The 72,089-nt window shown below is 40.1% G+C and overlaps 4 protein-coding genes across 4 annotated transcripts in view; 2 read left to right on the top strand and 2 right to left on the bottom strand.

Annotated features, from left to right (window-relative positions):
* The window catches only part of LOC306823184 (protein shisa-4-like), a 10,976-nt gene extending 663 nt beyond the window's left edge, over nt 1-10,313 (bottom strand). Inside the window, exons 1-5 of the mRNA XM_079342597.1 lie at nt 10,112-10,313; nt 8,747-8,900; nt 8,103-8,236; nt 3,894-4,148; nt 1-2,246 (exon numbers count right to left, since the gene is read on the bottom strand). The exon at nt 1-2,246 is cut by the window's left edge and continues 663 nt beyond it. Of these exons, the coding sequence (XP_079198723.1) occupies nt 2,062-2,246; nt 3,894-4,148; nt 8,103-8,236; nt 8,747-8,900; nt 10,112-10,178 (795 nt within the window). The 5' untranslated portion in view covers nt 10,179-10,313 and the 3' untranslated portion in view covers nt 1-2,061. The remainder of the gene's footprint in view (nt 2,247-3,893; nt 4,149-8,102; nt 8,237-8,746; nt 8,901-10,111) is intronic.
* Nucleotides 10,314-12,482: 2,169 nt separating this feature from the next.
* Nucleotides 12,483-17,917, top strand: alas1 (aminolevulinate, delta-, synthase 1). The gene is made up of 11 exons (XM_079340624.1): nt 12,483-12,664; nt 14,068-14,308; nt 14,481-14,663; nt 14,751-14,894; nt 15,095-15,314; nt 15,627-15,811; nt 15,926-16,105; nt 16,245-16,409; nt 16,885-17,153; nt 17,254-17,416; nt 17,574-17,917. The coding sequence occupies exons 2-11, from the start codon at nt 14,098-14,100 to the stop codon at nt 17,732-17,734; spliced, it is 1,881 nt and encodes a 626-aa protein (XP_079196750.1). The 5' UTR covers nt 12,483-12,664; nt 14,068-14,097; the 3' UTR covers nt 17,735-17,917.
* Nucleotides 17,918-32,084: 14,167 nt separating this feature from the next.
* Nucleotides 32,085-70,127, top strand: poc1a (POC1 centriolar protein A). Its single transcript, XM_079341539.1, has 11 exons — nt 32,085-32,438; nt 35,099-35,183; nt 35,352-35,523; nt 35,668-35,847; nt 36,249-36,356; nt 36,948-37,063; nt 38,708-38,841; nt 42,949-43,017; nt 43,220-43,369; nt 57,393-57,680; nt 68,427-70,127. The coding sequence occupies exons 1-11, from the start codon at nt 32,436-32,438 to the stop codon at nt 68,535-68,537; spliced, it is 1,416 nt and encodes a 471-aa protein (XP_079197665.1). The 5' UTR covers nt 32,085-32,435; the 3' UTR covers nt 68,538-70,127.
* b9d2 (B9 domain containing 2) lies at nt 33,629-34,415 on the bottom strand. Its single transcript, XM_079341540.1, has one exon. The coding sequence runs from the start codon at nt 34,253-34,255 to the stop codon at nt 33,728-33,730; it is 528 nt and encodes a 175-aa protein (XP_079197666.1). The 5' UTR covers nt 34,256-34,415; the 3' UTR covers nt 33,629-33,727.
* Nucleotides 70,128-72,089: the final 1,962 nt, after the last annotated feature.

The raw sequence follows: 72,089 nt of genomic DNA, 5'->3' as shown, positions 1-72,089 counted from the left end.
AGGTCACTTCAGGAAAATGTTTGTCAAGTTTTTCAGTCAGTTGAAGTTGAAGGTTTGATGCAGAAAAGTCAAGTGAAATAGCAGAGCAAGAAATGCTTCTTAGTTACGATATAGATAGAAAGCACACCGGCTCGTACAGGAGAAACTAGGAACATCTACATACTTAGTGATGCACTACACGCTCATTTAGATTGTAAATTAAGTAATTACAGTTGCAGGACTCGCCGTTTGATGGCAGAAATGTTGAACTTTATACAAATGTAAGATTTTATGGTAAATGGTACGTACAAGTAACAGCACACATGACTGTGAATCTAGAAAGTTTGACTTTCAACTGTAACAAATAACATGCATGTTAGTTGGATAAAAACACACTGAAGGCATAGTTATTTCTTGCATTTTGGAACATGATTCTACTATATGAACATTTGGATGAAAAGGCTCCCCTTTGGTTATTTTAATTTAAATCATGTGGGGCATTTCAGCTCGGCTACACACGCGGCAATCTGAGCAAAGTGAAAACAATGAATGAGAACCTGAGAGAAAACTGAAAAAATATCTGAAAATACAAAATCTCCCTTTTAAAAGGCAAAAAAACGAAAGATTTTAGTGAACTTCTCCTGTGTTTTCTACGACATGAAACCCTTTCCCTTTTATCACACTTTTCTTTCTGTTCAAACTCTGAATAATGCTAATTCATTGACAGTCATAGGTGCCTGAGTGATGAAGCAATTAGGATGGAAATGTATCCCAAATATTCAGCCAAAAGGAGTGAAAATGAAGTAATTTGCTATACCACTTTTTTTTTACCTAAAAACAAAATATTTTATCAATCTTTGCATCAAAGAATCTCGATCAAAGAGCCTGCTCTTTTTCTGCTCTATATCTAATACTTTCTTTTCTTTAGCCCTGAGGATTTATCATTTTGGAAGTGAAAGAGAACTACTGCATCTAACCAACCAGGAGTAGTGCCGATAGCCGTTTCTTGTCTTTGATGAAGTAGGAATGAAGGAAATTTCCTTCCTAAAGCTACAGTTAGGAGTTGTTAGTTGGTTAAGAAACAGACCAAAATGAATATGGATACCTCTAGATTATCTACAATAGCAAACCATCTCAAAAAGAAGATGGATCATGTCTGTTAATTCTAGGCCAGGTTTCAAGAGATGCTATCTACGGTAAGTTGAGACAAAAGACTCAACAGGCATTTAAAATAAAGATAGAAGAGGTTATTTTTTGACAGAAAGCACGATTTGCATTATGTTCAGGAAAAGCTGGAAAGTCCGATTTAGTCCACTAGGGTCCAAATCAACACACAGCTTTAAAACATTAAATTTTTCCCTTCCAAATGTTTCTATTTTTGCTCCCCCACTAATGAACAAAACCAGGTGCCCATGCTTACAATGACACTCTCAGAACTGATTAACTCTGATGTAAAACATATAAAGTATGACATGTATAACAAAAAGTCACCAGTGAAGAAGAACTATGAAAAAGTTCAGGAAAAAAGATTGAATAGACCTGTCAGTCAAATTCAAAATGGCAGATCGTAATGAGATCGTGGTTGAACCTGTGACCACAAGAACTCCTCCAAAGTTGTTTTTTTCACTGGTTTCATCCTTGTCTAGGTGCATGAAGAAGTCAGGCAGGTTCAGCCAGTGAGTAGTTCAGACACGGACTAAGAGGGAGATGTTGAGGCACGTTCACAAGGCCAGAGAAGTCTAACGTCTAACCTTCCAATCAGACTCAGTGGTTTTATCTGTTATTACTAACTAAGCTGACTATTATAGAGCCACCAAGCAATAGAAAAAGTGTATTGCAAGTCTACGCCATACAAGCAAAGAGCAATCAACATTATAACTTAGCAACTTCTTAACAGAGCAGATTTTTCCCAAAACTGCAAATGCATCACACAGTTTCCACATTTAATCCCCGAAACTCATCCATCAGGATGATCAGAGACAATGAACATCCTGATTCTTGTGACGCATTTGCAGCTCTGCCTAGTTCAAACATGTTGCAGCACATTTAAAGTGGCTGAGAGTTTTGCACTGTGGTGGTCAGTTATCCGGTCTTCGGTGGGGGTGCAAAAAAGTCCGGGTTGTAAGCTGGTTGGGCGAGGTAGTCTGCGTGAGCCATTGGAGCGTTAGCCTGCGACTGGACAGGAGGCTGCGGCGGGTATGCAGGCTGGCTGGGATTGAATGCAGCCTGGCTGTAAGGCATTGGGTTGGGAGGATAGCAAGGACCGACTAGACAAAGACAGAAAAAAAGAAAAGAAGATGAAAGAGTTAAAAATATTCTGACAGTAACCACAAGCTGAATTGAGTCAAACCATAAATGTTTCATTTCCTAGTTTACAGACTCCAGACACGACACAACTTCATACCAGCAGAGGTTAATCCACCTCCGCTGAACTACCAAACATGGCAGTACAAGTTTCAGAACTACACAGTACACTTTCATTACCCCGCGGAACAAAGGTCTTAAGTATGGTTGTCGAGAGTCAAAGTAAACACTTTGTAATCATCACTCCTGTGTCATGGTTAAGTTAATAGTAGAAAAAAAAAAACCCATCCATTTGTGTCCTTTCTCTGAAGATTTATTTGAGAAATGTGAGTCTATAGAACGTTTGTGATATTATTACAAAAAATTTTTAACTGAAACGACAAGAGTAAGAACTTCTATTTAACCCCACTTCATTGCAGGCCTTCTAGGACTTTCTTTATCTACCACATTAAGAAGCTTTCCATGCTTCACAAAGCTGTGGTAGGCTTTAATAGAACAAAATGGAAAAGGTTCATGTAGGTTTATATGTTCATATTACCAAACAGAAAAACTGTTCTAGCTCTCCTCTGCTTTCCCAATGCACAGAAACTAACACCTTCGGACAGTCCAACAGAGTGCTGAAGTCTGTCTGGGTGTTGTATGAGAACCAATCAATCACCGTCTAACTTGCTCACTTGGCATTATTACATTTTGTCAAACAGCTCTCTCCACTGCAGAGAAGCCTGAAGTTGTGTTCACACACTTATGAAAGGCTTTACTGCCTCTGTGTGGCTGAGGTCCGCACCAATGATGATTGATAGCATTAAATCTACAGAAGTATTCCTATAGATTAACATACGAAGGAAGAGATAGATGATCACTAATAGTAACCCTTAACTCACTACATTCACTTTCACTAGCTTTGGTAGATGCCCCATAATGTCGACAGTGAACTCTTACATTAACTTTTATTAACAAAAAATGATTATGTTTATTAACATAAAAACTGAGTTACTCTTTTGCACATTAGTTGTTGTTTTATCACTGATGAAAATAGTAAAAGTACTTGTCACAGTGTTCATAACCAAAGGTTACTTTTTCATTAAAGGGGACATTTACAGTGTTTATACAGACGTTTATTTTGGTAACCTGAGTGTTTGTGACATGACAAGTTGGATTCTGGTAAGAAAACGCCCTCCCCTCCCCTGGTATCTCCACCCATGGACTCCACCTCCAGCCTAGAGCAAAACTTTTGCACAGGTCCGCCATTGTTATTGTCTCTACAGAGGAGTGATGTCTACGGGGAAAACTTAGGGGGGCTCATTGTATTTAAAGAGACACACACCAAAACAGAGCATTCTGAGAGAGCTGGTTTCTACAAGGCCACAAACCTCCTCTGCTGCTTGATTCATGTTATATTTGGACCAAAGCATAGCACAGATGTTTTATTCAGACCACAGGGGACTGATTGAAAAGGTACAAGTATAATATGTCCCCTTTAAGTTGGAGTTCAGGCGACATGTCATTCTGTCAGGCAGTTTTTGAGACAGAAATGAGTCTTGTAAAAGCTGTTCAAACATTCAGATCTGTAACTCTTTCTCTCAGATATTTAAAAATAAATCCACACTCACTGGATTCTTGGTATGTTGGCGGTGCTACTGCTGCGTATGGTTGTCCATGGTAGGGTGCTGCCGACATGGGCTGAGCTCCATAGCCCTGTGACATTGGCTGGGCTCCGAAACCTGGCTGCGGCGGTACAGGCTGGTAGGGTGGATACGGGGCACCCTGGTAGGACTGGGGATGTGCAGCTATAGCTGTTGGCTGCTGGGGATAGTGCTGAGGAGTGGAGGTGACCACTGTGGTGTGAGTGGTGGTGGCAATCACAGCTGTAGGAAGAAAAAAAAAAAAAAACACAGGACTGTATGAGAAAAAAAGCTAATAAAGATCGGTATGTAGTTCCTGTTTATGTGACAACCTCGTTCGATCTGAGCTGATTGTGTGAGATACACATGATCAATTTCTTGGTTAACGAGGTTGTGAGTCACAGCAATAAAACAGCTGCAAAGTGCCCAAAATATACAAACACAGCATGACACAACCTACGAATTGAACAATATTAAGAAAGCATTGCAACATTTCAGATCAAAGGAGAGGTTCAGGTTGGACAGAGAAGTTGTGTCCTCGCTACCTGAATATGCAGCAGCACTTTGTCACTTCTGCATTTATCTCGTTGTTCAAAAGGTCAGGCAGTGATGAAAACTGAACCGAGCTTTTTAATGCTGGCCTTTCACCATATGACTTTTCAAAAGATTTCAAAGACAACTTTTTAAAATCTGTATAAAACCACGAGAGTCCCGTTAGAGTCGGTGAGCTTTCCTCGATCTTGGTCGTTTGGTCATAAAACTCACCCCGAGACTTTTAAGGCAGTCTTTTACTTGGCGTTACAATAAAATCTAAAATATTGAATATCAGAGGTCTTCAGTCTTGTCAAATGCTGATTGTGTTATTCAATGCCCACAACCAATCGGAGTGGTTTGACCTGAAGAAAGCAAGACTGCCTCTCTTTGACTTATCGTCCCTTTTGTGCCGGAATAAAGTGAAGAAGGAGATAAAAAAAAAAAAAAAGCAAACAGGAATTGTGGCGGCCCTGGAAATCAAGCTCAATGAAATGTCTTCACCCTCTCAGACTGCATACCACCTGTCCTATCTGTTTGTTGAATGTCGAATGCTGCCTTGTAATGAATCCCTGCAGACAAAACTCAGGGCTGAATAAAGAATTAAATAAATGTATCAACATTTGTGTTAAAGGTAAATATTCTTATTAACAAGGTATTAGAATTGAACAAACAGAAGAGGAGTAAAAAACAGGAACACATTCACAATCAGGAGAACAACCTTTCATTCAGCTGATGACTTGTAACTGTCTGGGTTTTACATAAATGTATAAACATTTAGAACCGGAGGTGGTTTCCAGTTTAAGTATAAAGCATCACTGTGCAAAGCATCACAAGTATTGTGAAATTAAGAAACAGCAATGTGGGAAAAAAAAGCCACACTGAGGGAATGTGTGTGCGTGTGTGTGTGTCTGTACCAGTCACCACCCCACCATGTGTTTTCCCCCCCAATAAGAGTAGGAGTCATCGTGACCACTTCCTGTAAATGATGTTGGATAGTCTTGAGTTTCACCCACTGTAGTCGTCGTGGAAACAGTGACTCACACGGGGTGGAGCTCTGACATTCCGGGATGTGATCCCAGCATGCAACAGCCCGTGTTGGGGAATCCACATTCCTGCCTGTGCATAATAAAGACTGCCGCTCTCTGCAAGAGATAGGCAAGCTGCAAAAACCTGAGCAAGCTGACAGGAAGTGTAAGAGTGTGTAGTGCATGGTAAAGTGTGAGACGCTCAGGTGTCACGACAGTATTTTCACAACTCAAAGGTTCCCTACACTGTGGGTAAAGCTAAAAAACTGATTTGGAGAAGCAGGCAACAGGGTGGACTGAAGAGGGAGCAGAGGAGGCAGGCGAGCTGCAAACACAATGTCCCGAAGGCACAGAGGAAGACTGAAGAAGACGCACGGTGGATTCAAACACACCCTGTTGGCGCAGAGGATGCAAGCCGTCCGTCTCTGATTACACAAATCTAATGAAACACAGCGTGGACCTCCACGCGTCAAGTCTTCCCCTGTGCATGTAGATACTGTTTGTAAGCAGTTTTTTAAGGCCATGCTGCCAAATTGAAACATAAAAAAAAAAGAAGCCTCTAACATGAACCACTCACAGATTTGTTCTTTCCAGCTTCTAGAAAGCGTGTGGCGTTCACAAGATGTCTCACACTTTATCAGTGAAGTATTTGTTTTTATACATTTATATTGATTCTAATGTGGATGCAGCTACGAGTCAAAGGCACTCTTTTTTTTTTGTCCTGTACTTGTATGCAATTTGCGCTGATGTTAAACGTAGACAAGAACAAACCATCACTCATTTTCTGAGTGGCTCTGAGGTTTACTCCACGGAATACAAGGTTGAATTATCTCTGGCTGCCCACAAAATACATGATAACAGAATCTATCTGTTTTTCGTTATAATCTTTCCCTTGACAATAACAGATGCATCCTTTAATGAAAACACACGTTCAACATTTTGGTAACGGTAAAACAGCAGCATGATCTCTCTGGAGATTCAAACTAAAACAGTGCTTTAGTTCGGCACAAACTCTAATTATCAGCCTTGATCTGAGTAATCCACCTGCAGCAGGTTTCACTGCTCACCACAGAATCACTCAGAAAACAAGCCAAGTGAAACCCTGCAAAGCATGTTGAACAAACAAGTGTGCAACTTCACAGCTCGGAAGTCGCTCCTGTTATCAGCGACTGCACACTTACATGTGGCATTATGGGGAATGTTAAGCCAGTTAGTTCTGACTGTGTCTCATCGTCTGTGTTATTAGAAACACAGAGCCTCTGCAGCAATGAAAGTCAGGTGGTGGGTGGGCCTACGGAGCTCAAATGAGTCCCCTGATGTTCTCATTTAAAAACACTGCAGACAAAGACTCCAACACACTGGAAACCAAGAGTCGGACTTTTTCATTTCAATATCACAAAGAGCGTTTGATGTAGGTTGGGAAGGTGTCACAAACCAGTAAGCAGAATGGGGTAGTTGGTGGTGTACAAGAACAACTACAACTGTGCATGTACACGAGGCCGAGGCAGCAGCAAATGGCTTCATGCAGGTTCACTACAGTCAGACACGAATTACAGCGCAGGTTTTCTCATGTATAAAAAGATACTTAGGAAACACAGCTTTAAAAACCACCACTCCACGAGCAAAAGGAAAGAGATTAATCCGTTTTTCAAAGAAAATACATCAGAGGGAGAGTTGAGATTGACAGTATGAAAACAGAGGGGAGAAAAGTTCCACAAAGGCGGCCGGATGGAGATGACCGAAACCCGCTGCAGACAAGAAAGTTGAGAGCTTCCTTACTACGAAGCGTTGTTCCTAGTAATTTAACTTTCTTTGAATTTCCCCTTCGATTACAGACTCGATTTTAGTACAGATAAAAGTTATTTAAAAAGCACGTCAGCTCTTAAGAGCCCTCTTGAAGTGTGGATCAGTGAGGAGATTTTTATTTGTCACATGCTCACACAGATGTGCAGTGAACCGTAAGGACTGTTCTGCAGAATATCAATAATAACAATAAACACTCAGTTCAGTTATAATAGAATAGAATAGAATCTAAAAAATATGTCTGCAGAGTTCACCAGTGTGAGTGGGCACTGTGGAGGCTTCTTCTCTTTTATAGAAGTTGTAAGAGATCAAGGTGCAACTTAGAAATGATGCAAATATTTGCTCTTTCACTTTCCTTCGGAGCTTTTTTAAGTTTCTGTTTACCATGAAACCCCACCCGTGTGTGTTCCAGGATGGAAACTTTGTCAGGATTCAGCGAGTGAACATGCAGACGACACAGCCAGAGATACTCCGAGGGATAAATAAGAGACAAACAGCATCTAAAACGACTCTGATGTCCTGTCACAGAACTCTTCTACAGTCACCTTATCATGAAAAACCTGCATTACCCGTTCAGGTTTGTTATAACCTGATTATGCTAAACAACCACACTGCCACATGCTGTGATACTTTATCAATACCACATATTTTTAAAGGATACAAGCTGTTGTTTTATTATGCAAATAAAACAAAATACCACCACTATTTCATGAGAAAGGTGTGGAGATCAATAAATCCAAACCTGAAACAATATCAAGCAGTCAGTCTTATCCAAACAGCTTTCGGCCACGTTGGTATCTTAACCTGTAGGAATGGTTAGCGGAGGGTTACTTACGTCTCGGTTTTCGGCACATCTTGTACAGGCAGCAGCAGGGACAGACACAGCAGCAGATGAAGATGAGCAAAACGGTGACTGAGATAATAATTGCAGAGATCCAGGCCACAGGAGACGATTCGAAGTGATCCTCACTGAAAAAAGAAACAAAGAAAAAAAATAATCAGTTGACCCATATTTCTGTCGCTCTTTCACTAGTCGTACAGAAGAATCTCGATGTCCCTCTCAGCGAACTTGTACCAAAGAAAATTATGAACATTACACAGCTCTACTGAAAAACACCCAACTCTAAAAATCAATACAGGATTTCACAGTTTGTAACATCCTCTACCTGTATCCCTTGTAGGTATAATCATTGGACATGTAAGCTAAACACATTTTGGATCCTGCAATGGAGACGTCTGTCGTCAGTTTCACAAATCAGCTACATGAGGGTGGTCGAGCACAGGAAGACATCACTTCCTGGTTTTTTTTTTTTTGACTGCAAGTAAATCTTGCTGCAACATACCACAGCAATGATTGCACAGGTAATGTTTGTCTCACCATCTGACCTCAACATTTTCTGTTCACATGTGTCGCATATTCAAATGTCTGTCATCTGTAGGGAGAGGTGGTTTATCATCTGTAAAGGAATACATTTATACCAATCATCTTGTTTCTCCTCCGACAGCCTCCAGAAAGTATCTTGACAGCAGTATCTGTTAAAGCAGGACCCACAGCAGAATCCTGCGTAGCAATTTTTGGAGTTGTGGTACGTGTTAGCTGCATCTCTGTAGGAATTGCAGACCCGGTTCCCGGCTGTAACAGAGCAGAGACACAGAACAAGAGCAAAAGGTTAGCCTAAGTACATCTGTGGTGCAAGCTATGTTGAACATGTTCGTAGTAAGAGTTGGCTACAAGAGGTGGTAAACACTGTGACTCACAACATGGGGCCCGAGAAGAAAATATCAAAATACAACTATTCTGACATAATTTATATCATTTATGAATGATTCATCACAATGTCTGATAAAGTGGAGAATATATAATGCTTCCGTGGTGAGGAGTCATGAAGTGGTGAAACAAATAGGCAGGAAAATCTGTTTGATGTGCTTCTTTTTCTTGCTTAAAACATCAATATTTGGCACCAGCAATAAAACAATATCATAACAAGGGTTGGGATGACGATATATCTATCTATCTAAATCAATATTTTGTCCAAGTGCTACATGAGAAAAATGGGTGGCGTGCGGAAAAACATTCAGTGTTGCAATAAAATAATTCCATCTTGTCCCTCCTCCTCTACAATTAGGACATGTCAGTAGTTGTATATATACAAGGGGGGGGGTTAATGGTCTGTTTTAATTAACAAAAAAGAGTGCCTTTGTTTTGGCGTAATGCTCAGAATGCAATATATAAATGTTAAGTGTTGGCAAAAAAAACCAAACAAACGTAAAAAAACATGTTTACTCTACCACAGGCTATATGAATTATATGTTGGAAAATGCGATTTTTTTTTTTATAAAACAAGCCTCTAAAATTAACCAACAGGGTGTCGACAGTTCAACCTTGTTTATTGGTCAGGCTGGTTTGCACTAAACCCACGAATGTCATCAGCTGTATTTAAACCTTTAATACAGTATGATGATTGAACCCAACAAAGACCACTGAAAACGTGTTTCTGGCAACAATATTGTGACGCTGGTTCGATGATTGCCGTGTCATTTGGAGGATGACAGCGACGAAAAGAGTCATGATGTGAAGTGGAGTCAAATATTTCTGTGAATTTCTGTGTAATTCGTCGAAGGTGACTGAGTTTACAAAGATAGTTAGACGCTAAATCGTTGAGAACAGAGTTTCCAGAGCTACAGTCACTGGCGTCGCCCTGAATGTGGTTATTGAATTGAATCCGTTACCAGCACACACACACACGTATAGTTACACGAAGTCACATCAACGCGACATTTTACAACGTCAATGTTGTTGAACACGCCGAAAGGCAAGGTGTGTTAGATTGTAAACAAACTTACCAGATGCACCAGGGGTCAGGAAAACACATACAGTCAGCACAACAACACAGGTCAGGCCAGACGCCATGGCTGCCTTCACTTCATTCAGGCAGGAAACTGGGATCGCTCTCCTTCTGTTCAGCAAGAGGAGGGATGACCCGACGAGACGAGGGTCTGTTGCAAAGATCGTCTATTCACACAGAGGATCACTATGTTGAAGTTTGCGCACGGCCATTCCACTTGTGTTTCCCATATCAGACTATTTTTTTAAGTTTTACAAGGGATAATCCATACGAGTTACGAGCTCGGGTCATTGTTTTGATTAAATAGTTTCTCACGAAGAAACGATGTTCCGTAGGCCCACGTGTTTATATTTGATGACTATATGCATTTATTTTGAATAAAACATTATTTTAAATAGCAAACTCTTCTATTCTTGTAGTTTCACTTTGCAGAGAGATTCAGCAGCATCTCTTGAATCTGTAAAATGACTTTAAGTAGCCTAGGTCTATACTATATCCCATACAAACGAAACCTGGAAAAAAAAAAGAGTTTTGATACTTTTTTTCCCCATAAGTGAAGAATACCCTATGGAATAATTAGGCTATATTGACTGTTGTTCATAAGGGTGATAAAACCAGTACAGTTTCATCTAGTCCTACCAAAGGAGGGCTTGCACGACAGACTTGGGCTTAAAGAGACGAATGTTCAAGGGGAAAAGTGAAGCAGTCAAAATTTTAAACTTCTTTAATTTATGAAAAAATTGTGAACGTACATATGATAAATTATCAAAATTATAATAATGCTTGGGATAATGAGCTGTTAAAACTTGTTAAATTTGCAGCAGTTAATCAAGGTCTTACTTTAAGTTTTTTTCTGACCAGCAGTCAATTTTCAGTCATTGTTTTCAACCAATGGAACCAGTTGTGTTTATCTTTTGTATGATGGTATCAAAAAATTAGGGAGTCGTTTTTCATCGTCTCTGGCCAACTTTCAGAGGACAGTTGTGGCAAGATGTGCATCATGATGGGTTTGGTTGGTTGATCCATTAATTCACCAAAAGTGCTTCCGGCCATAAAGGAAGGCAGTCTAATGCACGTGTTGTGAAGAGATGTAAAAAGCACCTCCTCATTTGAATACACCCTAACATCTCAGATTTAAACATGAAAATGTTCGATGTGGCCTACACCATTTAAATGGTGGTTTTATCCCAGATCTTTCTTATCTCAAGGAGGGGCTTTTTTGTTTCACACTCTTGTAAGACTGATCAGAGAAGCATTGTGTGTAATATATATTAATTTGTCAAAAAAAAAAAGAGATGAGAGAAAATTAGATGGTTCGCATACTATATGAGCTACATTATGTCTGAGATAGTGTGCCAATCATTGTGTAGAGTAGTTTGTCTGAGATGTGTTGAAGATATATGAAAACTTTTTTTTTTTTGTTAGAATTGTAAAAGGCCACGGTCCCCACCCCTGCAGGCCCCCTCCTTGACATGACACCACTGTCTAAGATCTGGTGTAAAGCAGGGTAGTTACGTTTTTTGTACAAGTCCAACGTTCTTTGAGCAAACAGTGAACATGCCATACAAGAACAGTAGAGGGCAGCATAAGACTTCCAATGACTTTTTTTTTTTAAACATACGGACGTTTTATTTGCTGCATCTATTTGGCCCTAATTTAGATCATAGAGAGTAAGCAACTATTTAAAAAAAAAAAAAAAAGAAACCTGTAAAGAGGGTTAGGGTTGAATAATAGGGATTGATTTCTCTATCATCTGCATCTGAGGTTACACCATTTGTTTACAACATTCAAGACAGACTGTAATCAGTGAAGAAAAGAAATCCTCTCTCTTCAAAATGCATGGATTAAATTATTTCACCAGTCTTAATTAAATGTCCAAGAACCGGTTTAGATTTAATGACGCATTTTCAACACCAGGGGTCACATTTATACAGGACATGCATCTACCCCACCCAAAGATCTTCCACCATATCAACAAGTCTCATGTACTTTGTGCTTACAATAACTAATAACTAATATCAGCTATGTTATGAACGAAATCCAACACACTTGAGTTTGTAAAGCTCAGGCATGTGAGGGGGCTTTGACATAAAGTTGGCAGACATGTCGAAGTGTCCTCGTGTCCTCCTTAGTTCCTAGAAATATTCACGTTTGTCGATAGAACTGTTATTATTTTTGATGGAAAGTAAGCACTAATATTTAAACGTATCAGGATTCTTTCTAGGTTATAATATGTACAGATAAACCATATTTAAAGTGAATATGTAGATTATTGCGTGACTCAGTCAGAGCATTTTTTTATTACCTGAAACGACTCTCTGACATCAGCAAGTGAGATATCGCGAGACTTCATCCTTCTGTCGCTCTTATAAGCATTGGCACGTCCTCGTCCTTTTCGTTCGTCCTCAGTGCAGGATAACGAAGAAGTCACCTTCCTCCTCCTCCGACGAGAAAAAGAGAGTTTTACAAAAGAAAGGCAAGGCAGCATCTATCCTGAGTATACCGAGACAGTAAAAGAAGATCCAGCATTAAGTTCGCAGTTTTTTAAAAGGTGAGTTTCTATTTTCGTCACCATCTTATTGTAGCTTTTTGAGCTAATGTTAGCAGTTTAGCTAACGTTGAGCTCGATTCACCGACAAAGATTAATCCCTTTCCAAAAGAGCTTCTGTCAAGTGTTTGCTTTATTACTGTCACAGGGTGCATTTTAATGCAGCTGTCGTTTGTTAAGTGTTATTTTAAATCAGTTTATGTTGGACATAGACAAGTCGTGACATATGTGTTATAACCCTTAAATTCTCGAGTAAGACCAGCTAGGGTCTTATACATGTTTAACAACGGGTTTAGAGTTATACACAAATAATTATTTTCATTAAAAAATAGGCAGAGGCTTATCACTTACCTTTTATTTAGATCTACTTGTGAAACTATACAGATTAAGAAAGATTTTAAAAAGTAGATTTCTCGGTACAGGTGTCTGAAGTCCTGACTTAATACATAATATTAAGTTCAACATTGTAACAATGTTTATGTAATTTATTTGATAAACTACCTTTGATATTTTTTAAATATAAGCGGCTTTTTTCTTTCTAAAAGCTCATATCCCTTTTCCTGGAAACTCTTTGGAGGCGGAGTATGGAAGTGATTCCTCTGTCCAGGAATGTGTAAACTTGGCTTCAGCATGAGGAAGGGAATATTACACAATAAAAAAGAGACTAATGTTAAGTTAGGCAGTGTTATTGTGTATGAATACATCTCAAACGTGGTTATTTTAATGTCCTCAGTAGAAACCAGCTGCAGTGTCCTCAGCAGTTCACCAAGACAACGATGACACAAAAAAAGAATAAATTAAAAAAAAGCAAAGATTTTTGTTTTGTAACTTAAGATTTCTACTTACAATGTTTCATGTGACGCAAACAGCCTCGGAGCTGAAGTTCAGTCCTGACCTTGAAAACAGTAGTTTCAAACAAAAGTCTGCTGAGTTTAAATGTCTTGTAGCTTTAGTTTCTGCCATCCCATCTGGTCTGTCCAAGCGAATAGAGTGAGAAAATGTAACTGGGATTTCTTGTGAAAAACTTAGATTATGTTTGTTCAAACACTTGTGCTTTTGCTTTAGAAGAGGTTTCGCTTACTCAACAAAGGAGTACACTTGCACTTTCTCGTTTCGTCAAAAAAATTTAAAAACCCAATAATTACAAAGCCTCAATTTTGTTTACTGAATACTTTCCTAATTAAACTTCTTCTATCACAGTAGAGAAACTGTTGTCCTAAACAGAGATAGTATCTTCTTACTCAAATGGCTCTTCCTGAATGAGTTTTGGTTGGCTGGATTATCGATTCGCCTTTCACATGAATAAGAAAGAGGTGGGGGGAAAAAGCTCTCGCCAAACAGGTTTTTGTGGCTCAAGGAACAAAAGAGTCTGACATTTCCTCTCTGGGTTTTTTTTTCTCCTTCAGACCTTTGGACAATCATCACCACTGCTAACTATGGATGTTATCGTGCGCCGCTGTCCGTTCCTGGCTCGTGTGCCACAGGCATTCTTACAGCAGACAAGAAAGACGCTGTCGGTGTACGCCCAGAGATGCCCCATCATGATGGAACTGGCCTCTAAACCTATGGCTCCATCAATGGCACGGGCCCTGTGCTCCTCCGTCTCCTCCCACCAGAGGACTGAGGACACCGTGTCTACCAGTGAAGGTCAGTGTGACAGATGTGGAGCAGATATATGATTTTATAACCCAGTTAAACCGTAGTTGCAGACAATTAAATGAAGTATCCATGTTTATACAAACTGATTAAGGTTGTAGAGGAGATTGTTTATGAGGTATTATTAATTGGATCTCTAAAACCAGCGCTTATCTGTTTGCAGCCCCCAAACAAGAAGGAGACCCGAAGCTGCCTGCTGGCCACCCCATGCCGCCTTCAAGCCAGGCCGGGGCCTCTAAATGCCCCTTTCTGGCTGCTGAGATGGGCCAGAAGAACAGCAGTGTGGTCCGCCAGGTGGGCATGGAGTTCCAAGAGGATGTTCAGGAGATCCGCACTGTCAAGAAAGGTAAGAGTTGTTCAGAAACTTATCAAACTAGACAAGGTTTCCCCTTTCATTTTGCACATGATTTGATTCTTTGGCATTTTTTTCCAGAGGTGTCCTCTGCCCAGCTGAAGAAGCCGTCCTTCACCAGCAACATGAAGGGGATAGGAGAGCAGACTGATCTGATGAAGACCCTCCTGAAACAGCAGCCCAAAAGGGTCTCTCACCTGCTGCAGGACAACTTGCCGGGAAGCAGTAAGTTTTCTTTGTGTTCTGAAAAGTCTCCGATAATATCTCTGTATATGTCACAGACGACTTCTCTAAATCCCTTGAAAGTCGGTTTGTTTCAGTGCGTTGGTGTAAGGCAAGCGGTGACTTTCATCACGTTAACCATTTCTTCATCCATGACGATGCAACCGGCGTTAAGCAAGCACCCTCTTCCTCTTTTGCCACAGTGTCTCGCTTCCAATACGATGCCTTTTTTGAGAAGAAGATCGTGGAAAAGAGGAGTGACCACACCTACCGCGTCTTTAAGACGGTGAATCGCCTGGCCATGGAGTTCCCCATGGCCGACGACTTCACAGGCTCTCTGGAGGACAAGAGGGAGGTGTCCGTCTGGTGCAGCAACGACTACCTGGGCATGAGTCGACACCCACGGGTCGTGCAGTCCATAATGTGAGCAATGGAGGATTGGTTGTTTGTGTTTTGTAAATGAGTCCTCTTGGGTTAAGAGGTGTTTACCTTTAATGAGACAAATATTTGTCTTTGCTGCCTAAACCTAAACCTCTCCGGACCCATAGAGGAGGAATGTTGTTTACGTTTTCTCTTTAAGCGTGCTGGAGCTTGCCCAGCCATCTTAATCCTTTTCTGCAGCGACGCCTTCAAGTTTCCCTGTTTAATTATGAACGTAGTTCCATTTCATTCTCGTCTTACCATTCCCCTAGGAATAAATCTAACATCATGCCCCCCCCCCCCCTTTTTTTCCAGGGATACTCTACGAAAGCATGGGTCAGGGGCAGGAGGAACCAGGAACATTTCTGGGACCAGCAAGTTCCACGTGGAACTGGAACACGAGCTGGCTGACCTTCACAAGAAAGATGCTGCGCTGCTCTTCACTTCCTGCTTTGTGGCAAACGACTCCACCCTCTTCACTCTCGCCAAGATGCTGCCTGGTACGAAAAACAAGTGTTTGCGATGATGACACCGTTGATGATGCTCGATAATACAAATCTGACTGCGCATCATCACTTATTCTAACTTGTTATTTTTCTATGGGACCACTTCAGGTTGTGAGATTTACTCCGACGCGGGCAACCACGCCTCAATGATTATGGGCATCAAGAACAGCGGTGCTAAGAAATTCATTTTCCGTCATAATGACGTGGCCCACCTCCGAGAGCTCTTGCAAAAGGGAGACCCGACGAAACCGAAGATCGTGGCCTTTGAGACCGTTCATTCCATGGATGGTCAGTGTGGGATCCTCCCAGATATTCTTGTCAAACCAAATATCAGATTTCATTATTAGATGGTCGCTTAGCTAAGAATCATCTACTGGATGACTTTAACTCAAGACAAAGCTCTTCTTTCTGCGTCTCTTGAACACAGGTGCCGTGTGCCCGCTGGAGGAGATGTGCGACGTTTCCCACGAGTTTGGCGCCATCACCTTTGTGGACGAGGTCCACGCCGTGGGTCTGTACGGCGCCAGAGGAGGGGGCATCGGGGACAGAGACGGCATCATGGACAAGATGGATATCATCTCAGGGACTTTAGGTCAGCACAAAATCGGCACTGTAAATATTGTTTGGCACTGAAACTCTAAAGCCAAATGTTAACCATTTAAAACTCATAAATAATCAGTTAAGTCATAAGTTTTATTCTTCTATTTGTTAATTGATGAATGGCAATATATAGTTTTGAAAAAGGACACTTCCAGCTGCTGGCCCTATGTTTTGTTGTCGTGCTCAGGATCCGGTTTCATCTGTGTCACACATTATGCTGGAGGGCTTAAAGAAGCTGGAGCAGCTCTGCTGTTGCTAGGAGACCGTGGGCTCTTGTTGCATGCTTATTGAATTACTGTGTGTCTGTTGGTGGCTTTCAAGCTGAGGGGACAATTATGTCTAACTGTGAGCATGACAGCCCCCTCTTATTGCAGGATTCAGCTTCTGAGATTTCAGTGGCAGGATTTTCAAAGCCCGTGTTGCAGTTCGAGTTTAAAGTTGAAATGAATCTTGTCGTCCTCCTCCAGGAAAGGCGTTCGGCTGTGTGGGCGGCTACATCGCGAGTACCGCCGCGCTTGTGGACACGGTGCGTTCCTACGCTGCCGGTTTCATCTTCACCACCTCTCTGCCGCCAATGCTGTTAGCCGGAGCCAGGCAGTCCATCCAGATTCTTAAAGAGGAAGAGGGACGCGTTTTGAGACGTAAACACCAGCGCAACGTCAAGCTGCTCCGACAGATGCTGATGGACTCTGGGCTGCCTGTGGTGCACTGCCCCAGCCACATCATCCCAGTCCGGGTAAACACGATTATTATTGCCCCCATTCAGTGAAACGTATTCAGTCCGTCTCTTCAATGGCACCATGCTAATCATATTGTGGTTCTTCTTTATATTCTAGGTATCAGATGCTGAGAAAAACACAGAGGTGTGTGACATCATGATGAGTCGTCACAACATCTACGTGCAGGCCATCAACTATCCCACCGTAGCTAGGGGGGAGGAGCTTCTGCGTATCGCCCCGACACCTCACCACACTCCTGAGATGATGAAATACTTTGTTGGTAAGAAGATATTTTAGGCGCTTTTTGTTCATTCCCTTGTGGGGAAGTTGCTCTTATGAGATTTGTCAACGGCTGTCGAATGTCATAAAAACTGTAACAGACTTCTGTCATGAATAACAACGAACCTGACCTCCTCTCCTCTGTTACCCCTCCACAGAAAAACTGGTGCACACATGGAAGGAGGCAGGTCTGAAGCTGAAGCCCCACTCTTCAGCAGAGTGCACCTTCTGCCAGCAACCGCTGCACTTTGATGTGATGAGTGAGCGAGAAAAGTCTTACTTCAGTGGCCTCAGCCACCCCATCTCAGCCTGCGCGTAACACTAATCACTACTCACTACTGCGGGCTGAAGACGGCACATACACACTCATTACCCATTCCTCTATCACTGTCATAGATTGTATGAATTATCTTTGATAAGTCTTCTTACACATATATTATTTAAAATATTCTATGTCCAGATGTTCTATATGCTTCAAATAAAAACGAGATTTGAAGAAAGTGTGATCGTCTTTACTTTGTTTTAAAAATGTATTTTCGATGAGAAAGAAATTCATATGAAAGTTTTCACTGTCGTTAATTCAGCACTTTCACTTTTTTGTTTGACAATAGAGCTCCATACACTGAAATTATAATAAGACCTGCTTTGAGTTGTTTAATCTAAATTGGGTTTCTAATGCGTAACAGGACATTTTCTCTTTCTCGTTATTCTCTTTATTTCGGGCAGTTTAATACAACGCACACAGATGACCTGCATGACACAGCATCATACGGTCATTGCAAAATATCAACAGCAAATGCAAGAATTTCAAATCTGCAAATCTGATGGCCCAAAGAGCAGGCGTCACGAATCCCTCTGTCCCAGATGTCTGAGGCACTTGCGGGCATAGCCGCTGTGAATACCTCTGAACCATGACATATTCATTGATTGTGAGAGACTTAGATCCACTAATAAAGTATGTCATGATAATAAATGACATTTATTTATTGAGCACTTTATAAAATGCAATTTTAAAAAGGGCTTTATGAAAGAAGTAAAAAAAACAACAACAAAAAACAATGAGCTATAGCTATACAGGCGGACAAACATGCATACATGCATATCAATGTTCGGCCATACGCAAGTCACATATGGGGGGGCATCATGTCAGACAAAACTGAGCATGACTCCAATAGGCAGAAAACTTGCAAAAAGCCTAAAAGGAGGTTTCACAGCCGTTTAAAAGTAGCCATAGATTCAGCCAATCTGATGGACATGGGGCTCTTGGTCAGAACAACAGCTGTTCAACCAGATTCATTACCTGTCAATGCTTTTACACAAAATGCACTCAAGGGCCACATCTTTCAAAATAAATTAGCAGTGTATGTGTGTGTGTGTACACGTGTGTGTGTGTGTGTGAAGTCTCTGACGCCACAAGCTTTAGCACTTCAACCTTTATCCAACATTTTCCTGATAACTGATTAGCTTACCAGACAAATACAGGAGCAATGAAACATGATCAGGCTGGTTTGATTTGAAATGCGTTGCATGCTTCCAACATGAACTGATACCACATATCTGTTTGTTAACACCATTTTCAAATACAACAAACCAGACAAAAGATCATCTATCATGATTATGGAAAATATTAAGGATTGGTAATCAAGTGGTATCCATTTAGTCCTTATTACTAAACAAATCATCAGAGTTTCCCATATTATGACGACTTTAAAAGTAGCCACAGATTCAGCCAATCTGATGGACAAGGGGCTCTTCAGAGTTTGGAAGCTTTTACTGTAACAGCACGGGCACCTAGTTCTTGAGTTAGTCAATAACAGCTTTAGAATACATACAGGTGCCAGGCCATGCAAGGCTTTATAAGTGATTAGCTTGAAGTTCATTCTGCTTACAGGTCTCAATTGTAGTGAAGCAAGAACTGGAGTAATGTGTGACCATCGATGTTGTTTTGTTAAAAGCCTCGCTGTGTTGATTATAGAAGACTGTGACACCAGAGAAGTGGGAGTTACAGTAATTTAAGAAAAGAACAGTGTATCAGTAAAACTGTGATGTGTGTGAATAGCACAGGTTTTATTTTATCAGTGCTTCTCAAATGAAATGTAAAAAAACAAGAAGCCTTTGCTATATATAAACTGCTCACTGAGTGCCATTGTTTGGCTACAGAAATGGGTCACTACAAATTGTTCATAAAAACTGGTTGTGGACAGTTGATGTAAAGAATTAAGTCTTTGTGCCACTGGAGACTGGCTAACCCAATTGGTTTGATCCACTGCCCTACTTGACAATGCTTGTAAAAAAAAGGTGGAACAAGAAGAAGATTGATTTCTTCTTTAGGGGCTGATAAACCCATTGACAAATTAACCAATCAGTTTCAATTTTTAACAACAATCCAATCAGAATTGAGTAAATTTACTCAAGCCTGTTTTCTGCTGGAGGGAATTTCTTTGTTTGGATGGAAAACTTAAGATTTAAATGCAGTAAGTCCTTTCTGTACATGATGTATTCACTTTACGTTATTTAATATCAGCAGATGACTCATTGTTTGGTGTTATTGAGTGAAAACGTGTACTGTCTGTGTTTGTGGGGGACCTACTAACCCACTGTCCTGTAAATTCAGACGGCGTGACGGAGTGACATAAATGGTCCCGAGAGACTTCAGGTGACCCAGAATCACATAATAAAAGATGTTATAATGGTCAAAACATCACATCCTGAAGATCCCCATAATCCTCTGGCTGTATCATACCCACAACAGATGGCTGGTTTTGTTGTGGTCGCAGATTTGTCATGAACCCACTTCAGCCTTACGCACACAGACTGGATTTGTATGATTATTTGGGCCCCAATATTTTTTTCATTTTAAAAGTTTCTCAAGTGTTCAGGTGTTGCAAAAGCTTCTGTTGCCTAACATAAGGAGACCTCTGAAAATGGAAGTAGTCCCTGCTAAGAAACAGTGTTGTGTAAAAAAAAAAAAAAAAAGGTTCCTTCCACTTTAAGTTAACTTTGTGCCATGACATGACACATTCATAGCTTTGCACTTTTAAAGAATATGCATTGTGGTTTCTTGTGTAAAAACCTGCACTGCCACAATTAAACTTCAAGGTTAGGAATTGAAATCTTCATGATTATATTTCGACTTCAGCTCTCAGAGAAGATCAATAACAGCAGCAGTAACAGGCCAAAGATCACTGCTGTGACCAATTCCTATGCCTAGAGTTGTGCATGTTACGAGACAGTTTTCTACTTAAGAACATTCAAAAATGTACAAAGGTGCACCAAACAGTTTTTCTTGGATAAGAAGGAGATCAATGTGTAAAATCAGCTCATTCTTTTTAAAAATGTGTTGTGCAGTCTATTAATTTACCAATCAATCAGTTTATGTATTGCAAGTCTTATCTTGAGATGCTTTTAAAAAAGAGCTATGTAATTCTATATAGTTTGTATATACACACAGAAAGTATGGTTTATATTCAACACATCTAACACACTGTCTTTTGGTTAATTTACTCCCCACTTATTTTTACACCCTCAACTAGTCAACTATGTGACGTGTGACTCATATCACTTCACCCTAAATACACCCTAAATGTGTGTGTGTGTGTGTGTGTGTGTGTGTGTGTGAAACTCTTACACACACAGACACACACACGTACTCACACAAACACGCACGTACTAAAATAAACTCATGCCTACACGTGCTCATATTTCAGATCTAAGTTGTCACATGCTCAAACAACCTGTACAGTGGAGTGCAGACTGATATACTCTTGAGGCTGTGTAATGAACATGAGTTAGAAATAAAGTCAGTTTACTGGATGTTTAAATGGACAGTACAATTTCTTCGTAGGCCTACATCAAATTGCAGCATGTGCATGTGAGAAAACTGTGCTAATGTAACAATGGTAAAACAGCAGTGCGCTCATAAGCACAAAAAAGAGACAAAACAGGCTAAAGAGGTGGGCTCAGTGTGATAAGGGCATATTGATTGTACGAGGAACGTTCAACATTTATTTATTTTATTGTATCACCTGTTAACTCAGGTTTTCATGCTTTCTGAAATATATTTCTACAAACTGAATTCACTTTTTTAAAAAAGTCTTCACATGGTCAGAACAACAGCTGTTCATCCAGATTCATTACCTGTCAATGCTTTTACACAAAATGCACTCAAGGGCCACATCTTTCAAAATAAATTAGCAGTGTATGTGTGTGTGTGTGTGTGTGCGCGCGCACGTGTGTGTGAAGTCTCTGACGCCACAAGCTTTAGCACTTCAACCTTTATCCAACATTTTCATGATAACTGATTAGCTTACTGCAGCTGCCAAACTCTCAGAGTCCAGACAAATACAGGAGCAATGAAACATGATCAGGCTGGTTTGATTTGAAATGCGTTGCATGCTTCCAACATGAACTGATAACACATATCTGTTTGTTAACACCATTTTCAAATACAACAAACCAGACAAAAGATAATCTACCATGATTATGGAAAATATTAAGGATTGGTAATCAAGTGGTATCCATTTAGTCCTTATTCCTAAACAAATCATCAGACTTTCCCATATTATGACCTACATGGATCTTTCTGGTTTAAAGGATGTAATTTAAGGGGATTTCAGTGTCTTAAAATGTTAAACTGGTATGCCGCATAAAGTTTAAATCTCTAAGTCTTAACATATGTCCGCACAAAAACAAAGCCATATCCACAAATAAACTGACTTTATAAATGAATACTTTTTTTGCCTCCTTTTTTAAAAGGTTATGTAAGCTTTTAATGCAGATCAGTAGAGATTCCTTTTGAGAGGAATAGGCTACATGGATTTTGACTAAATGTTTCCTAACAGCATTTAATCAACATTTTCACCCTCATTATGTAAGTTTCAATGGTAAAACATGTTTAGTTTAGTCCCCTTTTGAAATAAACTACACTTACAAATAACTTAACAAACTAACAAAACTGAAAGCAATTGATCCTCTAGTTGGCTATTTGTAGCCATAATCATTTGTAGGTCTGTTTAATAAACATACATTGATACAGCTAAACATTTGCTGTGTGGATGTTTATACCTACAGAAAAACAGGAAGGAGAGCTAGTAGACATAAGTCATGGTGAATAAACAAAAAAAGCATTTTTAAAGGTAGTCCGCTCTAATGGTTTCTTTGTAGTGAAGAAGAAGCGATAACCAGGCTGTTAGTTAAGAGGGGAACCAGATGGCTTGACTGATTGAAGATCAATGACTCTTAGAGCTTTGTCTCAACACTTTTTCATTACAGGAGTGTGGAGGTGTATGCAACAAAGAAGAAATAATTACCTGGTTAAAAAACCGGAGGGTACAGTATGTCATAAATATGCCTTAAAAATACATAGTAAGTGAACACAACTCAGTGTTTTGTACTCAGACCTCTGTCTCTAACCTTGTCATCAAATGTCTCTGCGGTTGCCTAAAAATGATTAAAATAAGCAGCCGATTTCAAAGTTTAAACATTCCTGGGGAGATGCCTTAGTTGCAGCTGGGTTTTCGAAAACAATACAGCTCTTATTAGGATTGCAGTGTCATCATCCAAGATAAACCCCCTTTGAAATGACACGTGATGATTTCATACCTCTATCAGAATAGATAGAGGTGTGTTATTGAGGTCAGTGTTCTCAGTTACAAAAAAGAGAGCTATTTCTTATTTGTCAAACATCATACAGAGGACAGAGGAAGGCTGTCTTTAAATTCTTAAACCCAAATGAATAAATCAATGCACAGACTGAGAGTCGGTATAACTTCTGTTCTCTACAAATCATAGAAAATCTAAAAATGTCAGATGGCTTCTATTACTACAATACCTGCTAAGTGATAACTAAATTGTTCTATAAATTGGAATGATTACATTCATACAAATGTTTTTTCTTTGAACTGACCTCATTATCTGACCGGCTGCATCCATCATGGTCCCGATAACTACGGGTCCTTGGGGCCTCCTGGAATGTAACCATGTGACCATTTTATCGTTTCAGCTCGCCGCAAAATGTGCATGTGCCTGCATGAATTGTGTGCAACCATTTGTATACAGAGAGATATCTTCAGGATATGTGACTTATTCTCTATCTTTGAAGATAGTGGAATTAATGTGATTACTGTGCAGAAGTAAGGATTCAGTATGTTGCATCGCCGGAGGTTCTTTCTGTCTCATTGTATTTACAGCTCAAACTCAAGTTATACCTCAAAATACGTTGTGTTGCACACATCCACAGTCTTTGAGTTATTAATAGTTCAATACAATATGATGAGATGTGATGCGATTGGAAGTTGACGTGGTATACAACACTTTGTCGCCTTGAGGGGATTTGTCTTTGGTTCCAAATGATCAACCAAGTAGCTGCCCTCACAGTATCATTAATCAATAAAAACTAAGAGCAGTTATATTAAGTACAAAATGTATCTTTATCTGAATCTTAAAATGTTCTGTTTTATTGTATTGTGTATGTATCCTGTGTTGACCTGTCGAGGGACTGCAGATGGAAATTAGCAAACTGCTATAATCTGGTACGAAGCATCTTTTCTCTGTGAGATTAATGTTATTGTTTGTACATGGTCCCTGACAACTAAACTAATAAACTAAACTAAACTGTATTGCACTCTGATCAACTTTACATAAGCTCATTACTTAACATATCACCTAACATGGACACTACCCGCAGGAAGGGACAGAGTCGTCTGTACTTCCTGAGAAGGCTGGGGTCCTTCAACATCTGCAAAAAGCTGCTGCAGATGTTCTACCAGTCTGTGGTGTCCAGCGTCTCACTCCTCATCTGCACTGCTGACCTCAGAGTCAGCCTCCAGTTGGACACTTTAATGCATATTGATAGTCACCTTACTGAGCACTGGTCACTTTAATGATAATCACCCTAATCATGTCTGGTTTCATCCTACTGTATTGTTATGCTATATCTGTAATGGTTGGCATGATCACCCTAACTAGGTCAAGTTTCACTCTATTGTCTTTGACATTTAATGCTAATCTGCTGCTCAATCGTTGGGTACTTTAATGACAATCACCCTATCACTCCTGGTTTCACCTTATTGTTTTGGATACTTAATGCTAATCACTGCTCCTTTATGTTGCTGAGCATTTCAATGGCCCAATCTGCATCCCTAACTGTCTGCATTGACTGTTTAATGACTGTACTCACACCTCTGACACTACCTCTCTATCTATCTATCTATCTATCTATCTATCTATCTATCTATCTATCTATCTATCTGTCTATCTGTCTGTCTGTCTGTCTGTCTGTCTGTCTGTCTGTCTGTCTGTCTGTCTGTCTGTCTGTCTGTCTGTCTGTCTGTCTGTCTATCTGTCTATCTGTCTGTCTGCCTGTCTGTCTGTCTGTCTGTCTGTCTGTCTGTCTGTCTGTCTGTCTGTCTGTCTGTCTGTCTATCATTCGCTTATCTATCATGAATGTCAGTGTTGCATTATTTTATAACTTTAAAATCTTAAGATATGTCCTGCAAATTGATCAACCATAAAAAACAAAAAACAAAAAAAAACACTCACAATGGTTTGTACTGCACACTTTATAAGTCCCATACAATAATGCAATAACACCTAATGGCTTTTTGAACTTTTTCCTCTCATTGCATCAATTACTCAGCAGTATTTTTGCATGTTCACAAAGTAATCCCAAAACAAATAAAGGAGGCAGTGAAAGCTGTATCTTTTCAAATGTATTATGTAATGGTTGTTTGTGACTATTATAGGTCATTCAGTTGAACACAGACAGGTCTGACTCCTGTGAGATAGTCAATGATTCCTTCTTGTACAAATGTATCAACTCTGACCATCAAGGCCAGGCGGTTATTGCAATAGTTATTACACAATTAAGCTGCTGTGAACAAAAAAAAAAAAAAAAGAAGAAGATCTGGTTCTGTTATTACAACACTGAAGCCAAGAATGACAACATCAAACAACAAGAATCCCCAGAGAACCAAGAGTAATTCCTTCCCGTCCAAGTTAATGTAACCAAACAAGTGTACTGACTTTTTATGGGAAGTCCTGAAGAGTCTGACGTAAGTCAGAGTGTCAGACAAATAAATTCCTCAACTGACAGGTCCAGCTAATTGATCTGCAGCACCTTGAGCTGTTTCACAACAAACTGAGACACACAACTTGAAAGTGCAGATATTGAACTGGTTTTACTGCACATATTATGCATTTTCTGCTTCTACCAATTCTCACTTTAGATTATTTAGGAAAACTACATAAGCTTCCAGAGTTCATGTGTTGCTTGAGTTATTATGTTGCTTGGGTTCTGATATTGGTTGTCTCTTTTTCCAGGTTCTTTTACTGTTGTTTGTTTGTTGTTGTTGTTGTTGGTTAGAAGCATCCATGAGGTGCTTTGTTGTCACGTTTTTTGTTGTGTGACTTCCGCTGCTTTGTTGTGTCATGTGTGCTTCTGCATGTGTTAAAGCACATATTATAATTATTTATTGGGTGGAACACACAGGGAAGTACTGTTCACTCACGTGCTTTGTTAACTTACTGCACGTCTTTCATGATAGTAGAAGTTTCCTGTGTGGTTTACTGGAGCATGAGATCTGACAGGAACACAAAGCCAGAGAGCTAACTATCCCCACCCTGACTGCATTGTTGGAAGAATAAGAGACACTCATCTTCCCCAGCAGACACTTTCTCTGTTATTAGTGATGGCAATTATGTGTAGAACTTATTTAGATCTCAAAGCCTGCCAAACATCTTCAGAGCATAATTTTCTGCAGCCTAACATGGGGTTTCTGTCAGTGGTTTAAAAGAAGTTTGATTGGGAAAGGTTTTTTTCGGACACAGAAATGTTAAGAGCTGTCTTGGAAAGAACGTTCTAATTGTATAATTTTTATAGTGAATTTGCTTAAAGGAATATATCATTTCAACCAAAGTAAATAATCATTTTGCATTTACTTTTGAAGATGATTTTGTTGACAAATTGTTCAGCCATGTTCAACTATACTGTTGTGAACTGACTAACCACACAAACATCAATCTACATATAGCAATAGCAATAACAAATATGTGCAATATAGGGTCAATGGGCAGTTGTGCAAGAAGGTACAGGATAGTGTTTGGTATGAAACATCTGTCTTACATTAGAAATAAGATTGGATAGTATAAATAGAGCATGTGTAAGGTATTTCTAAAGGTCTGGTACCAAAACATTGACAATATATTATGTCAAGTTAACCAGTGCCAGAGATCGCCTGCAACTTCATGACGGACTTGTTCCTCTTTTGTTATTACTTATTAGATAAATAGAGACTCATTTAAAAAAAATCCTAGACCAATGAAAGACTTTTAATAGTGACTAGTTTTTAGCCCGTTTACATGGGACTCAGTGGAACAGGGAAGGATTGGAGACCTTGATCACCCTAGCCTTGACAGTCACTCAGGGACACAGGCGGGACTGGACGGTGTCCAGCGTCACAAGCTGAGCATTCCTGTCCCCTCATGGCCTTTCAAGTCCACCTGCTCTACAATCATACACATGACCAGTGTACAGTTAAGGACAAATGTGGGACAACTCTTATAAGTTTGTCTGAGAAACTTTGTTAAACACTGTTTATGCATTAAACTACGCATTCTAAGTAGAGAGTTTGAGGTTAAAGTCCTTTTCTCAGTCAAGGTAGTATATATATATGTAGTTATATTCTTTTTTGTTTGAACATTGGTATCCTGCTGTAACCTTCCCTCTAGTAACACCACAGTCAGACTTTGCCCACACCCTCCAGCAGCCACTCCAGGAACTAGTCTGTTTAAAGGTAACATACCTTCAGTAAATGTCATGCTCTCTGTCACAGAAAGTTTCCAAGATTTTAGATAGGTATTTACTTCTCTGCTAACTTCCCTGTTCCTCTTCAGTCTGATTAGCAGAAAAATAAGAGTTACACTGAGATAAAAGTGTAAACATGTTGCTGAATTTGAAACGCTAGGGGGGAGGGGATCTCTAAAAATTTTTTTTTTAAAAAAGCTTCTATGACAACATTTTAATCCTGAATGAAAAACACCATTAAAGACGTACCCTCCTGTTAAACCAAGAGCAGCTGACTATTTTAGCTGTGATTTTAAAGTGAGTTAATGAAATAAAAAATGAATAGTTGTTCGGGACATGACAAGTTGACAACTCTTTTTCACTGAGAGGAGGTGGGTAGCATTGTTTATAGCGTGCATGTGCGTGACACACAGAACAGCGTGCAGCTACAGAGGTGAGGTCAGTCATTCCCTTTACCCCTGTAGGCAGTCATCATTCAATCAACCTGCCAGTATTTATTTTTTATTATTTTTTCTTTCATAGTAATCGTAAAACTTGTAATAATCAAATCTGTCATGCACTTCAAACATCTTAAGTTCCTGGGTAGTAAGGGAGAGACACACGTTACTTTGATTTCACGATCAGAATAAAACATGTTGGTACAGATCATTAAAGATTAAAACACTCTGTGTGAAAAGTGATCAAAGTCCAAGAGAAGGATAACTTTGTTCTTAATCATGGGTGTGTCTAACAGTTTTCTGCAGGTAAAAAGGCATCGGGCAAACAGGTCACAGAGACGCTGAACTCTTACCTTAATAAACAAGGCTAAAGGTGGCAAGTCTACAAGTGGATGATTGTTTTTTTCTAACTTCATTTCCCACCTGCAATTTACCAAACTAAGAATCACTTCCTGGATTTCCTGTTTGAGTAGTTCTTTTTTTTTATTAGTTTATGTTAAGGAAGAAAAACGAGGATATACAAAATATTTTTCCCTGTTCCTTGCCAGGAATCTTCACAAAGATAATACAAAGTTGTTCCTGTCTGCAGCAAAAGGAGCCCACAGAGCTACCGTTGCAGACTTTGTCCAAATTCGTCGGCATTTAAAAATGTTTTGCTCTCAGTTCTCTGGCTCAAAACACATTTTTCACAAGCTCAATCCTATCTAAAGGTTGTTTGACATAGTCTTTGGGGCCCATTTTTTCCTGACAGACATCGTTTGTGATAAAAACTCAACACTTAGGCGCCTTGGCCTGATCAACCCTCTTATCTACAGGATTTGATTCATAGAGGTTGAATGTGTTTACATCCTAGAGGGTTTCATGCTGTATTTTAGTGTGTGAGTGTGTGTGTGTGTGTGTAGAGGTGATAGAAGTGTGCTTGTGAACACACACTTTTCTAACTGTGATATGTTTCTAATATCTAAACTGTTATAAGAAACAAGTAAAATAAAAATGAAAGAAATAACATAGTAAAGTAACATTGTGCAGGGTTTTCTCTCTTCCATGTCCATATTTACTCTTATGCACTTGGTGTAATACACCAAATGTGCACGTGGGCTTTTAAATATACAAACAAGAAAACAAGCTTTGTTAAAGGTCAAACAGTCCACACAGAACCAACCAGCGTCACTGATTCCATCTGTGTTTTTGACTCTGAAAGCTCTTCAAAGGTTATGCATGGAGCAGATGTGACACAACTCTTTGGGTTTCCTACTGTGAGGCAATAAGGAACATTTACAGACCAACAACAGCGTAATGAAATATGCATTCATACTTCTTTATAATCATCTTCACAGTTCCTCATTCATGAGCTGCTGGTTTCTCTTTTGTCTCTGAACATACCTCACAGCCATGCAGTGGAGGATTGTGTATCACTTGGGCCTTTAGCTGAGGAAGAATGAAGGCAAATTCTTTGTTGAGTTGAAAGAACAAAGATGCTTCTTTCAAAAAAAAAACACACACAACAGGTGTTTGAGGGACGTTTCTAAGAACACTAAACCACAATAAGGAAATATATTCTATAAAATCTTCCTCCAAAAGTTGCTTTAAATATAAGTCTCTTCAAATATAGGGATCAGGAAAAGTACAAAAACCTGTGTGTGTGTGTGTGTGTGTGTACATTTGTGTATGTGTGACTGCAATCAGGGAGTATGCAGCATCAGTAGACTTTCACATGACAAAACTTGGTTTCACACTAATTATTTCTAGTGAGATAAAGTGTTGTCAATTAGGTATATCAACTTAACCTTATAAGGAAATAGTAATGGCAGCTTGGGTTTGAAGCAACAAACTTAATTATTTTGAAAATTAACCTGAAATATAGGGGCAAGGTGTGCAAAAGCTGGATTGGCTATTTAAGTTTGATGTGTTTAATCTCTCTCATTTTGTCTTAAAAGATTTTTGTTGTTCGTTTTGTCTTCTGTTCCATGACAATGAATGTACTCATTAAGCACTCTGATCCTGGTACGTTTAAATTCCTGGTGTCATGTAAGCCCCCGCAGGCCGGGAATGAAAAAAAAAAAAAGAGATCAAAATTGTGAAACAATCCTTGTGAGCTGGTTTAGCTCAGTGGGTAGAGCAGGTGCCTCATGTTCAGAGAATACGGTCCTTGTTACTCTTGTGAAGTTCAAAGAGAGGACAGCAAATTCTCTACGGGAGACAAGACTTTAAAGACAATGTGTTGGTCACTTGAGCAACTAAATTCAGTAAGAGAAGCCCTTTATGTCGTCCAACTGCTCAGTTCAAAACAAGGCTTCATTCTCTGTACAATATTGACAGCATTTTGGAGATGTTGAAATAAACACAATGGCAACAATGGGATAGCGAGTTTCTTCTCTTGTTTCCATTGTTTTCAGTTCAGTTTAATAGACCACATCCTGTCGCCCACATCAACACCTGTGAGTGTTTGTATGCAGCTTTGTAAACCAAATAATACTTCTCTTTACTATGCTATTTGCTTATTCTGTGATATACCATACTATACAAGAAAAGCTCATATGTCATTTAGAAAGTCTGTAGAAAGAGAGATAAGATATGACTCCTCTGTAGGATTGTATTGCAGTCATAAATGACTCGAAGTCAACAGATAAAAGCCAATATCACATTTAAAACGTCCTCTTTTCCTGAAAAGGAAGCAATTCAGTATATACTCATCTTTCCTTCAGCAATACGTAATGAATTGCTCAGACTTTTTCAACATGTCATCTAAGTATTTAGATAAGTGCTGATTGTTTAATATGAAGGTGTGTAACCGTAGACAATATTATGAAGCAAGCTTAGTATGACATAAACTCCCTGTGTGTGTGTGTGTGTGTGTGTGTGTGTGTGTGTGTGTGTGTGTTTAATTACAATTCTCATGCACCTTTATGACGATTGAATATTTATCACGTGTTGTGGTTATGAGTATTCTAGGCCATCTGCTTGTTTTGCTTCCTCCTTCTTTAAAGTATTGTCGTCTGGGAACAACTGGTTTGACAAGTGTTAAAAAATCTAAAATGTTCCCATCTAATTATACGTGTTGCATTGTAAGGTGTTTTACATAATGGTGTTGAACATAATGGGTGTGTACCAAGAAGAGTTATGAGAATGAGTGCTACCTTCCCGAGGGATAAATCTGTCTCTAGATTTATTAAACTCATACTTGCTTGCCAATAAAACTTAATGTGAACATTCCTTGAGACTTGGAAAGGTACCAAAATATATAGAATGATGCAGAACCTTACCTGACCTTTGGACTGAATAAGTTCAGAAGGGTTTGTAAATTTCTCTGAATAACAGGATTCAGGTCTTATACTATCTCTGTATGGGTGTGTGTGTGTGTGTGATTTCTTAACTTTGCTTTTCTTAACTTCTTAATTTTTTATACTAAGTGTCGCCTGGATTACCTGCCAAAGTACCTGTTTTTATGATGCATTCTTAAAACAGAAACATGACTACATGGTGTAAAAAAAACCCCACATGAAAACATTATAATTACAGCCAGACATGCTCTTATACTTGGGGTTAGAGACGAGTATGTCTGTATTTGTCGAATGGACTGTGGGCTCGGTGACACAGCAACCATCCAGCTTAAACAGCCCAGAGAGGACTAGGTTAAAGACAAGATGTGTTGTCATTGTAAGACAATACGTAAGTAACATGTATTAGAAACATGATATCAGCCTGACAGGGCTGTCATAGTGGCCTTGTGGTATCAAATGTGATTATCGTCACATAAGACCAGAATTCTCTCCGTAACTGTAATTAAGATAAAGTGTTCAGATTGATGTATTGTTATATCTTTTGTTTATGCCCCATATTTTCAACTCTGTGAGTCAAGTAACAAAACAGTTCGAAAAAAGCTCTCACATTTTTTTTTAACCAAGAGTTAGATGATTTCTGTTTAATGCACAGATAAAGGGGCCAAGTGGCTAAACTAGATTATCTTAAATCTTTCAAATAAACAGCTAGCCACAGTCAACAATGATATCATGATACAACAAAATAGCATTCTTACCAAGTAAATAAGAAAAAAGAATAAATAAAGAAATCTTGAATCTTGAATCTTGAAAAATGCTTTTGTTCAAAATATTAATTACTTAATATAAATTAAGTCACTATGTGTCCTCTTAATAATAATGGTCCTATTATTAGCATTTAGTCCTTCTGGATAAACACAAACTTCACATAGTTTATTCTTTGCATCCTGATACTTACACCCTGTCAAAATCCAAAACATGATCCAAAGAAGTAGCATGTAAACTAAAATAATACGCCAAATTTAAAGGAATACATCCACGAGTTTATCCGCCAGTTCACCCGGACTCGCACTCGCCCACTGCATCAAAAAGAGAGGATTTCAACAGTGCTGCACGGCTGCCATCTGGCGGCGGGGCTACATTACTACACTATAAAATAAAAGCAAATATAAATAGATAATTATAAATATGATTACAAACTCTCTATTATTCTGCGATTACGTGTTTTACTACGCAACCTGAATAGCACATCAGTGTGTGTTTTATCCATGGATTATCTCGATCCACAGGTGCGCCTGTCCCTTTAAAGGAGCCGGAAACGACTCTCAGCGCCCAATAGCGGCGCGTAAACTGAACACTGTTATTGTCAGCAAGTAGAAGCTAAGCTAGTTTAAAGCTAGCGTCAGCCGGTGAGCTATTCGTTAACGGTCACAGAGGGTTGAAATACGCTAACGATTGCAACGGTTAACGGTCGTCCTCACCGGCTCCGGTTTTACGTCTACAATGGTGAGTGTCAGTAACCTGTTAGCTGTGTGAGAGATGGTCGGTCTCTTCTGTCTCAAAGCTGAAGTTGGTTTCGGATTTTCTAAAAGTTTGAAGTAGGATCCCCTAATGTGTATGACCTGAGTAAATGACTCGTAATTAAATTATCTTATGCTGAATTGTGACCTACAGTTACGTAGTTAGTGTCATTATTATTGTTAAAAATGTTCTGCTGGGAGTGTGATAAAACGATAATCATGTCAGAAAAGTCATCCTCACAATATACGACAGACCTATATTTATCTGTGTCAAACGATCTATAAATAAATACAGCAATTATTAACAAGTAACTACATTTACACGTAATGATAATAAATTGAGACTTCAAGTTAATACAGGTTGTTAAAAGTCATCACTCATACAGGATGCTGTGAGCATCCTAACATGCTACAGATCATAGTGAAGTGAGTTAAACGTTCTATGCAAGATTGCCCCCCCCCCAAAAAAAAAAAAAAAAAAACAAATGCTGCAAATGTAAAGTCTGTCAGTGTAACAACGTTTATCAGATATGTTAATAAAAAGAATAAACATCTAAATGATCTTTATGGAACTAATCTACAATTAATTTATTAAATTTATATAACTATTTTTTGGCCTTGTTTTTACATCACTGTTTTAAGAACAGCGACTATCATTTACAAAATTTGGCCATAACTCCATTGATGTAAACCTTATATAAATAATTAAAAACTTACAGCTCCATCTTTTTTAAGTGCCTCTGCAGCAAGGTGTTTCAATCGAGATATTTAAAATGTCTTTAAAATACAAAGTTATAAAAAGCATGTAATGTTTTGCACAGATCTCACCTCTCCCTTTTGAAAAAATGGGAATCAGATATACATTTTAAAAATGCAATTTCAGGTAAACTGCAGGTAAAGTTGATGCACACTTGATGTGGTGACTCTCCATGTGTTAGTTGGTCTAGTCTAATCCCACTTAACAGTAAGTCTGAGGGGTCTTAGTACGTATGTATTATGCACAGTTGGAAAAGTGTGTGCTAACAAGCACGAGTGAATACACACTTCTATCACTTTTACACACACACACACACACACACAGCATGAAACCCTCTAGGGTGTAAACACACAATTCAGCCTCTATAGTCTTATCAAGTGTAATAAGTATTATAAATTATCTTTCAACATGAAACCAACTTCCTTACGACAAAAGTTTATTAACACACATTAAAAAACGGAATAGTGTAATAAAGTACAACACTTATAACTGGTCAGTTTTTCTTATTTGTTGTCATGTTAACTCTCGACGCCATATTTGTCAAAGTGTCTCATAATAATGCCCAGCTCCAGCTCCACTGTCCCCATGGCCTCGGTGTGAAGTCTGTATCTGTCCGCGCCGCTGTAGACCAGGTCCGGGCTCCGTAACTGGGGACCTCCGCCGACAAACATTTGCGACAACTGTTCTTGCCACGACCCGAGGGGCCTCCACGTCACACAGTTTATCCGGTGATGTCCGGGGCTCGACGGGACGTGGCAGTAACCGTAACCGTACATTTGGCAACGACCGAACGAGTCTTGGTGCCACACTTGTAGGTGAAGCTTTGGCCAGCCCTGGAGTCCTTTGGTAGCGTAGTGCAGATCTATGGGGTGACTCCAGTACGCCATGTCTCCTGTTTGGGGGAGATCCACTTGAGTCTGACCCTCTTTAAGCCCGGAGAGAAGACGCCATGCTCCTCCTGTATGAACTCCCCATTTGCAGAAAAGACTGTTCTGCGGGAAACCAGTTGCCCCTACGATCTGCCCAATAATGTGAAGCTCGGCCATGTCGTAGAGGTTTCCTTACACAGAAACATGCGGCGGACAAGCTCTCCTGGTCCTTCGTGTTTAAACAATAGTTTAAACGACTAGTTTACCTGCTAGCAGTTGCTAGCACCACCGCCTGCGTCTCCTTGGTAACGCCTTGTGTTAGCTGAGGCAACATTTTACCCTGAGCTCTGTCTCTCAGGCAGCATTTCCTTCCTGTCGAAGTTTTTCACAGAATTTACAGAGTAAATGTACATAAACCACACATTATGCTACACCGTTGATTGTCTTCACAACAACACCATTTCAAATTAGCTAGTTACATTACAAAAGAAATGTACCATACAACAAATTACAAACTGCTGCCTGACAGGCAATACGGAGGGGAAAAAATACCGAACTTTACGTTTGACGTCTTTCCTCTAGTATGATTTTAAAACTTGAAATTTTGAAACAATATGAAAAAAAGGCAATGTATTTTAAATAACTCATCGCGATCATCCAGTAATGATATGTATCACTGATAATACTCTTACTGTTGTGAGTCCAAACTTTGACTAATAGTATATACTGTATGTTTATGTATATAACCAGGTTGTTCAATATAAGGACCACCTTTATTTAACAGTATAACAATGCAGCCCCAACTGTTGGTTGTAATGTAAAATCAATAATCTGGCTATAAACATTAGAATATATCTATCAACACTGCATAATAAAGCTGTTGTTTATGATGCACTTGAAGTCGAACTGGCCTCCTAAATGTGGCCAGGGACTGAACTCATTGAGCACACAAAAAATAACTTGAACTTCATATTTTTGAAATAAACGTTTTCACAGTCTTCTTACTCTCCCCCTACACAGTCCGATCCAACTCTAGAGAGGCATTTTAAGGGCCACAGGGAGACTGTGACGAGCGTGGACTTAAGCTGCAACATGAAACAGATCGGTAACTTAAACTTCATATTTCCACATGTTCTTGTTTTTTTCTGTTTTATTGTTTTGTTTTGTTTTGTTTTTATCACCAGTTTGCTGATATTCTTTCTTTGTTATCTATGTTTCTTGGGATCATACGCAATATTTGTGATTGACTCCTCTCTGCATCCTCGTCTTCCAGCCACGGGCTCCATGGACTCCTGTGTGATGATCTGGAACATGAAGCCTCAGATGCGAGGTTATCGTTTTGATGGACACAAAGATGCTGTCACATCCGTTCAGTTTTCTCCCTCGGGTCACCTGGTGGCCTCTGCCTCAAGAGACAAGACTGTACGTCTTTGGGTTCCAAGCATGTGAGTTCTATTATGCCATTATCATTGTTTTCAATGAGGCAACTCACACAAAAGACAGTGACTCATAAAAATGACAAAAGCACACATTTCTCAACACCCACAGTTTTGTTGTATGTTGTTTTTTATGCGTGTGTCTTTCTACAGGAAGGCTGAGTCAACGGCTTTCAGGGCTCACACTGCCACCGTGCGCAGCGTGAACTTTTCTGCCGATGGACAGACTCTGGTCACAGCCTCCGATGACAAGACCATCAAAGTGTGGACAGTCCACAGGCAGAAGTTTCTCTTCTCTCTCAACCAGCACATCAACTGGGTCCGCTGTGCCAAGTACGAAAAAAAAAACCCACACAAAAGGCGCACTAAGCCGTTTACGCATGTGCACTCCTGAACATTCCCCCCAAAAATGCCCCTGATATCTGAGTTGTTCGTTCACACAAGAGCCACCACGATCCTTATCGGACGGGAGGGACGGAGGTGAACAGAAAAAAGGAAGCAGTTTCATAAATTGCACGTAGACTGCACAGGTCGCAGAATATAAATGTCACCTACATGCTTGCTCACAGGGAATTTTCCTGAATATTTCCTGCTGCTATCATCGCATCAGTTCAGATGTTTATTACGCTCTTTGTTATACTTGTTCCATTCAAATGATCAGACATTCTTATACACGTCTGAGTACACTTTGTTTTGTACATTTCTGAATTCACTTTTTTATACATTTCTTGCAGGTTTTCTCCTGATGATCGTTTGATCGTGTCGTCCAGTGATGATAAGACAATAAAGCTGTGGGACAAGAATAGCCGAGAGTGCATTCATTCTTTCTACGAACATGCTGGGTGAGCAATTTGTACAAAAAAAGGTTTCACAGAAAAAATACTATAATAAGAGAGGTTGTGATTTGTGTGCCTTTGTGAGGATGCAAAGCAGATTCCATATTTTTGTGAGGTTGTGTTCTTTTTATAGAATGGTGACAAATCAAAGCAGTATCTGCTGCATTGAAACATTCTTTTTTTTTTCTAGATAAATACATTGACATTTACATCAGTAACAGTTTATTATTTTAAGGTTGGTGAGAGGTTAGCGTTGCTAAATGAATTGTAAAATTGCAGCCATGTCCTCAGAGGCTAACTCATTTAGCAGATTTAGCTTCAAATGAACCTCAGCTGAAATGCAGGATAACCAATTAGGTTTTCTAAAAGCATGTATTTTAAAATCACTCGGTTACTTCACTTTTATTTACTCAGCCACAGTGACCGGTGAGCTGAGTAAATTCCCCCAATGTAAGCAATGTGTTCTCTGGTGCCTGTTTGACAACAAACAAAAAGGTTTTCTGGTAATCAAATGAATCTGCTGTTATAATGAATATAAAGTTCAGAATCAAAGGCCTTATTTTTCTTATTTCATGTTTTTCTATCTTTCTGTCTAAGTTATGCAAACCATGTGGCGTTCCATCCCAGTGGAACGTGCATCGCTGCAGCCAGTACAGACAACTCTGTCAAGGTGTGGGACATCAGATCCCACAAGATGCTGCAGCACTACCAAGGTAACACCTCAAACATGACAATCAGTTCAGAAGGAGGGTACCGAGGGATCGTGGGCATTTCATTCACGGCTTACTTTGAGTTTTATTACCAAGCGTTTTAACACGTCAGAACAACAAACATCTTGTAAGTTAGAAACCCAAGGGAATTGTCTCGTCTTTTTAATCATCTCAACTTGCTTTAATTCATATTTTTGTGGGTAGTTGTGTTTTTACCACTTCTCGCTTTCTTATTCTGATTCAAGCCATACCCAAATATAAATCCCTCGCCCCCCTCATGCAGCTCAACACTGCCTTTTATGAACTAAAAGAGAGCTCATCAGTGTTTTTAAACATGTCATAGAGTTTTGCGGCCAGCAGAGGGCACTAGTTACTTGTCAAAATTGTGCTCTCCTGACGTTGTGAAAGCTAAGAACCCATTCACCTATTGGAAGAGTAGTTTCAGGTTTGGGGAAGTTTTGATGACTTGTCATGAGCTACTATATTGGATGTTACAGTATGTATGTGTTCACCTGATGTCCAGGCCTTTTCAAGTTCCACAGCGACTGAAGCATGCAGGATTTACAGCCGCAGAGATCCTCAGTGGGATCCAGGCAACATGTTAGTGAGCATCTGTCCTGCCCTTTGAGCAAAAGGGCCGAACCTTTTATCAGTCATAAAGCGACACCTACAGAGCGATAAAAGTGTTATCGCTCAGTAGGTGTCGCTTTATGGCTGATCTTGTCCTCTGACGCCAAGTTTAAAGAGACACATTGAGAATGATTATCAAAGCAAGTTGTTGTTGTTTCCTCTTATCTGATATTCATTATAAACAGAACTATGTCTCGTTGTAGCAGTATTTCCTTCTGAACAATATTTTTAAAGAGGAACGTTTAGATTTGTTTTTGTCAGTGTTGGTGCCCCCTGCAGACCAAATGGTGCATCTAATCTATTTGCTGGTTTTGTCCCGTACAAAAGTCGTGTAAGGGTTGTTTTCCCTGAAATTTCCTCCTGGGATTAATAAAGTATTTCTGATTCAGATTTTTCTGATGAAAAATGTCACACATGTTTAAGATAATTTCTTAAAAGCCAACGTGTGTTACTTATCGTAAATCAAAATTCATTAAAAAACAAACAAACAACTATTTAAATCATCAGCTCATAGTGTCCCTGATGGTCTGGTTTGCTCTTGTAGGTCATAAAGAAGAATCAGTATTCATTTCACAACCAATTAAAAAAACAGTCCTCATAGATCCATTAGATTGTGTTTTTAAAGGTTCCCTGAACAAGGTAAAGACATTAATGTTTCCATGTGTGAAGCATAGTAGCAGAGTTAGCATGAAGCTGAATTTCATCTCTACCTCTTATAAGGTCGCCTTGTTCTGACTGAGATTATAATGATATTGTGCAATAATTCCTTCCTGTTGTGTAACAAAGGGGATCATTTATATGTTCAAAGATGATTAATAATGTTTGAAGTACAAGTACACTTGATTCTAACCGTGTGTGTGTGTGTGTGTGTGTGTGTGTGTGTGTGTGTGTGTGTGTGTGTGTGTGTGTGTGTGTGTGTGTGTGTGTGTGTGTGTGTGTGTGTGTGTGTGTGTGTGTGTGTGTGTGTGTGTGTGTGTGTGTGTGTGTGTGTGTGTGTGTGTGTGTGTGTGTTCTCAGTCCACAGTGGTGTCGTGAACAGCTTGTCTTTCCACCCAGCCGGTAATTTCCTCATCACTGCGGCCAACGATTCCACAATGAAAATCCTGGACCTTGTAGAGGGCAAGCTACTGTATACACTGCATGGCCATAAGGTCAGAGACACACACACACACACACACACACACGCACACACACACACACACACCTTTGACAATTGAATAGCATTTAGACATCCTACGTGCCGAACACTGCAGTGTTCTCAGGCATGATCAGGATGGGTCGTGTCTGTGTTCCTGTGTTTGTATTCGTGAGGTTTTGGTGTGGACAGTTTGTGTGTTTGACATCTTCTTTGTGATTGTTTGATTGTCTGAAGTGTGAAAGAGTGTTTCTCTCTCTCTCTCTCTCTCTCTCTGTGTGTGTGTGTGTGTGTGTGTGTGTGTGTGTGTGTGTGTGTGTGTGTGTGTGTGTGTGTGTGTGTGTGTGTGTGTGTGTGTGTGTGTGTGTGTGTGTGTGTGTGTGTGTGTGTGTGTGTGTGTGTGTGTGTGTGTGTGTGTGTGTGTGTGTCGTTTCCTTTTTTTGTACATGGTGTATTTTAGTACTTGCCAGGCGAGCAGGCAGCCCACTCATAATGACTCATCTCAGGGTTGTTGGAAGGAAACTGAACAGTTCTTCTGCCTCCATTCCTCTTCTTCTCTTCCTCCTCCTCTCTATTTCCATCCTGTCCTGTCCTGTCCTGTCCTGTCCTGTCCTTTTTTTCCCCCCCTCTCTACAACTTGAACCCACCTCTCCGTGTTTTAGCAACACCAGTCTAATTATCTTCCTTGTTTTCTTCGTTGTCTGCCCTCATTTTTTTTTTCTACCACTGCCACTCTTTTTTTTTTTTTTTTTTTTGCCCTCACATTTTGGCCGGCTGGTCAGCTCTCTGACTGTATCTGTTTGTTTGAACAGCTGATGGACTGGCTTGCTGGCTAGTTGTAGAAATCATTGGCTTATGTGCCACAGTAGCACACGTGGTCCGTCTGTTTATCTATCCCTCTGTACAAGTAGCCCCCCCCCTCCCCTGGTGTTACCTGTCCCTCTCATAGTTATGCCAAGGCTTTTTTCTTTATCAAGATTTTTTTTTAAAAAGTACTTTTCCCTGGTCTCTCTTCACACCTTCAAATGTGTCATCTCCTGCACTCTGTCTCCGTCTCTGTTGTTGTTCTTTTTGGCTCACTGGTGACTCCACCAATCTGTTGGTGCTGAGAGTGCTGAGGGTGTTAATTGTCTCTCCAGTCGCATAGTTAGCTGTAAGAGAGACCCCCATCTGCTCACTGTGGGTGTGCAGGTGTATTTGTGTTCATGTCTGCTTCGCTCTGTTCGTGTACAGTACGCAGAAATGCACGAGGGGCTCTGAGGGAATGTTTTTCTTCTGCTGCGTCTGACAAATGCGTTGTTTACCTCTCCTCAGGGGAACCATACCTGGCTGGGTTGAATCCGTCTAATTTAGGTTAATTTGTCTCTCCGCTCCCATGTCTGACAGCTGGGGGTTTTTTTTTCTCCGAGTGATACAAAACTTTTTATGAATAAAGTTTCCAGCTGTGTAAACGAGAAAACGGACACAAACACTTCAAAGTCAATATAACAGCTGAACGTTTCTTTGATCTGTACATTGAACTAAACATCGAACAAACATTGTTTTCATGACAACTGCCGAACAAAGAGTGCCGCGTTCTGTTACTGCAGTGAATCCTTCGGAGCGTCTGGAAGAACATTTCCAGAACATTCCTCAGGTGGTTGACACGACATAGTTTCCCGCGCTCTCGCTGTCCGCTGGTGGGACACACAGGTGAGGAACTCTGTCGTGGGCGATTAGAGAGAGAGAGAGAGAGAGAGAGAGAGAATTGTAAACGAACATCCATGTAGAAACAGAAAGGACATGCAAATAAGATAGATAACATGAGGCTGTTTGGTGTTTAATAAAAGGACCTGTTCCATCGGAAAGATGTCCTTAAATGACCTCCAATATGATGGTACAGAAAACACTGATGATTTGACAACAGCAATTATAATAATTGCATCACACTAGACAGGATGACAATATGTTGACCGATCAATAATTTGTCCCAACCCTGTGTAGAAAAGAATATTGTGGTTTTAGCTTCTTTTACCTTAAAGCCTGAAGTTGCCTGTGATCTTAAATGACACAGCCGGCAATAATAAGGCAGCCTACAGTGTACAAACCACCAAATATTGGTTGTTTTCTGCGTAAGGCCATTGATTTGGCCCACACCACATGCTTTCTTTAGTCTTAAGTGACCGGATGAGCAGTGAGCAGTTTTACCGAGGGGGGCCCCGGCCTGGGGCCAGTTGTTTTGTCAGAGGGGCTCGTTCAACCTAGAATAAATCGACTTAGATGATCGAGCTGTTTTTATTATTATAGCGAATAATATCGCACAGCATTAACTACCACAACCTAAGATACTCCTGCTGTATCTAAGTATCGAAGGTCAAACCAAAGGTATAAAGCACAGGGGGGGCCAAAGGGGGGGGGGGGGGCAAGCTCAGTGTCACAGGGGCCCTGGCTGCTGTTGGCCCCTGCGTAGAACGGCCCACGTGGATCAGCTGATCACCTGCACATGAACAGCACAAAATAACACGCTGATGAGACTCTACTCAAAGTAAAGAAGTATATCAGAATGTGTTCAATGAATGAATGTACATATGAGAGCCAATATCAAACACAAGTGTTTTTGTTTTCTTCGTGGAATGTCTACATAACTTTGTGTCTACTCCTGTCCTTTCTTTTTTAGTTTTTTTTTCAAGAGCAGAAACAAGGACCACAGTTATGTAGCAGCCTGATGTAACGTGTCCTTAAACGCTCTCAGAGGTGTATTAAAGTGAATAACAGTGTACAGATGAAAGTCAGAACAGGGATTTAATCATATTTAGTTAGTCATAACTTCATGGAGAGCACCATGTGGGGCCTGTCTGGTTTCTCTAACCTCAGTACATTTATCAGTGCATAAAATGTGCCAGTTAGGTTCATTGCCCTGTCAGCCTCTCTCGCTCTCTCTCTCTCTCTCTCTTGCTCTCTCGCTCTCTCTCTCCGTGTCTTGCCATGGCAAGTGCCAGCCTGGCAGCAGGCATTAGTCAGAGCCGAGACAGAACACGCTGTCTGTCAGGCCGTCGCGTTGCCATAGTGACACTGTCTGCTTCTCTCAGGTGCTTCAGGGAAACCATTCCTCACCCAAACCAGCCTGTCTGGGTGCCAGCCGCAGGACACAGCAGCTCCTTTTTTTTTTCCTTTTTTTTTTCTCTCCACCAGCAGCCTCCCTGTGTGTTTTCTTTATTCCTTCCCTTCTCTTTTCTTCTCTCCTGCATCTTCTCTTTGAAAACAGTCAGAGGGCCCAGGCTCTAATCGCTGACCCCACTCTGCATTGTGAGGGGGAGAAGAAAAGAATAAACCAAGAGAGAGGGGTTATTTCTAGATGTTTTTGTTTGAAGCTGGAAGCCTGTCTTTATAAAAAAAAAAAAAAAACACACACACTTGCACAAATACACACACACACACACACACACACACACACACACACGAGAGTCCTGACTTCCTCAGGTGATTGTTTTTGGCTCTGACCACGTGTGACCTCACCCCACCTGCTTCTCCGCTTTCTGGTATTGATTGCTCTGTTGCCACCCCTCCTCCACAAACACATGAGGAAGCTTCTGTTCAGAGTGAAGTTTGGGTTCCTCTGGAGGTTGGACGAGTTTTCTTCAGTCCATAAGCTTTAGACACAAGGAATAAACACTCAAACTCTCCAGTCTTGTATATACTGTAGATCACTTTTAGAGGCAAGCATGTGTAATTGTTTTTCCTCTGTTCTGTTCAAACCCTTCAGTGGTTACTTCCTCCTACACCTTTATTTGAACACCTACGCTCTCATTGTTGCCTCGCAGTATAAAACCAATTGATTTATAGCAAAATTCAAACTCACTTAGTTGAGTTTAGAAGTCAATGAATCTACTGAATACAACATATAGTCGACGTATACAGTAGAATTTCTCTAACAATAAGTTAAAGTCTTTATTAATAAGTCTATTTGTGTTTTTTCATCTTCAATAATCATTTTGTGTAGAACGTGTTAACAAAATAAAAAATAGATTGTCATCCCAGTTTTCAAAGCTGAATGTTGTGTGCTTCTCTAAACAGCAGCCAAAAAGAAAGCGAGAGAAAAGGGTAACTGAAGTAAATGCAAATCCTCATCTTTGTGTGTCTTCAGGGTCCAGTGACCTGTGTGACCTTCTCCACGACAGGAGAGTACTTTGCCTCGGGTGGTTCCGATGAACAGGTAATTACTTATTCTAGCCAAAGATCAGCGTCATGTTTGTGTCACAGTGCTACCTTCAGTTGTGTTGGCCTGTTATTTAAAGCAGCAGCCAGAAGAAACTGACAAAGAGAAGATGAAACAGTTGTTGTGCTGCACATTTCATGCATCATTTTGAACGTCTTTCTGTTGCACCGCGTTTGAATAAGTTATTCTTCCCCTTCAGGTTATGGTGTGGAAGAGCAACTTTGACTGTGAAGACTGCAGCGACGGCGTCAGACTGCAGCGTAAGAATAAGACCGGCATTAAGACACCACCAACCAGTTCAACCTCTCAGCACAACTTGAACCCACAGCCATCTGCACTCCACAGCCAGGTACGTTCAGGGGGGTATAACACCATATAATCAGCTGTAACCATGTGGATTTTACATTTCTGATTTCTACAGAAGCCACGCGATACATTTCCACAACTAAAGAAAGTTGGGACCTATCGGGTAGAGATGTGACTTAAAGTGCAGCTGAGACATAAAAGCATTGATTGGTCATCTTAAGGTTAGGATAAAGTGGTGTGAAAACTGAAATGTAAACACAAACATCTTTGGGCCTAAGTGTCCACAATTGCACCCAAAAAAAAAAAACCCACCTAATGAATAAAGATTGTGCACATTAGCATGCATGTGTGCTGATTAGACACATGGCCGTCAGTAATTCATGCTGCCAGTGTGGCGGACTTATTTCCTGCCTGCTTCTCCTCCCTTTGAAGTCTGCAGTTTTTGCCCGAAGCTACATCCTTATCTCACATTAAGGCGAGGAATACCCACTTATTCTGCAAACACGTTTCGATACGCAGGACTTTTTCTTTTTTTTTTTCTCCATTACTAATCTGTGCTCAACATTCGACGACATCCTCAAATACGAACGACTTTGACGATACTTCACCGCTCTGAAGGTGATTTATCTCAAAATGTCAGTGTCTGTATATTAAACATTTGTAACTTTTGTTTGTACTCAAGTTCATTGAAGTACACGTGACACTACACTTTCCTGATAGTAACTGTTTTTTATTCTATTTGACATCCGAGATGACTCATCCAATATTGGGACTCAATAAACGCCAAAATCAGTTATACTTCTAAACATGATGATACAAATCAGACCTTCCAGACTGGACAGCAGCATCTTCTGTACTTTTCATGACTGTAATTTAATATGTCATATCATTCTCTGTTTCAGTTGTCTTTGGAGTCTCTGTTTACAATGATTGCTCCACTCCCTATCTAGCTTCTGTGTTAATCTGCTAATGGAGAAAACAGAAACGAGAGTGATCGTGCAAACTGAAATACTTTTGATTAACTAACTTATGCATGTGAGTGACTTACATTCATGTCATAGACAACCTGTCCTTAATAAAAAGGCCCCATTCAGGGTTGTATAAGTTGACATAGAAGGAATGAGTGAGTGAAAATATCAGCATCTGAACAGTGTTTGACTCCCAACCTTTTTTTTCCTGGCCGTCCCTCTTCTTGTATCTCAGAAAAGCTGGACCCACATGAACGAAATCCTGAAACGTTTGTGTCAAGAATTAACATTGAATTGAATTGTTTTGATCATAATCTAAATTATAACTGTAGCTGGATCCTTCTGTGTGAGGAGAAGTTCTTAGTTTACACAGTTGTGTCTGCACACCTTTGAATACACTATCCACTGAGTGTTATATCACATGTGTAAATCTCATTTTTGTCGACTGGAGGAGGATACCGTTTATACACAATCTGTGTGGTTCAACAGTTTTTTTCTGTAAGTTAATTAATAATAGATTGCTTTTCCATATATTAATTACAGAAACAAATGTTGATTTCAGTTTCCACGAGTCCAAGGTGACATTTTAAAAAAAAACTCTGGAGTCAAGTAAATCATCCAGATGACAATGATGCTTATAAGCATCAACCATTATATCGACCAGTTGGCAAAGTGGAACCAACCAATACTGAACCTTTTTGCTTGATTATTATGATCACTTAATTATTTAAACAATATGTGAGAGAGATTCTGCAGAATACAAATGACTTAATTGTCTACCTGAGGAAATGTGTCTATGGGTTGCGATGTGCAAAATAAACCAATAAAAACACGACAAATGGCAGTTAATGCAAGATAAAGTCAGAACATCCGATCTGAAAAGATCAATGAGTGGAGACAAACAAAGTGAGAAATGATTGCAGCCATTAGGTGTGATGAATTATTTAAAGAGGTTGACACACACACACACACACACACACACACACACACACACACACACACACACACACACACACACACACACACACACACAGAGGACAGGGTGTCACAGCCTGGATCAACCTCAGGGAAGGTTATTTGATTTCAACCTCTTTGACTGCTACAGTGTTACTTACATCAACAAGGGCACAGCCAAGGTCCCCCCCCCCCTGTATCTCACAGACACACAAACAGCGTCTCTTCTTTCTGTTATTGATCCCCCCTGGTAGAAGTTCAGATCTGCCCACAGTGATGCTGTCTCCTCTTTACTCTCTATTGGTAAACTAGAATAGAACAGGGCTCTTAAAAAAGAAAATCAACCAAGAAGAAATAATGGCCAGTGTGTGAAATTGAATTTGTACCACTTACAAACGACGCCCTATACAGTCGAGCTTGATTCAAAGTCGAGCAAAGAGTCATTCAATCTAAAAAAAAAATAAATAAAAAAAAAATAAAGTATTTTAAATCAAAGGCGTGAGCAGTATTAGGCTTGTAGAGGTGATTCACCTTCACACTTGCTTGAATCATGTAACTATATATCTTTTAACATCCCTTAACCAGCAGCTTCTTTGCCAACCATCGACCCCTTCAGGCTCTTTTTTTTTTTTTTTTCTTCATCTCTGTTTGACTGTGTCTGTCTCTCCGGCTGATGTGATACACAATTGTAAATGGATTTTAATAGCTCTTCCACTCGACAGCCGTTATTACAGAGATGCCTCAAAGGGCGATTAGAAAATGGGCAGTTGGGCCGTGTGGCGAGACGTGATTAGTCCGTTGTATGAAATGTATTCTCTTCTGAGAACTGCTCTTCTTGTAAAAACCCATTTCTCTGGGAATAGGGTTTTCAAATACAGCACTTTATGTCACATCTCCTTTTTAATTAAACGGGACACCAGGCGGTTTCAGATCTAGTGTTTGTGTTTGCTCCTTTCAGCATCGAAGAACGAGAAAAAAGCAAAGTAGAAAAATGATAAAATACAATGCAAATCTAGGGTCAGTGTTTTTGATCTGCAGATTCTTAGCTCAGTATGAAAAAGGCTTCTCAGAAAGGTTAGGCAATATGTATGTGTGTGTTTTCGGTTAGGCCTGACTTAGTGTCACAGTATTTAATCAAACAGAATCCATTTTAAAGCTCCTGTGAGGAACTTTAGCTTTGTCGCTTTTGGCGCCCCCAAACTTTACCTAATTTTTGTCCTCAGTGCTCTGAAATGTAAACTAGTGTCCCAAAATAAAGATGACACATTTCAAAAAATATATCTCGAGGCTTTTTAATGAGAAAGGAAGACATCTTGGTTTTACAGTGTTTTGATTTCATTGTTGTCATTGTCATTGTTGCACCTAATGTATTTCCCCGTCTGCTAAATAGAACAGCAGGCGTCAGTGTTCTACAAACTCTGACACAATTTGTACCAGTCCCTTCTACTGAGGTGCTGAGCTTTAAAGCCAAGTAAGCAATCAATAATATTCCTCTTCCAGAGAGAGGTTTGTAATTTAAGCTTGCTGAGAATCATTTCACAAACGTAAAAGTTTTGTGTACTTCCAGATTGCTTCCAATTATGCCAAGTTTGATGTGCGTAAAATATTGAATAACCTTATCCTGTGTCTTCTCTGTTAATTGCCAGTCATGATAATGCAAATGTTGATATGTTTGCAAAGCAGTTCAACAGCTGAGTACGATGAAACATTCCTCGTGTAGAAACACTGAGCGCACCGTTAAAGGTTTTCATATTTCTGCACTGGTTCTGATCGTTAGATTTTTAAAGTATTAGTTTGGACTAATGCAGGGATACAGACGTGTGAGAACAGGTGTTCTCTGCTTCATGCTTCGCATGTAAAACATGTTGCAGATACCATGAAAGCTTTTTTTCTTCAGTGACAGACTTCATATCCATGACGATCACTCTGCTTGAATGAAAAGCCATCAAACGTGCATGAAAAGTTGACTGGCACAATAAAAGATATACATACTAACTCATTCTTGATTAAGCCAAAAAAAAAAATCTCTCATTTAGATTATGATCTTCTAATGGCTGTTTATTTTGAGATGAAAAAAACACACTGACTTCATGTAGCTCATCAAATGTTGTCATTTTCTAACAAGGACATTTCTTCCTACCTTTTTTAATGTAGAGTTCTCTATCACTGGTTTCACTTGAAGTAACGCTATTTAATGCACCTGGAAGCTCTAGCTTCCTCGACTTTCCTTTTCATGTATAATTTAGCCATTCATAATTTATTATTAATACAGGCCCCTTTCATCTCTCATAAACTGCCGAGAGTCTTCGCACACGTGTTGCCTGAGGAGGCAGAGAGGAGAACGCTGCCACCAGCCTCTCTTCTTAATGTGTTCGTTTTCTTCTCCCTCTTATTCTAAGGCTTTGTGAGTTTGAAAGGAGAGTATGAAACAGAGGGAGGGCTTGATGGAAGACAGGATAAGTGGATCTGATGTGCAGTTATAAACGGTCTGATTTTCAGAGAAGAAGAATGCGTCGAGCAGGATGAAAGGATTTTCATGGCTGCTGTCGCTCACATGATTGAAAGCTCGATTTTAAACATATATGTCAAATTACATGTCAACCAGGGACAAACAAACAAACTTATATTTACGACTCTTATGACAACCTCCTGTTTGGTAAAATCACGACTAACTTCACTGAGGAGAGCATCTTTCGTACGTTACTTGATAAGGTATTTATAGTAGTAAAACCCGAGAGGTGCTCTTAATGGCTCTATAATGTGTTAACGCTGAAGAAGAGATACAGCCCAAAGTCACTCTGACATAACTAACATGTTCATTTCTAAACACTGAGAATTATGTGCAATCAAGGGCTGGGCAGCCAATAAATTTTGATGCAGAAAGTAGTTTCCGTTGCAGTTTTTTTGTTGTTGTTGTTGTGAACAGAGAAGTAGGCCGGCTGTTTTTACCCTCTATTTGTCTGGCAAACGTCAAAGCAACAGGTGTTGCAGCATTGAAAGCGTGCTAGCTTGATGGAGAATTACCTGACTCTACGCGACCATGAAAGCCTTGTCATTGTTTTTGATGAGTTCAACCAAACGCCACGTAAAACTATGATAAATATTGGGGATGCTTTAGATCAAATGGCGAGAGGTTAGAACGCAGAAAGGATTCAAGACCGATTTCAGAACTGGCTAAACACTGAAGCTTCAGTGACCCATCGACATGGCAACCTGCATGCACATTGATTGCAGGGATGAGGGTGGAGGGGGGGGGAGACAGCTCTCACATTGTTTTGAATTTGGACTGCAGTACCCATTTCCAACACTAGGTGTCAAAGTTACATATGGGTCCTTTAAGGATAAAGAGTTGATTATCAGACGAGCAATGTCTATCCCTACAGTATATATGGCAGAAAGGGGAAAAAAGAAAATTGCAAATGTGGATTATAGAATCAGTCTCATATCTAGGTGGTTTAGACTCAAGATACATGTGGGCTTGTGAAGCTACAGGTCCATGTACTTCGATCATCAAAGGTCACTCAGGTGTTAAAGTACCTTTCCTTGCCTATTCAAACATTCAGAGTATTGCAGCCACCTGTTGCTCGAATGCATTGCACCAGGGGGACATTTGCCTCGAGGGCCACTCACTCTTAGCATCAAATCCACAGTGACTCTACAAGCAGCTAATTTGATATTTTGATCCTTTAATGTACTTGGATGTGAAGCTCTATGACAATTTGCCAGTGATGGGCGCTTTACCAGAAACACACGGGCCTGGTTGTTGAACACAATAAGCCAGCTTTAAAATGAGGGTTCTGCAGCTAAAGGACAAGACTGTGTGTGTGCAGTTCAGTCAGCCTGTGTCTGAGCTCAACACTGCCGAGTAAATCTTTACGTGTGTAGGAATAGATGCGGCCATGTGTGTTTTTGTTTGTGTGTGTGTGCATGTGTGTGAGGGAGTGCTAACTATTGCTGACAGGCAGATCAGCTCTCTCTGATCACATTCGCTATAATCCCTACATCCATTCCCCCCCCCCCCCCCCCCCCCGTCTCTAGCTTCACATCTGGGTCTCTCTCCTGCTCACGTGTGCCGACAGACGAGCCGCACACTCACAGCAGGCTTCCCCTCACTGCTCAACACACACACACACACACACACTCAGTCACACACAGTTCACTGCACCGCTCGTCTCAGCTTGAGGATGTGGATTGGAGAGCGATGAGGGGGGGTTCTCTTTCTCCGTCACCGTTATTTTACTTGTTTGCAAGACGGAAAACGGCTGTTTTGAATGTGCTCAAGCAGATCAAACTTTACAGGCACTCATGCTAATAAAAGGTGTGTGTGTGTGTGTGTGTGTGTGTGTGTGTGTGTGTGTGTGTGTGTGTGTGTGTGTGTGTGTGTGTGTGTGTGTGTGTGTGTGTGTGTGTGTGTGTGTGTGTGTGTGTGTGTGTGTGTGTGTGTGTGTGTGTGTGTGTGTGTGTGTGTGTGTGTGTGTGTGTGTGTGTGTGTGTGTGTGTGTGCTAGTTTCCACAAAAGACATTTGGTTTTGTTCTGACAGCAGGTGAGTGCATTTGACAGCAGGAGCACAGAAAGCGACTGAGTGAGCTTAAGAGGGAAGGGAGGTGAGACACACGAGTGTTAAAGAAGACAAGATAGCGACAGTTAAAGAAAACCTAATGGTCTAGCAGAGTGAGAGAACATGCGAGAGGGAGGGAGAGAGAAGGAGAGAGAGGGAGAGAGGCAGGCAGGCAGGGGGGAGAAACTGTCTGAGCACGTGAGGGAGCTAGACAACATGAGAACACTGGAGACGAAGTGGAAGCACGAACATAATGAAGGGAGAAACTTTTTGAGGCATTAACAGACACCTGTTCATCTTTGTTACACTGAAGACTGAGAGAGAGAGGGAGAGATTAATATAGATGGGGATCAGGAGACATAGGAAGAAATTAATGGAGGGACACAGGAGAGGAAAAAAAAGAAAAACGATGGAGAAAAATAGAGCAAGAGAGGCTGCGATGGAAAATGAAAGTGATGAGCTGATTAAGTGGCGTTACTAAAAGGCTGTAGTGAGAAACACCCTCCCTTTATAGCCGAGACCAGGAGCATAACTCAGAGCTGAGTTATATCACAGGCTTCATTCATCAAAAGGCATCATTGCAGTGTGTCATTGAATGTTTGCTCCACTGTAATGAAATGATGTCTCAGCTGTCGGTGAAAAGATTTGTCTGGATCTCATGGTAATATGATGACAGACATACACACCCTGCAGCCTCACCTACTTAATTAAAGAAAGGGGTGTTTATATGATGCTTAAATTCATCATTCTGGCCAAGCCATAGAAGGCAAGGATAATAGATTATCTCTGCATGCAAAATCCTGCAAAAAATTATTTATTTTTTTTCCCACACATTATATAAAATATGTAGTTCAGCATAATTATCACCCACTATACCATCTGTGTTCAGAGTAGTGTAAAGAAAAGGTTAAGACTGTATCATTGTCATGAATTTAACTTCAACACAGACATCATCCTCACACAGAGAGCTGGTGTCGACACACATTGTACTCCTGTAAATAATGTTTGTTTTTGGGGTTTTTTTGCCTATGGAAAATGAGGTGGGCCACTAAAGTGAATATCTCCAGTGATGATTATAATGGAGTTTGATGTTTGTGCTTCATGATCTCAGGAACAACACAAATCTGCCAGCTCATGTTTTATTTGCTCTGGCGGATGCAACATGTCCCTGTCTTTTTGATTTCTATCCGATTTTTAAATGTTCTGGTCTGTGACAACTGTTTTTGTCTAACATAAGGATGCTTAAATACTATATTTGTGCATGTTGTTAAACAAATAATATGGCTGCTCTAGTTGCAGAACATACTGGGTTCATTACGGGGTCAGTATTGTGCAAACTGGACTCCATTGTCGATTATAAACAAGTCAACCCGTGTGTTGTAGTCAAAGTAATTCACATCATGCTCACCCCTAATAAATTAAGAAATCTCTGAAAAATTCCTATTTTGACTGAATAAATGTAACATGTACAGTTTGACACGTACGTATACTAATCTGACAATCTGCTGGTCAATTAAAGTGTCTGTCGTCAGCTCTTCACTGTGTTTGAGAAAACATTAGACCTCTGGTAAGCTTCAAACTATATTGCTTGAAAGATGTTTTGACGTACTCTGCTCACCAGCTGTGATCTTTTGTAATAATGTAAAACAAGCTACCGCTCTAAAGTGGTTTGATCTGAAGTCGGCAAAAGGATTATTTATGGGCCAAAAAACGTCTCCATGTTTGTCTTTCATACAAATGAAGACAAAAAGTGTGTCACAGAGTCGTGGTATTACTTTTTTTGAGTAAAAATCTAAATAAATGATAGGATCATTTTCACCAATAATAAAACATTACTCTTTTCTGTTTGGTGTTCTTTTTTTTTTCCCAGTTTCTCCGTTAACATTATCTTGTGACATTTTGACTGGTTGAACACAGGTGTTGGTAATAACAGTAATGATGACTCTCTCTCTCTCAGACAGGCTCGTCTGTGCTTAATACCACAGCTCTGGCACCATTGCAAGTACATGAGATGAAGCCATGATTAGTGTTATTAGTTACACCTGTGTTTGACAGGACAAATTGTGCACTGTAACATGTTATCCACAATCCAGCTGAATGCATGGTACATGTTGAGTAAATGCTTTGACTTGTGCTCTTTCCATTCTGGAAAATCTGTTAACTCTTAATAATACAGTCATTAGTCACTCCAATTAGTAAAATGTAATGGACTCTCACATGTATCGTTTCGGGCCCTCGCGCTTCATCAGGGCCCCAATAAATTTTGTTTATTCTCCTGGTATTTGGACTTAGAACTTTCTTCTATTTTTGATGTTTTCTGGTCCAGCACCCAGGACATATGAACCGTGTCGGATGTGCGAGCACTTTTGGCTTTACAATACAGTCATGACCTGTGTTTGAACGTTTACTCGGCAAACAGAAGTATCTAAAAGGAGACTCATTGCTAACATTGATCAAGCTCTTTATGACACCAGACGTATCGCCTGTGTCCACTCGGTACACTGTGTTTCTCACACCTGCTTAGAAGTACTTTTGTCAGAAACAGTATTAAGCCTTTTAACCTCCTAATGTCATTTAAAAAATGACCTCTTAAATCGTAAATGTGTTCCCTTTCTTTTTAAGGTTTCATCTATTTTTAGATACTTTCAGGTGGGTCGCCTCCTCTACAGTATGCGAGATGAATGGTTTTTCATGCAGGTTGCAGGGAAAATTGATGGCTTGCTGTGTCAGACTAAGAGTTTAATTTGAGCCTCAGGAAATTTTCCATCGTTGGTTTTTCCACTCCAGGTGATTCATTAGGTGGGTGGTTATACTGTGCGAACTGTATGTATGTGTGTGTGTGTGTGTGTGTGCTGGTGCATATCAGGGTTTTCCCCTTCGCCCGACGTAAGGTTACGGCGTTTCAAGATGTGTTGAGTTTCCAGACGATATCGTGTTTGAGCATCAACATCGCTATGTACACATGTCACATCGCAAAGGACGGTATGTAATAAGGCAAATAAAGCCTGCACTGGTACACTGGCGAGAACCCCTTTACTGCTTGATTGCAGATGACAGCTAGAAATGTTTGCTTTTGTGACTAATTCAGAGAATACAAACAGCTCTTAGTCTTATTTTCAGCGGCCTCTTTTCTCTTTTACAATTTTAAATCTAAGGTTGTTGTTTTTTTGTTTTTTTTCAACGACCGATTCAGGCCGTCAAAAGAAACACGAGGCTTTCTGCATGTCCGCACACACATCTATGACTGCTTCTGCTTTTCTGTATGAGCATGTGTGTGTTTATGTAGGGACCAGGGCTTGCTGTGTGTCTAAGCAGCTGTTTTAATACAAAGCTATAAGTCGTACATTCAACAAGAGTTAATCCAGTCTTGGTGGAGCGTGTAGGCTCAGCAGAACTGCTCTATTGTCTCCTCTCTCCCTCTCTCTCTCTTTTCTCTCTTTGCTCCTATCTCTGTTCCACCATAACAGAAAATCACAGCAGGAAATTAATGGACTAGGGGAATCCTGCCCCAAAGTAAAATATGTATGAGTTCATGGTGGCTATGAGGGTCTTTCATTGTCTTAGTGTGTGAGAATGACAGTTTACTCTACTTTGTATTTTAATATTGAAAAGTGTGGCTGCCAAACGATTAGTTTCACATTTAGAGTCACATTTTTAGTCACATGTTTGAAATTCTATTATTTCATGTTTAAAATTAAAAATGGTCAGACCTTTTATTTTTAATTTCTGGTTTGTCTTCAGCTGAGAGTACTTGCTTTTATTTTGGAATAAAGTAAGGATTTTCTGGTTAGATAAGGAAACGCAAAATGAAAACAGCTCTCAACGGTAAAAAAGTGAAATGTTTGATGTCATGTGGTGGATATTACTTTTGACTTGTTAACTGATCAGTCTGGAAGTTTTTTGGCTGGTTTGTCTGATTTGTCCACGGTGTGCCAAAAGGGACAAAAAAGCATTGGATTTGATTGGATTTGAATCTCCCTCGGGATCAATGAAGTATTTATCTATCTTAGACTCACTAAACTTTGTTATCTGTTTATGATTTGCCAGAAGTGACAATTGAACCGAACTTACTTAGAAGCATTTCATGTGAACCACTTCCCTTTACTGTGTCGAACATTAGCTGTTTCAAATACATGGAGCCAGGTGACCGCTGACAGCTCGGTTTATCTGACCTCATTTTCACAGTGAGCTCTCAATCATGTTCAGGTGAGTGTAAATAGATGAACTGTATTGAGCTCACACACACACACACACACACACACACACACACACACACACACACACACACACACACACACACACACACACACACACACACACACACACACACACACACACTCACTCACTCTATGTTCCAAGACAGAGGTCTACTGAGACGGACAGAAATATGGAGTAACCTATAGATGTGAGCACGCAGTATTGAGTCACATAGACATGGTTAGGGGGAGATGTGGTCACTGACCTACATGTGTTTATGTCTCATTGAATTAATCACAACACAGACAGACTGACTGGCAACTTGATGTGTGTGTGTGTGTGTGTGTGTGTGTGCGCGCCTGTTTGTAAGAAAGAGAGTCAGCAGTTTCCACCTTTTAACTCCATAGCCCTTTTGAACTCTGTGTAACTGTCATCTGTACTGAAAAAAAATCATTCAAACAAAGTCAGTGAGAAGTGATTAAGCTGCAAGACATGTGAATGTCTGTAATAGGGCTGAAAGGCATCATCATTTTTTAACTAGTAGTAATAAAATAATGGAAATGATTGAGCTGAATTCAAAAGCAGGCCAGTAGGCTCATGTTAAAGGAAAACATTTAGATGACCTGTATTTATTTGGTTATGCAGATTAAAGTAGATTATTTAAAAGTTGACAGTTGCCAATTTTCTGAAGTATTTAATGATGTCATTTTCTATTTATGAAAAAGTTAAGTCTGTATATACAGTATCTATAGTTTTAATTAGTTGAGTCAGTACCTAAATCAACATTCAGTCTTCACAAAGACTGGGCACAATTTGACAGGGAGCATAAAACTTAATATTTCCCAACATCAGATACCCTTTTACGTGAAAGATTCTGCTCCAGTCCCAAAACAAAGCTGCACTGTCATTTCACTTCGTGTATTTTTACAATAAACCATGCAACAGTGTAATATATGTTGTATGTAGGTGTCCGGGTTTATGATTAACATTGAGTTGCGGAAGTGCAAGACGCAAACAATCAGGAACTACCACTACACACACACACACATATACACACACACACACACACACACACACACACACACACACACACACACACACACACACACACATTTTTGCATTGGATTTTGGATCATTGAAGAAAACAAGCTCTTTGTCAAACACACTTTTCTGATGTGTAGCTGTTTTGTTCAGCTGGATAATATTTACCAATGAACACCATTTATATAAAGTTTGAAGAGTTAATGCAGCCGAGAAGTAAAAGGCAAACATTATGCTACAAGCTAACTACACTGCGGCCGGTATATTTTGACGTTAAGACGTCAGTGGTTCAGTGTTTTTCACAAGCTAGCGTGAACTCATAGCTTAATAACTTGTTAATTAACCTAATATTTACAAGAGCACTGACAAACATGATTAGAGGCTGTAAGGAGGACTAGTTCCTGGTGTGATGACGTTTAATGTCTCTGACAACTGGTGTAGTCTCAGTTAGCTACTTGTTAGCAACCGCCGATTTAGGTACGTGTAAAAACTTTAAAATTCACAAGAGTGGTTCTTAGCTAATGTAGTTTATCTCGTCTAACAAAACTAAGCTTGTGTTAACTACAGACCTTGTTTCAGGCGTCTAGCCACAAACCCATTCAAAATCCCCATTGACTTTTAAAGTTTAGAACCCATATCGCTAAAATGCTAACTTACTTCCGGGTTTTAGGATTCATTCCTGTGCCCGTTTATTACTCCACGGTGTGCTCTTTAATTCCCCCTGGAGAGAAATAACGTTTTTGAATTGAACTGAATTGTGACCTTTACATTGACGACAAGGTATAGCAGGGGTTTATCTGTCCCACCATGAACAGGCAGTCTCGTAATTACCTCCATGTAACACTGAAAACCCAGACAAAACCAGTGAGATCATGCGGATACTCGTCAGTGTTGATTTAAAATGACGTAAGATTCTGGTAAAGTGGGCCCATGATGATTGAGCGTGGAGAATCCAAGCCCAATACCCGACAGAAACTTGAAGAAATGATGTGTGAAGAGTTGACAACTCTGTTTGACTTGTGGCAATTATGGAGGGAGCGTAGGCGTAAACTGCAAGATGAACATCATTGTTGTCAGAAAAACATTTGAGTCACAAATATTTGTGGTATCGGCCACACACTCGGCTCATAAAAAGAGCCTCATGGAGGTCTGAGCAAAAACAGGAATCTCATACCAAAGATCAAAAACATGGGGAGAGACATATGAGCTGAGTAAGGCTTAAGAGGTCTTATATTATTACTGATGTCGCTCACTGGTCCAGATACTTATACTTTGCCGCAGACAGTCAGTTTGTGATTCATGAATGATGTAATTCAAGCCTGTGTTCTTTCTTAACGAAGAAGACCACATCAATAATTTATTTTTTCTGGTTAAATAGTTACTTAGTAGAAACCAATGTAAAAGCGCTTATAATTCAGGGATGAAACAAATAACACAGGAACAGAGCCTCAGCCATTTCACAAGATCTGTGATGTGATCTGTCTCTGTGGAGGCCCTAAGCGTCCATTGCATTGAGACGTCTGCTTATTTGTCTCGTGTAACCGAGATGCCAAAGCGCCAAACAAACCCGATACAACTTATTCACTTACGATATTGATATCGCAGCCTTAAGTATTGGCCGTTATTGTGTATACAAATATTGATCCGATATATCGGCACAAATCATGCATACTTTTATTACTTATTTTGTAGTGTGGAGTGTTAGAAAAGGCTTGATCCAGTGATGTTACTCAAACAAAGAACAACAACAACAGCAACATCAGCAACAGTAGGTATGAGAAAAACTGAACCATTTATTATTAACCAATGGCTTACATGAATAACCTAAATAAATCCAATAAAACAAATTATACTTTTAAAGTCTGTTAAATGGTCTGCTTTTCGGAGCGCTTACATCTGAGATTTTAGATGCAGCCCAATAAAATCAGATATTGGTTTTCTGGCTGATATCGGAACGATATCAATATCGGGTCAGAACACCCCTAAAAAAAGGCTTAACTTGGCAAGCCATGTCTTGGTCTGGCGTACTCATTTGTAGGTGGCCAAAAAATGATCATATTACCACATCAAAACAAGCTTCACTAACTCCTGATATGAAGATGAATTCATCTTTTATAATGAGAAAATCAGCTTTATAATCCAGAGATAGATAGTCAGGACCCCCTGAGGAAATAGCTGAAATTAAGTTGTTTTAATGGGTTTAATGGTTGTCTCGAGATAAATAAGTCAAAATGGATAACATAAAATGTTTAGATGCAGGTCAGTTTTTGGGCTTTTGTAGGCCTGTTTTTTATTTTTTATTTTTTTCTCAGTACAATTCTTCATGTTGCATTCTCTGTGTTTCTAGGCTTCTGAACCGTCTGAACATTTAAACGGACACGACTCCCACACTGCCGCCCACACTCAGAGCGGCAATGGCGGCGGCAGCAGCAGCAGCTACAGCAGAGGGACTCATTCACACAGCTACAGACACCCGAGCTCCGCCTCCTCCTCCACCCAGCAGACACAGAGCGAGGCCTTACCTCAGGACACACAGCGAGTCAAAGCACAGTGTCAGGCCTCCGACGGGGGAGTCCCCGCTGGTCTAGCCAGCACCCTGGAACACATCATAGGTCAACTGGATATTCTCACCCAGGTAAGCAGAGTATGTGTTAATCTTTCATGACAAGCAGCATGCATTGTGCTCTCACTGAGCCTCCCACTCACACTGTTCAGCACAAACACTTCCTTTGCTTTCTACCTGCTCGCTAAAGAGGATTCCAGCAAAATTATTCAGAGAACAACCTCTTTGGGGCCATTTGCTTTTACAGCAGAATGCTACATTTACTCGAAATATGACTGTGCCCATCTGTCTCTCATTTCTAGCATTCATAGCACCATTTCAGTATTTCATTGGCAACCATTCTCGACAGAAAACAACCTGCTCACAAAAGCTATGTAGCCAAAACACTTTTGACATATAACTATAATGCTTTATGCAACAGAAATTTTATTTTAAAACACTAAAAATGATCCTACCTACATGAGTTCTCTGAACTTGTAATATGGGTAAACTGACCCTTGGATCAGCATGATGCAAGTATATACACCAAGTCACGAGTTCTATAGCTTACTGCTGACCATGTCATTGCAAAAATATTTGAATATGTACTGCATCTATTTAATAATCTGCCAGGAAGTGCATATGTTTTATCAGATTATAATCACAAAGATTTTCGGGTGAATAAATGTCTCAGTCACTATCTTTAGCATAAGGAATGAAAACAATTGAGCCGATGGCACACTAGTTCAAGCCCTTACTGTATTCTTACTCCGTACCCGACTGTGATTGGTCTGACAGTGAGAACATGTCGAAGTGGGAGACTGTTTTCTTAGATGTCTACGGACTTGCAAGTACTTTTTTTTTAATCAGCAAAAAAAACAAAAAACAAACGGATTTGACATTTGGTCGGGTACAAACATTAAAAAGTTTCAGTGGGGATGGATGCTGTTTGGATTCCTTCTAAAAATAAGTCCAAATACTCACCTGTGCTGCTAATTGTTGTTGTTTTGGGAGACCAAAGAAACCCAAAACCTAACTTTAACATGTCATGATGTCACTATGAGGTACTTAAGTTTTTTACCACATCATTTTTATTGACATTCTATTGACAAATACACTCAACACACAGCACGCTTGCTTTACTGGTTGGTTTCTACTCTTTGAGTGACTCCTCCCGTGGCTGATGAAGGCCAGACATAGTTTGATTCCAGCTCACTGATGTTGACCAAAAATAGCTCCTTGAACCAAACAGAAATCCATTGAGACTCTCACATCTGCTTCTTATCAATAAGTGTCCATGTTCTTTTAGCTTTTTAGATGTGATCAGTAGAGACCTGTGAAACAAGCAGCAGTGAAAACAGCAAAACACATGAAGCTGTTTGAGCTCGATCCTGAAAGGAAAACAAATATTTAATCTGCATTTGCTTTAATAACCGATGTTTCTATGTGACTAATTTCAAAGTTGAAAAGCAATTTAGATTCAAACTAGCCGACCAGTCTTAAGATTAAAAACTCAAAACAATGAAATATTAAGCGTTTTTCTTTTTTTTTTTTTACACAGCTAAGACAATGTTTGTGGATAAACACTGTCAGATCAGTTTGCCTTATGTGGCTAATGTTAGCAGTGCTAGCACTGAGACCTCCGGCCCTCCTCGCAGCTTGACGTCCACATGCTCGTGCTGAATGTGGTTATGCTTTGCTTCGGTCAGTACGCCAGTTGAACCTGATACAGTCTACATTCAACTTTATTTACATTTTCTCGATTAAAAAAAAACAACCAAACAGTGCTGCTCCTACAAACGTTATCCATGAACTCTTCTTGTTTAACTCCGGACAGGAGAGACGGTCTGATTACCAGGGCGACTATGCGTCTCTGACTTGGTCATACTATGCCGCCAGCATTGAGGGCCACCATATACAATTATTAGTAATTCATTGAACTGACTAGTGGGAGTGATGATGGTAATCATTTAGACAGACACATCCCTGATATTATTAAATAAAGGTCAGTGTTGGTGTGTCTCACACCTCGTTGTGTATCTGCTTTGCAGCTTTTCCCCCTCAGCGTTGAGATCTGTAACCACACTCTTCACGGAGATGAAGAAGAAGTGTGTCCCTTCTCTTCATAGAAGGCTTTTATTGTGACACATGCAGCTGTGGAATTAGATTCTATAAAGCCATTAGGCTCAGCTCAGTGAACATTTTTCTGTAGTTTTCAATTCAGAGAGTGTGCATTTTCTGTTCTTGTAATTTTACCAAAACATTATATATTAGACATAATGTACTATTTCTTCTTTTAGATGTGATAACACTCTCTGAAATGCTGCTATGGTAAGGTTGATGATCCAAGCTGAGATTCTGGTGCTGCCAAGAGTAATGAAAGACACAAATACATCCATAATAGTAGAAAAGAAAGAAAGTGCTTTTGCCTTGGTGTAGGAAAGAATTCATTAAGTGTGACAATTGAACTGTGGAATGTGGTTTAAGGCTAGAAAAGACAACGTTGAGAGGAGCAAGAGCACCCAGGGGAGATGAAGAGAGAGGTGAGGTGGAGGAGCAGTACACACAAGAAGGTGTGTGTGTGTGTGTGTGTGTGTGTGTGTGTGTGTGTGTGTGTGTGTGTGTGTGTGTGTGTGTGTGTGTGTGTGTGTGTGTGTGCGCTGAGGAGAATCCATCATTCATATATGAGCACTGGCAGCACTCTGCCATTAAGCATTTACACTTACTATGAGTGAGAGAGGCACAAACACGTGACCTTTCTTTCGAAGGGTTTCTTCCTGGTTTCTATCATTCTTCTTTTCTTCATTCTCTCGTTGCTTCTCGTTTCAAGCTGCACCGTAGCATGTGGGAGCGTTTTAATTCTGGCCCAGGACCGCCTGGCAGCTAGCAAACCCCTCCTTGAAGGGGTGGTGCCAACTTCCACTGTGTGTACCTGAGCCCGAACACCAGATGAATGTGTATTGGCTTTAATCCTTCTTCTCTGGTACTGTTAAGTTTTAACTCGTCTTTTTTTTTTTTTTTTTTCAAACAAGGTTCAGCATCTCTTCAGGAAGTCATGGTGGTCCAGGAATAGTTTTCTTTATTTATGACAAAAAATGTCTAAAAACTTGCCTGACCTTCTCTTGAAGGTCATTGAGGGAAGATTATTCTTCTGTGCCACTGTGACTTCCTGTCATCAAAGTGTTGTCGGATGTTGTCGCTTGCTTCTTGTATCTTGTGTTTTTCATAGACTCCGTTTTTACACTATTTGTGGTTTTATCAAAGAGTTTCACACTTGCGTTTACGAGTTTTTTAATGAACTAATAAAACGAAGAAAGAAAGGTGAAGTCAACGAGGAGAGAATGAAAAGGCAGTGACATAATAGAGTTTATATGTATGATATGTACCCGGTGGAAAATGGAGCTCTGGTCCTCAAGAGCATTTATCTAACGCTCTGTTTGTCTCATTTCTATGTGTGACCCACATTTCTTTAACAATGCTCACAAGGCGGCCATGTCCCTCTTACCTTCAGCACAGAATGGAAAACTACAGATTACAAGGATAAAGACCCACATACTCAACTCTCATTGGCTCATGCCAAACTACAGCTAAGGTAGTCGGTATTTAACCAAGTCACTTCCTAGAGTATGTTAAGGTTTGCCAAGAATCAGTTGGGAGATATTATAAGGATTTGTTAATGTTACTTATAACAATATGAAAGGTGTTACTTCCTGACATGGATGTTAGCTTGAAACATTTAGTGTATGTCATGTCAGCTAAGAAGTGATTGAATGATCAGCTGTAAAGCTCTCTAACTGTAGCAAATGACTTCAGATCAGATTTTAGTTTGTGTCCCTACAAGGTGTCTTTTTCATTCAAAAAGTGAGGAGTAAGATGATAATGGTGATCAGATTTGATGCGTTCATGGCTTTCACGCTGGACTACAGCAGTAAAACAATGTAAGAGCATGTTAGCTTTCCGCTCAGAGAGAAGTGTCCGCTGTGGGAACATGTCGGGTTGGCTTCATTTTAGTCTTCAAATCTACAGGAGGCAGGAATGTGCCCCTAAAAGAAGAAGTGCCCCAGAAAAGGCAGACAACAATCCCTCTTTCATACATGGGGGACATGTTGGATATTTATTCAAAATGTTCGACCTTCAGGAGTTCTCATGTTCAGAAATAAGATTTTACAGTGAAGTGTTTTATAAGAAGTACGAACTGAATAAAGCTTCGTGTCCACCGAGGGTTTTTTTTTTTTTTTTTTCTTTTTTTTTTTTTTCTTCTGAGCACCAGAATCACAGTTGTCAAATAAAAAACAGTAAAAACTAACGGAGCAGTGTCGGTCATACAGCAGCCATTGTCTACAGACTGTTGTCATGGAGACAGGACGAATGCGCAGCGCTTTTCTTCACAGCGCATTGACAAAAAAACAAACAAACTTAAATTCACCTTAAGACGTACCGCTGAGTCATGTTACTTACAGTGCAGCCTCGTTGTGTTTCTGAGACGTGTGCTTGACTTTATTGTAGTTTTTGCATCCAAAATGCACTCGTATTGATTTATAAATGTCCATGTAGTGTGAGCCAAAAGAAGCTAACACTTTCTACTGCTTAACTTTGATTTCGTTGCACTTCAACCGACATGATAATAAAATTCACCTCTGTCCATACACTGGAGATAAACCCGACAAAGCGACATTTATTCCTGCACTCTATTGCTGCTCCTTCATTCGTCTTTTCCTCAGTATTGTTTTTCACTCTTCCAGCGCTTTGTAACTTTAATAGTGAAGGAGACTGAGAGGGAAGATGATGAATAATTCAACACAAGACTGAAGCTTCCAAAAGCCACAGTTTGCTGTGTTAGCTGCTTTTCACTTGTCCGCCTTCCCCATCCTCAACTCTCTCTCAGTCTCTCTCTCTCTCTCTCTCTGTCTCTCTCTCTGTCTCTCTCTCTCTCTCTCTCTCTCTCTCTCTCTGTCTCTCTCTCTCTCTCATATAATTCATGACTCTTACACCATGTGCCTGCTGTGCTCACACTTACCCTCTTCTTTCACATTATGATCAGTAATATTGACTTCTCGTACAGTAGTGCCTCTCTTTGTCAACAATCATTGGACAGTGGTGAACTGTGATTCAGCTCAAAGTATATGATAAACACTTGTTTCTTTTTCTTTTTGTTCTTCTGAAATTCCCCAGAAATACCAAGGCGTTTGCCACAATCGAGCGTTTTTTCCCTTTTTTGGTTTTGTTTGTCAGAGTAGATATGAAAGGACACAGACAGGTTCAGTGACTTCTGATTCCTGTTAGAGATTGAGTGAAGATTCAGGGAGGAAGTGAAAGAACGATGTCCCTCTGCTCTTTTTTTACAATAGTTTTTCACTTAAAAGATTACAATTATTATTCAAGGGTAGGCTTTAAACTTTTAGAAGCCACTTATCTTTTTGCTGACTCGTACTCTGTTAAGGACTTTGGCGGATTTTTTTTACCGCAGTGTTTGACATATAACAGTATTAAAAGCCGTATCTGATTTGTATGATTGGATAAAAGTGATGCAGGAGAGTTGAACCACTTTTTTTTCAATGGCATGATCTGCAGAATCTTTGGACTTTTCAAAGTGCTATATAAATAAAGTTTTACTTGCTCACTTTCATCTGTGACCGTCTTATCAGTTCAATTTCACCCTTAGTGGAAAAAAAAAGTCACAGGGATAAGTAAACAGAGTGTACAGAATTATAATCATGAATTCTGACCAGAAAGCTTTTTGTGTCCAGCTGATGTTACCGTGCCATCGGCCAACTCTTTGTGTCTGATTCTGTGATAGTTCAGTTTAGTGCACTCCTGAAACAGGAGTGCACTCAGGAGACCTGCTCCGGATATTCTCCCCACCTGTCTGTTCACATCGGCTCATCACAGCAGGAGACTGGAGGGGGGGGATGGGGGTCTCCTGAGGTTCAGTAGTGGAAGTAGCTAACAAAGTTCACTACACAGCGCTATAATTAAAAAAAAAAAAAACTGCCTTCAATTTAATGCTTCATGTAGTCCAACTGAATCACACTTTCAACAAAAGAGTGGAGAACAAGGGGCGCTGGTGGCGCAGCGGCAGCGCGCGCGTCCCATGTAGCGAGGCTATGCTCCTCGTGCGGGCGGCTCGGGTTCGCGTCCGGCCTGGGTTCGCATCCGGCCTTTGGCTCCTTTCCCGCATGTCTCTCCCCGCTCTCTCCCTGATTTCCGACTCTATCCACCTTCCTTCCTCTATCATAAAGGCCAAAAAAAAAGAAGAAAAAAAAAAAAGAGCAGAGAACAACATAGTGACGAACGGGTAAACCTAATCGAGACGTTGAATTCCATACACAGAGATCTTAGTGGTCACATGTACAGTATGCACTCTGTGGAGAAGTCATATTATAAAATACCGTCACTCCTCCTCCTTTTGGCTCGGGCTGATTTCAGGAGAATATCCTTCAGTGTTTTTCACATTAACTCACTCGGAGTTGCTGCAGAAAAATTACTGGGAGGCTGTCAGGAGAAAGTCTGAGTGAAGATGGCGGCAAATACCGGGAGTGATTCAGGAGATTTCAACTGTCAAAGTATCAACAGTCAAATATAAGCACGCTCACACGAGGTCAAGGCCAGCTGACAACTGGCCTTTTGTCAATACAGTGGATTTAAATCTCTGGCTATGGATATTAACAATCTTATGCCTTAAGTGTATTAATATCAGTTAACTTACTGGTAATTCTACATCAGTCTGTGGATATTTTTTATTTCTCCTGATGTTTATCATTTGATTTTTGAAGTTTTTTTTTCACTATTTCAGAATTACCAGCAGTTTTTTCTGATCTTTTTACCATCCATAGCTCAGTTTAGCAGTGAAACATATTTAATAAGACACAAACGGGTTTACAGAAAAGAAGTGACACTGCCACCTTCTTCTCACTTTGATTTTAAGACTATTGTAGCGCGGGTCATACCAGAGCTGTGAGACTTTGTAACAGAGGCCAGTTCCTGCTCGGGGCGATGGAGAGTATAACAAGTTCTGGAGAAAAGAAGAAAAGCAAACTATTTTTAGGAGCGTAAAGATTTGGTTTCTACTCCAGATGAAAACTATATGCCCGTCTAATGTTGCTGCTGCCTGGGGACACGTGCAGGATCACACACACCAAAAGGCGGCCGGGCTGAGGACCGGGGCGCCGTATCAGGTTGGTAAGATAAACAGACTAGTATTGATCTGGAAACAGAGACAGACGGAGAGAGGGAGAGAAAGAGGAAATACAAGCCCACTTTTTTTTTTCTCTTCTGTGATGCATGAACAAAAAAAAACCAAAAAAACAAAAAAAGCAAAAGATGTTATTAAGTTTGATGACAAAAGAAAACACCACTCGCCCACTCCCACACATTGTTGAATTGGTGTGTGAGTGTGAGATTATCAAAGCGGTTTTAACAATCTTGGTGAATTCCGTCATCATTACGTGTTTTATTATTCGTGCCTGGTTGAGTGTGTGTGTGTGTTTGATTGTGTGGCAATTTGGGGTCACACACAGCCAATTACCAAACACAGCTGGGAAGGCAGATTGTTTGTTTCAGATTATTTTTTATTTTATTTTTTTTTTTTATACTTGTGCACCAACGATCGCATTCAAGCAGCAAATCCTTCCTGCAGCAGCTCAGACAGCCTGTGGGGTTCTCTCCACTTGTTAAAGGAGTGTACAAACTTTTGATAACCCGGAGGAGAGCAATACTGTGTGAGGTGACGCTGTATCAATCATGTGGGAGCGTTATAAAAAAGACAGTGTAGGAAAACTCACAAAGGTTTTCTTTTTAATTAGCTGGATGTCGATTTGTTCTAGAATATGAAAATTAAATTCAATAAAAACACTTTTCATGTTTCCTTGTGGACATATTTAAGGAATTATTAATAAGATGTTCTCACAGTTTACAGGTGGTAGTGGGAGAGTGGCTCACCTGGACAGGACATCAGGATTTTTATTTTCTATGAAACACGAAAATAAGTTAAGGGCCTCAACATCAAACATTTTAAAATTGATTTTTTTTTTTTTTTGGCACTAAAAGCATAAAGGTGGTAACATCAGAGTTGCTGATTTGCTCCCATCCCACCTGAGGGAAGGTTGACAAAAAAAAACAAAAAAACATCAAGACGTTAAACAGCACTATCGAGAAAGTCAGAGTGAGATGATCGATAAAACTGAGTCAAAGGTGAGCCAAAGCAATTGTCTTTAAATGATCACATGACAAGATACACACCTGAAAAAGATCTTTTTGTGTTGATGAATTTGGTCGCACCACATGTGTTAACGTGATTACTTTTTAAACCATCCTTATTTTCTTGATGTTTATCGTTGGATTTGCTTAGACTCATTCAGCTGAAGCACATGCGTACGTGACTTTTCATGATGCAGTGTGTGTGTTTCGTATCCACAGTGACATGTGGCTCAGTTGGGAGTCTTGTTGCTGGAGTTGGTCGTCTCCTAACCAGGTCGAGGGTTCGATCCCAGCTCCTGTAGCAACATGTCTGATGTGTGTGTGGGAGACACCGCTGCATCGTCTACGTACGAATGTGTTAAATGAGTTACTTCTGATAGACAGGTCACGTAGAAACCTCTGCCATCAGTGTGTGAATGTGGAGGTGTGACATCCAGTGTGCTGTACAAGCGCTTTGAGTTGTCAGAAGACGAGAAAAGTGTTATACAATCTCATTAATTTTAATTAATTTAAAAATTAATTTTTGTGAAGACACTGTAAAGGAGATATCTTCTATTCAGTCGGATAATCACACATTGTCAGAATTCTTTAGAAATCCAAAGACGCGTCAGGGGGTTCAAACTTCTTTTAACAATAACGTTGACTCTTATTGTCCTGAGTGTGTCGAGACACAGAGAACGTGTACCACCACGAGTGTCAGAGCACTTCGTAAACATCTCTTTTTAAAGAGATAAATAGATAAATAGTTATTATAAAGGCTCAGTCATTTAGAGTCTTTTTTTGTGGTGCATAATAGTTGTGAATTTCTCAGTTTATTTTCAATGAACGAGCAGAACTCCATGTTTATTTTTTATTTTTATTTTTTTTATTTACCACAAATGAAACCGGCAAATGAGTTAAAGCTGAGCTATTTTAAGAGAAGCCGTAATTAGTTTGTTTTTCCAAGTCTATCTCTCAAACAGCTGGTGTTGTTTTGATAAATGACTCATCTCCACTCTGCTTTCGAGCAATTTCAGAATTACACTCACTGGCACAGAGAGAGCCAAAGAGTTCCAGGTCAAGACATGTTGACATAGCTTCGAGTCGCAGGTCCATATCTCGAGCGTTTCTCTTGACGGAAGAAATGTTTACTGTCAGAAAGTTCCTGTGCTGAGGCCAATCTGAGTCAATCCAAGTACTTCTGCCCGAAATGGTTTGATAGCAGTGATGGGAGTTTATCACTCGGCAACATTAGCTCATTAAAGCGTCCTATCAGATATCAAGAGGCAACTGTCACCACTTGAGTTTCTTTAGTTCCTTAATTGTGCAAACAGACAACATTAAAATAAAAAACAGAGATGACTGTGTACACACAAAATGCTGAGGGATTGTGAAACTAACCCACCTAAGATTTCCATGAAAAGATCTCCAAACTTTTGACTCAAATGACGAGCAGATACGTTCACAGAAGGTTTAAAAGTGGTAAGAGGACGATTCATTTACAAATCATCCATAGATTATATTCACTGAATCGTTGTTGGGTTTTTTTTTAAGGAGAACTTGTTTAAGATCTTTTTTTTTTAACCCCAAATAGAAAAGTGAGGACAAAGGGAAGTGGGAATGTTGATCCAAATGATTGGACCTCGACTATCTGTACCCTTACCCCTCAGATCAACAGACCTGTTGTGGTACTGTATAACAGTGGATTTGAAACCTGATGACAAAAAGCAGTTCAAAGACGTAGAAAGCAAATTGTCATGCCTCTCCACAGTGTTTCCTGAAGAAGATTCATTTCTTGTCATCATTCAGTAAAACAAACCATTTACCATCCAGATGTACTTATTTTTCATTCGCATACTTTACCAGTCACCTTGATGATTTATGATACAAGCTTAAGAGGTATCAACCAGAACTTAAGAATGATCAGTCTTGCTGTTATAAACGTTTCTTGCCCAGTTATGAATATTCTTATGCTTACACTTTGTCATTGATTGTCAAGAGAAGTTCCTTTTTTTTTTTACTCTTTGATATAATAAGAGACAGAAAATCCATCCGTATCCTCAGTAGTCTGCTCATATAAAGGATGACGCCTCCAGACGTTACACCTCGACTATGTTTAATAAAAACCAGCGTAAATGACACACAGTGATCAGTGTACAAGCACAACAAACGCTGTCACTGTTGGAGGATGCTGGGAGGAAAAGTATGTCGCTCTGTGTGATCTCACAACCCACACATGGCCATCTTTTTTTCTTTCTTTTTTTCAGAGAGCAACTTTCTTGTCTTCTCCATGTGTGTAAAAGTGTTTATGCAACTGTGTGAGAGGGAGAACAAGAGAAAGTGCGTGCCAGACACAGAAACTGTGCCCGGGCTGCAGATCCCGCTACGATAATCAGCTGGATTGTCTTGCACGCACAACATCTGTCTCAACGACACAAACTGTCTCTTTCACACACACACACACACACACACACCAACACGACCGTTATACAGTCATTACTGTCAGGCTGATGCTGTACAGTCCTCTCTGACATGCTCTTTCTGTCTTATCCGTCTCCTTCCTTCCACTTTTCTGTCCTTGTTTTACTCCCCCCCCCCCCCCCCCCCCCTCCCTCTCTCTCTCTCTCTCTCTCTCTCCGGTTTTCTCTCTCTGCCTCCATCCAGACGGTTTCGATCTTGGAGCAGCGGCTGACGCTGACGGAGGACAAGCTAAAAGAGTGTTTGGAGAACCAGATGGAGATCGGCCTACATCTCCAGAGACGAGAGGAGTCCTAAAGATGGCGGTGCCGCCGAGAGGTCGAGCTGAGTGGTGCGGGGGAAATAGGGTCACGTCTCCACCATTAGCAGTAGCAGAACACTCTCCATGTTGTGAGATTCCACTTGAAAATGTGCGATGTGACACGCTAACACATTCACAAGGGTTGGCCTGAAGCATTTTCCTGACTGGACTTTAAATGCAGCCTGAGCCTCCCTGTGCATGCAGTGTCGCGTTGTTTTACAAAGAGATATCAGAAGTGAAAGAGCTGAATATTAGAGAAGTTGTTCCTCTACAACAGTGCTGAGAGCGCACTCCCGTTTCTGCTGACGAAGGACCTGCTGCTAGTCACTTAGTGTTTGTGTGTGTGTGGGTGTGTGCAGCCACATGTGAAAGACTTTGGTACTTGCCTATGTACTGCACATGTGGATGTTTCGACTCCATTTGTGCAGCAGGCTCGTTCAAAACGGTATCGATAAAATGCTGTTTTACTACAAAACGCACAGATAGCGTGACCGTTGAACTCAATCTAGTACAATATATATATTTTTTTTTTTTTTAAGTGGTGGCTTGTTAAATTATCCTTTGGCTTCTTTGCTATCATCCTATAAATAGGTTATTCATAAATGTGTCTTTTCTCACATCGTTCTTTGAAGTGCCGATACTGCAGAGCTGAACCAGTCCATTTACAGTCCTACATGACGTAAGTCAAGGTGAAACAGTCTGCTGCTATTCAATGTTCATTTTCCCTTTATTATCAAAAAATACCTACAAAAGACTTTAAACCTAACAATGAAGCTGACGACATCGACAACTCCACTTCCACTGCTTTTAATAGAAGGGATTTACAGATCAGATACACTGAATGTCTGTCTGCACCAAAAACTGACCGTTCATTTTTTTCAAGCATCATCTCAGAGACGCGAGTATAAATGTGGGAGAGGTTTACTAAAGACAACATTGCCTTACATTTTTAGGACCCTCTCTGGCCTTGAAATGTGTAATATAATGTATATGTTTTTTTTTTTTTTAAGATGTACACTTTATGCTACAGCTGAACTCTTGGACAATTAACAAAATAGTTAATTGCATAAAATTTGAAATAAAAATGTAATATAAGTTCAGTCGTTTCATTCTGTTCTGAAGGCAAAAAGGTCAGCCACAGGTCGAACACTTAAATGCCAAATAATAGCAAAATGGTTGCGTCTTTGAAAGCAACATGAAGGGTCTTTTAGACTGATAGACGTGAATTTTAATATGAACATGTCCCTATGAGCTATGGGAAATATCACAGTGGATTAAAAAGCAGATACATTGAAGATTGAAATGATTAATGACAGCTTTAATAAGGCCCACAGGTGGAGAGGGAACGTTTTGAAAAAGCAGAAACACTTTTGGTTTATGTCTTCTCGTTGGATTGTCCACTGTGAAAGATATGTTGTAACAGCTGTCTTGTACAAAAAGTTGCTTTTAAACTTCATTTTACTACATTAAAAACGCCATTTGCTGGTTGTAATTACTGCAGTTTAAAGATACATATTTTTATATATTTCTGTCTAAAAGCTGTAAACACTGTAAGTAACTTATTGTTAATAAATTTCTTTCTGTTATATTGCTGTCTTGACATCAGTTAAGTCTTTATGTCTCAACTTAACGTTTGTTTTCATAATTGTTGCCAAATCATTACCGTAAAGAGAGCCTTGCTGTGATTGGTCCACAGCGTCCCGGTAGTTACCGGAAAAATCACAACTTTTCTGTCTTTATTGTCCTCAGCAGAGACATTAAGATCATAAGCTGTGAACTGTGTCATCCTGCTCTCTGGGCCATACGTGTTTTAACCCTTTCTCGACCCATTTGAGTGAATCATTACAAACGCACGATGGTGGCAGCTCAATACGTCTGGGTTTAAAATCCTTATGTTTCAGCCCCGGAGTAATTTACGTAACCTGATCGCTGATGCTGCATCAGGACTTTTTATTTTTAGAAGCGTCAATGAAAATGAGCCTGGGGCAACTTTTAGACACCACACTGTGATTTACCAAGAAACAGATTCATCAGAAACAGGCAGAACCATTCATTTCACTATTTTATATTTATCAAACTGGTAATATGTTTACATGGTAAAGCAGTGAGTCATACTGAGACTTTTTGTGAAAGTCTCAGTGGCTCTCGGAGAACAGTGAGGCATCATTAAGAGGGGAAAATATTAATGACTGTTTCTTTAAGACCAGGCTCAGGCTCTGCTCTGATGGAAAAAGAAGAAAAACAAAACCGGAATTCTGGAGCTGTGCTGCCGGGCCCACTCTCTTCCTTCCTGTCTGGGGCCCGAGGACACACACACTCTGACGCACACACACACTTGGGCACTCATGCCAGAGAAAACGGCTCCCTTTACTATGGGCCTCAACCAGACAGCCTGCCAGGAGCTCGAGTGGAGGAGAGGAGGAGCTAAAGATTGGGTTCAATAACTGCAAGTCTTAACTCTGTGTGTGTGTGTGTGTGTGTGTGTGTGTGTGTGTGTGTGTGTGTGTGTGTGTGTGTGTGTGTGTGTGTGTGTGTGTGTGTGTGTGTGTGTGTGTGTGTGTGTGTGTGTAGGTGTGTGTGTGTGTGTAGGTGTGTGTGTGTGTGTGTGTTCTTGTACTACCTACTTTTTGGGGACCACGTTGAGTTTTACACTTGGGAGAGGACTCCTGGTTTGGCCCTCACATCAAACCAAACTTTCAAAAAGAAAGTTTTTCCTTGAGTACAAAGCTTGGTTTTGGTGATGTTTAAAGAAGAAAGTTGTCGTCTCCTCTTTGAACAAAACAAACATGACGTGAGAGTCTGTGGTGATCTCTTTTTTGTATATATATATATATATATATATATATATCATTTGGCAATTTAAATGGGCAAAATATGTAGTTAAAATATCTTCAGGTTCAGGTCCAGTATGGTGACTTTGTTGATGCCACAGGGCTACAAAATAACCAGCACAAGACAAATGTAACAATCTGGCATTATTTGTCAAGGCATTACCAGGGGCAATAAAATATGGTAGATTGGCTACTTTACTATATATAAGTTGCATTTTTCTGTTTACTCATCTGACAGTGTGATTTGAGCTACAGATCAAAAGGCTGTTGTTTTCATACATACAGTTAAAAGCTTTATTTAAAGAAATCCCTCTGTGTATGGATTTGGCATCTGATTAGTCTTACGGATCTGTTTCGCAAACTTGACTTCCTGGCTCATGTTTCTGGTCTCTCCGGTACCTGAAGCAGCCCACTTGCGGATGGAGTTTGGGATTTATTTGTGATGGTTAAGGTTACGGTTTGGGGCTTCAGGGAATGCATTACGTCAAGAGGAGCCCTCACAAGTATAGCTGTTCAAGTTTGTGTGTCCACATTAGAAGGAAAGGGGAGAAAAAAGTTGGAGAGCAAGTTGCTGTAATATGTAGCCCATGTGTGGCCCGTGTGTCTGTGTGTGTGTCTGTGAGTGTGCAGGAGGGGGGATGGTGATCCAATGAGGAGAACATCTGGATATGTTTTTCTTGGTGTGCTGTGGTCGTTGCCATTGCTTGCCTTTGTGTA

Source organism: Symphodus melops (assembly GCF_947650265.1).
Source record: "Symphodus melops genome assembly, chromosome: 4".
NCBI classification, from domain to species: domain Eukaryota; kingdom Metazoa; phylum Chordata; class Actinopteri; order Labriformes; family Labridae; genus Symphodus; species Symphodus melops.
Note: the sequence above shows the minus strand (reverse complement) of the source record. Positions and strands in the feature narration are given on the sequence as shown.

What these genes read in the sequence shown, in the direction of transcription:
- poc1a (XM_079341539.1), top strand. An exon ending in AACTGGGTCCGCTGTGCCAA is followed by an intron (nt 35,848 to 36,248) that starts GTACGAAAAAAA and finishes CATTTCTTGCAG; the next exon opens with GTTTTCTCCTGATGATCGTT. An exon ending in CGGGTGGTTCCGATGAACAG is followed by an intron (nt 43,018 to 43,219) that starts GTAATTACTTAT and finishes CTTCCCCTTCAG; the next exon opens with GTTATGGTGTGGAAGAGCAA.
- b9d2 (XM_079341540.1), bottom strand. Translation starts at nt 34,255, where the DNA reads ATGGCCGAGCTTCACATTATTGGGCAGATCGTAGGGGCAACTGGTTTC.
- alas1 (XM_079340624.1), top strand. Translation starts at nt 14,098, where the DNA reads ATGGATGTTATCGTGCGCCGCTGTCCGTTCCTGGCTCGTGTGCCACAG. An exon ending in GACCGTTCATTCCATGGATG is followed by an intron (nt 16,106 to 16,244) that starts GTCAGTGTGGGA and finishes TCTTGAACACAG; the next exon opens with GTGCCGTGTGCCCGCTGGAG. An exon ending in GCCACATCATCCCAGTCCGG is followed by an intron (nt 17,154 to 17,253) that starts GTAAACACGATT and finishes TTTATATTCTAG; the next exon opens with GTATCAGATGCTGAGAAAAA.